This window comes from Hetaerina americana, unplaced genomic scaffold, assembly GCF_022747635.1.
Source record: "Hetaerina americana unplaced genomic scaffold, ioHetAmer1.1.p SCAF_4, whole genome shotgun sequence".
Taxonomy (NCBI): Eukaryota; Metazoa; Arthropoda; class Insecta; order Odonata; family Calopterygidae; genus Hetaerina; species Hetaerina americana.
This window is the reverse complement of record NW_027286985.1, coordinates 66,276,759-66,348,847: the sequence shown is the minus strand read 5'-3', so window position 1 is coordinate 66,348,847 and position 72,089 is coordinate 66,276,759. Positions and strand designations below refer to the sequence as shown.

The window sequence follows — 72,089 nt, the reverse complement described above, 5'->3', positions numbered from 1 at the left end:
CTTTCACAGTTTAAAAACACATTCTGCCGAACTGGGATTCGAGCCAGGATTACTTTTTCTGATTTCCCCGTAAGAGCTTTAATAGGTAAAGCAACCGAGGAGTCCTAGCGATGTCTCTGGGTTCAAATCCCGATGAAGAAGAATTACTTTTTTTTCTGAAAATTGCACGTAATAACTGTTGATAAAATATTTTCTTTTTTTCTCAAATTTAATTATTTTTATTCAATTATATATTTTACAGTAGTATTTTATCAAATTGGTACCATTTACAATATCCTATACCAAATATTATTACTTTTTTCAGTAATCAGGCAAACTTAATTTTTATTTAATCAAATGAGATTGTCATTTCGTCTTGCTCACCGGTAAAAAATATTTTTAGTCGCAGTATTGATTTTCAATTTATGAAGAGAAAAAATACTTCTTCATGTACTTATTACATTTAAAGCATTTGACCTGAAATAAAATATAATATATTTTTTTTAATCCTAACAACTATCGCTTCGTTGAAAAGAAATAGTCTTTATGGAGTAGGTAACGTCAGTTTGAGCAATTATTCTGAGAGATTTCATAATATTGTTGCTGGCAATAGGTCTCATGTACGCAGTTGATATTTTTATAATTATAACACAACTAAAAAGGTCGAAATGGTATTTTAGGTTTTGTTATGAAGTTTTAGTTTAATATGCTAACCGCAGATAATATCACAGCTGCATTTTTAGTGCCGGCGTGGAATTTTTTATTCCATAACGAATGTATCTATTATGTACGAAGCAAATAAATTCTGGACACTCTTGAAAGAAGTTGGATACGAATGTTACCAAAAATAATGTAAATTCCATAAATTATGATGGAAACTTCTAGATTTGATGCATCAGCATTTGAAATAAGTAATACATAGCCACTTGTTCGACAATTCTGCCTCAATAAACTTTTGCAACTACGAGGGTATTTGGATGAAATTGTTTGAAAAACTCCGTAGAAGTCCGAAGTCTCTCAAGTGAGTGAATAATCATCACTTGACACAGCGCGCTTTGAACCACGACCCTCGTTTCCTCTGAAATTGAATCAATATTGGTGGTCAGCATTTCCTCAATTGGCTAGTTGCTACCTTCCTTCTTATTACGCCTTCCACAGTTATCTCACTCAGGCCTCACGTTGCTTTATTCATTACGCTTATTTTCCTTGGCGTTTCCGTATCTCCATCTCCTACATCTTTTAATCTTGCTTTCAGCCTGCATTTTTACGTAAGAATGTATCATTTCTTAGTTTAAATTCTGTTCTTATACTATTTTTCTTATTATGTTTTAATTGACACTCAATAATGGCCTATTTCATTATTTTTTCTTGAATTGTAATTATCCACGAGGATGGGTGCGGTAAATTCGCATATTCAATGCTACTCTGATGTAGAAAAGTTGACGAAATGAAGATATTTTCAAATTTTTTAAGATAAGATTGTAATCTTGTTGTAATTATGAATACCAAAATTTTAAATTCTCGCAAGAAAAGTCTCAGCTTAGCTCTTATCACGCTTTCATTGTTGGAATATTTTTCTGCGTATTTTTTCTTATCTGCCGGGTATTCAAGGTCATCATTTACTAGTTATCAAACGATATTCATCATTTACCAAAGGCATCACTCTTTGGATCCCACCGGAGACAGCGAGCAAATGTCCTTGTCCGCACTACATAGGCATATGGAGGTATACATTATGTATTTAGAGAGATAGTCTGTCGAATAGATACATTCAGTGATTCTTGGTTACCTACCACAATTGACATCGAAAGCACGAAGAGAACATATTTTATTGTTGCAAATCTCCTGATTAGAGAATTTTTCCTCTCCATTTTATGTATCAAGTCCTAAATCCTATCACTCATACCTACATGGTATTTTATAAATTTGGAAGGACCAAGTCTTGTTAAAGCTGTGCGGGGATTGGTGCGATAACAGGGTGCGTACTAGGTCAAACACGTGGGTTCAAGTCTTTTCAATTGTTTATATATTTGAGTTGCATACTGACGGTGACGTGGTTTCAGTGTGGATAGAATTTTTGCTGCAGTTCTTCTTACAAGTGATGGGCCATTAACACTGCGTGACCAATGCCGAAGTCAAGATTTCTCTCAACTCCGTTAAAAATCCCACCTAACCCTCCTTATTGCCCCACAATCTTTTCCCAATCCCAACTCCATGACCGTTGTACGAAGGCTCAAAATTCTTCATAATTTAGGCAGGCATGTTTCCCCGATTTGTGGTTCAGGTGAATTTGAAATCGTGCCTGTCTTCATTTTATCTTTCGATCATGTGAATCATAGATATTCACCGAAATTTCCGTATGAGAATTTTCATAGATTAACTGTTGTCTCTATCTGATAAAGTATTTGGCTATGTAATAGAATGAATGATCTTAAGTCCAAAACGTTCCCTCCTTCGTTCACATTAGGCTAGTAGTTTTGTATTTCTCTCTGATTTTATCCTAATAGTAGTACCTGTGAAAGCGGTCTCCAAGGCGCAAAACCACATAGATATCATATTGTTGGCAGACCTAAGTTTGCGTTGATGGAAATCATGCCCTACAACCAGCGGCATTGCCCGGTCATTCGGACGTGCTCCTCTCCTTCCCTTTATTCTTCCTTCTTCTTCTAGTCGCCTTTGAATCACGATGAAAGTTTAAAGCTTTCATTAAATTGGAAATTTTTATTCGTGTAACCATTATCCACCGATGTTCCCATTAAAAGTGCGTGCTAAGACTCACGGGATGCAGATCCCGGGGTGAAATGCAGCTTAGGGGCCCGTGACGGTTCACGGAAACACGCTCGGTCACGAAGGGATGGATGTATATTCCCCACGAAGACGAAATGACTACCCGCGGGAATAGCAATCAGTCGATCGACAGCGCATAGTCTTTTCAAGCACTGCTCGGATGAGGTTGGTGAAGCTATAAAAATGTTGAATTTTCTCCCTTCGACGAAAAGTGTAATCTGTTTCTGTAATCGTCAGGCATGATGGACTCTAGGAAACAGCTGCATTCACCGTCGTCTATAATCATGGGCACTCCGAGTCACGGGCCCAGGGAACTAGTTAATACGCCAAATTTTGTTCCTCGCGACTCCGAAAATTAAACTGTCGACGTTCCTAACGAACTGAAGCATCTAATTTATTTTTTTATTAACTTTTCACGTGGCTTGGTTGTAGATGAAACTCCTTTTCTTATTAAAAAAAACCTCCAGAACATGTTTTCTATTCATCTAGCGTAACTTAAAGAGTTTGAGAGAGTGTGGGAAAATAACGGGCATGGGTCAATCAACCTCCGCGCACTTTATTTGCCACGCGCTCCTTCGTTTGAAAGTGGCTGACAAGTTTATAGAAAGCACATAAATTGATCCTGTTCAACAGAAGCACATTCCTACATTTATATTGGGGCATAAAAACTATTGCTGTGTCAGAGAATGCCCGCTAGGCTTCGGAAATTGCAGCCCGCTCAAGTGCATTCGATTCTTCTATCCGGAGGCGTTCATTAATCATTAGTTACCTACCACCCGGTGTGGATTGATTTACAAGCTTCACTCAACATCCACCGATGAGCTCTTTCAAAATATCTACCGATAAAATTATATGCAAAAGACTCGCGGATAATGGGGGGGGGAATCTTTTTCAATCGGAAGAACAAAATTCATTCCAAGGAGATCTCATGCCTTTCCCCTTACCAAGGTGATCCAACACCCCTTCCCCTTTACCTTCTCCTCCCTCCACTCCCCACGTGTACCGTCTGTATATGCTGTAACCCTTTTGGTTTGTATGTCTTACACCTGAAGATCACTCTATGACTTGAAACACGCATTGTTTGTCAAAACCTTTTATTTTGTGGAAAATGTGGTTGGTTTAGTAGCATTAGTATGCTTAGCAACAACATTGCTGAGCACATTGGGTGCGATATGTAGGGGACGAGAAAAAATGTATACAAAACAAAGATTATGCACTTTTTGAGAAAGAGGAAGGTTAAGCTATATATTAAAATAGGAAGACTAAAACTAGAGCTTAAAAAATCTCGGAAATGTTTTGGACCGAAATGTACAAAGTAGTAGGGACATAAGAAGAAGAATTGCATCATACAGAGAAGTTTTCACATGGCTTAGGGAATCAATGGCAGGGATATTAAGGAAAGATAAATCCAAACTTTGATGCATACCATGGTTATATTAAGTCCGGAAACTTGGTCATTGAAGAAAGATGATGGTCATAGCTGGAAGGCTTGTGAGATGTGGGTGCTGGAAAGGATGGAAATGCAAAATAAAAGAAAAAAAACAAAATAAGAAGCACCAAACATGGCAAGGGGAGGAGAGTTGTTGGAAAATATCTAAAGGAGGCAGGAAAAGTTGTTGTAGATCATTTTAATCTTGGATGGAATGCTGAAAACTATGATAGAGGGGAGAATGTTAAGCAAATGAGGAAGGCAATTGGAGAGAAAGGATAGGCTTGCTGGATAGATAGATTATTCGTCTTTATTTTGGGGCAAGATTGAGACTCTGGAGTCTTCTCTGCGACTCCATTCTGAATTCTATTTACTCTTGGATTTTTATTGGTTGGTTTGCTGGGAAATTAGTGATTTATAAAGTGCGCACTTGAATGATGGGAGAGAAGGTGCATTAGTTATAACAGATGATCGCTCATTCCACTGACGACATGCTGTGACTGCAAATGACTGGTTGTATGTAGTTGTTCTGTGATGAAGGATAACAAGTTTATGATTACCTCTGGTATTTAGTTTATGTATTCTATCAAGGTTATTTGTAGTCATTGGCAAAATACTGAGGAGATTTATAATTTAGTATTTGATAGAGTAAGGACAGCATATGGAGTTTCCTGCATGATTTCAGAAATGACCAGTTTAGTTCGATAAAATATTCTGTTATGTGATCTGTGACTTTCAAATAGTAAATGACGTGTACACATGAGTTAAATGTCCTTAGGGGTTTTACAGACTACTTGTTTGAGAGGTCTTGATATCTTATGTCACCATAATCAAAGTGAGGAATAATGAGAGAAGAAACTATCTGCTTTTTAATGTGATGGCCATGACGTACTGATATTTCCTAAGGGAGTAGAGGTATCTCAAAATCAACAGTTTTGCAAGTTTTATAAAAATGTGAAGACCAGGAAAAATTTCCATCCTTAGGGAGCCCTAGAGTTGTAACAACATTCTTAAATGGAATGAGTGTCCCTTGAAGATTCAAGTTGAGTTGTTGAAATACAGTGAGGAATTTTAGCAGTTTAAGATATCCAAATATTATGGTTTGCACTTTATTCAAATTAAGGCAAATGAATTTTTGCATGCTACATCTTGTTATGCTATTTAGGTCAGCGTAAATTTGTTGTATAGCGAGAGGAAGGTTATTGATTGTCATAATTAGATATATCTGGAGGCTGTCTGCATATAGGTGATATTTGATGTTGATAGGATGAAGGGATTTAAAATGTGTACAGAATTGAAGAACAGTTTATTGCAGTTTGGAATGTTAGTCTGTGTCTTGTTAGACAAATCTAAGAAATGAAGGTATATTCTGTTTGTGTCCATTCAAAACCTGCTTTAAATGGTAGGATACTAATAATGATTCTCTTATCATAATTCATCAATGATATATATGTTTGAATTCAATTGTACACTCCTAGCATGTTCAAAATGTAGCACATTGTTTTAATTTTCATATTTTAAATATTTGGTGGTCATATTTTAAGATATATTTTAGGCCTTCAATGCCAAATAAAAACAACCCCACCAGTCTGCATCATTTCAAACCTTGAAGTTGGTCAGATTTCCTCTATTTTCTTCCTTAACCATTCATCTGAAGTATTTTGATTAGTTACGTAGTATAAAGTATGTGGAAAATTCATTAAATAAGAACTTATAAAGATTGTATTTGTTCTCCAAATTTGTACTTACGAGTGAAAAGTAAATTATGTAGAAAAGGGACAAAAATATCTAAAATCCATATATTTAGGAAAACATATTATCATTGTTAAATTTACCAATTTTCCTAGTTTTGTCAGCTTCACCATTATCTATGGATATTGAATTTAATTAATTTAATGCCTGAGCATACATTGGGCACAAGATCCTCTTCTGCCATTAAGTAGCCGAATGAACATTGATGAAGTCATCCAATGAAATTATGGCATCAAAGCTGTATACAGATAGGGTCTTCATCATATTTAATCTCTTTACCTAAGCTATCCAACTAATATCACTTATTGCAAAGAATAATAAACTGTATGAAAAATGCAAGTTGCTTCTCATGCTATGCAGATTAAAACAAAATATCATTCTTAACATTAGGGTCGAATTTTGATATTTGGCAAAATCATTTATTGATCAAAATAATACCGGCATGAATTCATTTGTTTAGGCTTTGATTCATGCCTGCATAAATGTGATCTTTATTTTTAAAAAGAGGGTGACTTTCAAGTGAGCACAATAAAAATCACACCATTTTATAAAATTAATCTCACATTTCTACCTAATAATTAGAAAGCATTGCATATTGTTCATTGTCCACCTGTATACAGTCTTGAGACTATTTCGACGAAAATCAAAATGGAAATTGTGATTATTCATATTTTCCTTAAGGGAAAAAAGTTTCAACCATAGGAGAAAGCTCATTAGGACTACTCTAAGTCATTGCATTCAGTCAGTAGGTTTAATGACATTATTTCTTTCATATTTTATGAAAGACAGACTTATTTCATTGATGTATGTCATAATATTTAGTCAGTAGGTTTTATAACATTATTTATTATGCATTTTAAAAAGGACAGACTTATTTTTATTGATGTTTCATAAATCTCCATGCACATATTTCAAATGCTTTTGGAAAGGAATGTGAAAAAATTTTAAAATGGACTAGGTTAAGTGAATAGGCAATACATCTTTCATTTATTTAAAGCACCCACTCCAAAATGGTCACATATGCAACTAGAAATTCAAGATGTACTATTTTGGTAATCTCTTTATTTCAAATTCAGTAAACAATCATTATTTATTTTAACTATATTGTTGAAATCCATACACAGTCAATCCTAAAAAATACTTTGATTCTTGGGAATTCTTAGATGTTTAAATTCTTTCCCTGGTGGTAAATATAATCTCTTTTAAATATGAGTTCATAAATCATCAATAGACATGTTCAACATTCATAAACCTTTTTTCTCTTACTAATTCAAACTTTTTTAAACATCTGATATTCAAATACCTGATAATGTAAACTTAACTATTGAAGGTGAACTAATGTCTCACAAAATATTTTGTCACTCATTTAACCGTTTTTTTGCCTATTTTATACCTCATTATTATCTTCATTATTATTCTTATCCTATCCTACGATTCATTCACTCTCTAATTATTATTGTTTAAATATATAGCAATATAGCATCAAGATTTTCAAGTTAGAAAGAAAACATGTTTCTTACCATAGCCTTGATTAAACCGAATGCTGCTACTAATTTTCTTACACTCTCCTCTAATTATTTGTGACAGTCATACCTCTAATATTAAGTTTCATTGTATTAGTTTTCTACCATTAAGGTAGGTATTGAATGGGCACAGAATGGAATTCTTAGTCTCAACAAAGAAGACACAATCTGATAACCTACAATAATTTCCTCTTCAATTCTGCCTATTACCTGCCTACCTCCATTCAACTGAACAGCCTATTATTTCCCTGCTTCAGCCTAACAATCTCAACTCTATCACAGTCTGCAACCTTCAATCATCATGCAAAATGCTGCTATTCTACTTTTCTTGCCTCCTTTAGATTTCACTCTATAACCCTCTCTCCTCATCAACATGAATAGTACTTGTTCATTTTTTTCCTTTCCATTCATTTTATCTTTTCCATCCTTCTCCACACCCACATCTCTAAAGTCTTCAATAAATCCCAATCATCTATCTTCAATGACCCACACAAAACCACGCTCCACATATGATTTTTCCCTAAACTTTTTTTAACAATCTTACTCAATGTACTTGTCATAATTTCCCTGGTACTTTGACCATTTTGGTCAAGAACATTTCCAAAATAGGTAAAATGTTCCACCTGCTTTAGTTTATGGCCTCCTATTGTAACATTAAACTTAACCCTCCTTTTTCTCAAAAAACTAAAAACCTTTGTTTTGCTTACATTAATTCTCATCCAATACATGTCAAACTAATTATCTAACGTACCCAATAAATGATAATATCCCCTTAGCTGCCTGATTAACTAGAGCTTGATCATCCACAAATCTAACTTATTATATGAAATCTGCCAACTTTCATTCCCAACGACAGTTCTTCTCATGCCTCTTTTTACCATTTCCTCCCCGTTTAAATTGAAAAGCATGGGTGATAGTGGCCTACTCTGTCTTACTCCCCTGCTTAACACTGTGCATTCCAACTTTGCATTCACCCCATGAACCTGAGCAGTCTGAGGCAACTGTGGCGGTTCATTTGTTTATGCGATTCAGGGGTGTGCCGCGATGTGTCACCCTAGGCACGACCCACACGGAGGCAGTCATGTCTCAACCCCAGCCGAGCATTCATCCCTCTTGTGCACGATGCACCCATGGCTTATATCTTACTGCGTTGGCCTTGGTCTGTTATGCACAGCACGCAGAATAAATCTGCTGTTTATTCAAAAGCTTTAAATGTGATTTATTAGTATTTCCTAGCACTGGCCGCGCTAATATAATTTCCAGCAACCCCAGAGCAACCACAGGTTCTGGTTAAGTCGCCTTTCACTCCTATATACTCTTATCTTCTGTAATGCATTTATTAACTCTACCCAATCTATTCTATTAAATGCCTTCTTGAAAACATTCACGATTAGTGCCATCTAAGCTCATTGTGCAAGCAAAACTTATTCTCCTAGAGTCACTCCCCTAATGCTAGCTGCATCTCCCTTTTTCAGATGAGGAACTAATAATGATATGACAAATTTTCCTTTGGCTGACAGAATTTAGTTCAATTTAAACACATTAATTCTTGTATAAATAATTCTATTATCCCATACTCCTTCATGTTCTTATTTGTTTTTCTCCTTAAAGTTATTTAACTTTCCTTTGATTATCCTAAAACAATCCACAGTATTTTTTACAGTCAGTGATAAAGTAAAATACTGTAGCATTTCATTCACATCTTACTGGATAAAGATAGGTAACTTACAGTCCTTTGAGAATTTTAATTTTTTAGCATCAATGATAGATTTGCCAATTTACCTTTTCCTTTAAATAGTCAATGTGTGAGTTGTTGCTTCTATTGGGTAAATTTATTGGGTATCAAGTTTTTATTTAAATTCTTTTGGAGTTTAGTGGTGTTGAATTACCTAACCATTCAGTAGGCCTTTTTATATTAAGCCTGATGCTGTATAACAAATGACAGATATTGGCCTCTCCAAACTTTTAATCCAAACAGGATTGGGATTGTTTATCATATCACGTAACTTATTAAAAAGAATGAGACTCATATTTTTGGGCCCAAGTGCTGCATTTTTAGTTCTTTCAAATGATTGGTGCAGGTTGGTAGAGGTTCTGGTACTATAAGTATGATGTCATTAATTGCTATTAAAGAATTTAATGTTAACCGCCCACGCTGCAAATGTTGTCATCTTCTAAGACCCTCCCCCTCCCTCAGTACCAACTCCCAGCCACTCGCCACCTGTACCTCAAAAAATATTATACTCGTATATCGCTTCTCCTGTAACTTCTGCCCTGCCTTCTACATGGGCGAATGCACGACTGCACTTTCCCTCTGCATGAATAACCACTGATATTCCACCAAATCTCCCACCTTCCTTAATTATCCCATCCCTACTCACACTGCTTCCCACAATCAATCTTTTGATGACTGCTTCTCAATTTCCGTGATTGAAATCCTTCCCAAATCTGCTAGTATAATAGAGGTGAGAACCAGCGAGATGGCGCATATTTGGGTGGCTCAGTCATTTAAACCGACCGGGCTGAACCAAGCCCACTGAATGCATCAATTGGCTGCCTACATATCCCCCCACCCCCTTGTTCATTTCCTATTGGTCCCTTACCTCTCCTTCCCCCACCTCTTCCCCAAACATGTCCTCTTCGCTCTTCCCCGAGAATGCCATTCTGAAGACGACAGCCGAGCCGTCGAAACATCAAATAACATATTGTGAGTGTCCTTTCTTTGTGTCTCTATGGTCTAAAAATCTACATCAGTGTTTTTATATATTTGTGCGTCGCCGAAGAGCATTCCATTTCAAAGAATTATATATATATATATATATATATATATATATATATATATATATATATATATATATATATATATATATATATATATATATATATATACTCATTTACATGAAAATAGATATAAGGAAAAGGGATAAAGGGATATGAAAAATATAAAAGATGACCACAAAAGAGGTAGGGAAGGCAGAATCGAACAAATCACACGTGCAAAAATATTTCCTTGACTGGGACTTGAGCCATTGATCTTTCGAATTGCTGGGATGATGCTCTAACTACTTGGGCTATCGAGGAAATGAATTTACCCCGGAATCTGTGGGGGATTTATACAATCAAGTGCCCTGATTCTTTGGCCAGGAGATAGCATTAAGGAACTGTTTCACCCACAAAAGGAGAAATAGACGACACAAGTGGGAAGGACAGTAGGAAAGCAATCATGCAATGCCATTAAGAATAGGAGCATTGTGTTTCGTTGTACGCAGAGCCAGAAGAAGGAGACTAGCCACATTGGCTAGTTTCCCAGTGAAGGAAGTATTTTTGCAGTAGTGATCTGCTCAATTCTGCCTACCCCACCTCTCTTGTCTTTGTCTTTTATGTGCATTCCACATCTTTTCCAAAATATCTATTTCATTGTGAATGAGTAATGTTTGCCATTTGGTGGGTTATTGTGTTTGAATGTATATTAATGGAAGAGGCAGAATACAAAGCTTTTTGAATAGGCTGGCAGGGTGCATTAAGAGAGAGATGCATTGTACATTATTCGAACAGCCCTTTTTTGTATTTTAAATATTGTACTGGTTTTTGGTGAGGAATCCCAGAAAATGACACCGTACATTACACGTGCAAAGACATCTGACCATAGGACTGCAGGTACCCCACCCCTGGTATAGGTAACCAACCAACATAATGCAGTTGATCGTCACCCATATCTACTGGTATGAGTCTGACTCCTGACACTGACAGACTTCTGACATAATATCTTTGAAACTTCTGACATTAAAGCTAGGAATCAGAGGTTTGGGGCCTAAATTTTTCTCTCTGGTGACAGTCATATTTATTTTTACTGTATGTGTTCACCTTACTGGAGTTTCAATAATTGAGTGGTTGGGCCCTGTCCTAGTTTGCTAACTTTGTAGAATTAAATTTGAAGACTTCTCACCCAGGATAGGCATGAGTTTATTCTTAATTTCAGGAGGAGACCTCAGGGCTTGTTGATTTAAAAAATCCTTGGCAGTTAGGATATTTTAGCGGGCCTCCCAAAGTTTTGAATGAAACAGTTGCCACTTTTAGGAATTACAATTTGGAGATACTTGGAAATTTTTTTTCATAAGTTTTAATTTAAATTAGGGAGATGTATGTTAAGATTCTGATGTTAGGGTATCATTTGGTTGAAATAGGATACACTCTTCACAAATGTCTTACTGGAAAAGATCAGAATGAGTTTGCAATTTCACAATGCCTTCAACTTATGCAATTTTGTTCAACAAGAATTATATGAAATTGTCAATCTACGATCCTGATCTGGCCTCACAACACCAAAAACGTGTTTTCTCCCTTCAAAAATGAATTGGAGAAAACTCGGTAATATGTCGGTAGCGTGGAGATTCGTTGTTTGGTTACCCAATGTCGGTGAAATGCGTGTACTGCCTTCGCAGTAGCTATTGTGGGAGGCGACTGACAGCTAGCAAGGTGTTCAGGGAATAGGGGAAGGTTGGAGAGAAATCCGGTGTCGACATTGGCTTACGCTTAACTAAGGATGCCTCTGTCACAAGTGCTTCCGGCCGGCAGAGAGCACTCATTCGGGACAACACTGAAAATTCTGCTGGCGAGGAAAGCTAGTTAGTACTCCGCAAAGGAGGCTAGTACTCCACTGGATAAAGGTGTAGAGAATGATTGCTTAGCTATCCGAATGAACGGTGAGCGATTTCCGGCCTTTCAACTTTTTGAAAGTAACTCTGCCTTTTGTTTCCTGAATCTATCTTTTCTGGCAAATTGCCTGAATCCTGTCGACAGCATCGATTTCTTTATGAAGTCACAATATCTTATGGACGAGATTTAGAAATACAGTTGCCGTCTTCCCGAGTTTCGCACAAAACTTCACGGAATAACTTTGCTCTAAATTCAGATTCATTTTGTTTTTCGACGCGGACAAAAAACTTGCTTCACTAAAAACGGTGTCCTCACTCAACGACAGCCCGCAGGCGACTGAGGTTGGTGTCGGTCTGTGGCTAAGAGCCCCCTCCACCTTACCCTGCCAGGCAGACCCCCTCCACCGCTCCGTTCGCCCCAGAGAAAATCAGTCCTACCACTTTTGGGTGCAACCCTGTAAGTCAGGATTTTTCCCTTACAAATATACATAACTGAAAAATATTCCTATAGCTTATTCGCTCTTTCTGGAGAGCAAAATTCTTTCACTTAAACTGTTTGAGAAAGGAATTCGGAAGGATAACTTGGCCATGAAATTTTCCTTGAGACTCACTCAAGACCTCTTCAAATATAATTCACTTTAGACATACTCGTCCCGCAAATGACCTGCTAGACCTGGTTAGACTATTCGTCGTTTTTACTACTCAGAGTAAGGGGAAAATGGTTCGTGAATCAAATTGGCTAGTTCCCAGGGCGTCTTACTCCTTGCAAGCTGTTTCCTTTTGAGAGATTCTGTTATTTTTGTTCCTGGAGTGGACTGTTCTAATAAGAGTTCCGTTATCGGATGATTTAAAAAAAATTACCACGAGCGAAAATCATTCCTTTATACCAAGTACATGGTCCAGAAAATCGATTTTTACACTGTGGATTTCCATCATTTATTTATTTCTTTTATTTATATACCCTGCAAGCCACCTATAGGGTGTATGGCAGGGGGTGAAGATACACACCAGGATAATTTTACCTGAACATGACCATACCGCGTTCGAACAATGTTTAATGAATGAACAATGAACATCATTGGTGACCCCGTTTAAATTATTATCCGGCATCTTCTACAGTTTCTGTAAAATTCTATATAAAATCTGGATGTTAAGGCGGTACTCCAAGAGAAGATTAGAACACTGGATTCACACTTAAGGGGCGAGATCGGTAGGTCTGATGATAAGTCGTCTTCTCGTCAGGTTGGGTCAGAAGGTTTGTCCAGCGGATTTGCATAACATCCCGGAGTAGATTTACTCCATTCTAACTACCCCTCCGGAGAACAATTCGCGTGAGGCTCAGACCTCCCCTCAACTCCTCTTCGCCCTTCCGTAATCAGCAGACGCTGAGAGACACCACTCATCGCATTTCGCGCAAAATAAAATGTGCAAAGAGAAGCCTAGGTGCAAATTGAACTTTTTCTCACAAGCAGGAAGGCGCAAAAAATGAAACACTATCACTTACCGACGGCGGCAGTGCGAGAAAACTCTCGCGGCAATCGGCTCTTCTTCGCCGGGCACAGCTCGAGAAGTATCGTACATCCGGACGCGTACGCTCTCTGCGATTATTGTGTACATTCTCTCTGATGAGGTATAGCTGCGACAACATCCTGCCTACCAAGGTGAATCCAAAGGATATAGCGAGAATATATGAAGGTACTTTTAATGAGATTTCGCAAATTTTTCTAGTTCTTGACTCCTATTACACTGGAAATACGTTCCATGACAGAGTCGCTCGTCGCTTGTAATACACCTTTAAGTGCGTACCTAAAGCACCTCGACAATAGTAAGGAAAATTCAGTTGAGTTGGTGCCATGCGCAGGCATAGATATCCAATAGTTTCCGCCGGAACTTATGTTCAATTACCGAATAATTAATGCTGGAAACCGCCGAACAGAATTTGGCAGTTTTCAGAGTAGAATCATCAAATTTCCCACGAAATTATTTGGAGACGTAAAGATTCGTTCAAGTTGAACGGTAATTACCTGGGCATCCCACCACTGGCCTTCTGCTAACGAGTTAACGCAGAGGCACTTGGTAGAGACACTAAGTGACCGTTAACGAAAGCTAGTTCATTTTAATGTAGCTGTGCTTGACATAATATGCGCTTTCACCGCGTAGTTGTAAATATGTGGGGAAAATGTATCTTCAATCTATGTGATACACTTAATCTCTCTAATTGTATTGATATGATCTCTCCTACCGTAGTACGATGGGTACACTTCTACATATTTGCTAAAGACCCCCTCTTCCAATTGATGCCAGAGTTTTAATCTACAACGTTTGTCAAATTGAGTAGCTTAAGGCGTGTTGTGGTGGAAGTCAGACATAATAAATAACTGATCGTAGCACTTTTCCACTTGATACAATTTATTTTACGATGTGATACATCGAAACCCGTTCGTAAAATAAATGTTATCAAGTGGAAAAGTGCTACGATGAGTTATTCAGTACAATGTTTGCGTAAAAAGTATCGGGAAAGGTTTCGGAAAAATAATAATTATTTCTAATTTCGCTACAGTGCCTCAAAATTCTTCAAATTGTATCCCTTGAGCGTCGACACACTTTTGTCAGCAACTTTTCCACGACTCGAAGGGTCCCTGGTAGTCGGATGCCGGAAGGTCCTTAAGGGTGCGCGTGCAAGATTCTTTGACGGCACTTAGGGTCCCATGATGGTGTCCTTTGAGGGATGATTTCACTTTTGGGATTAGGATATTGTCTGCTGGTGCCAAGTCGGGACTGTAAGCCGTAAGGTGGTTGTGGAATCGTCAGGGTGCCGTTTTTCGTCTGGTAGTCGGTTATCTTGGAGCATTGCTGGGTGCATTGTCGTAATGCAATTTCCAATTTCTGGCGATGGCTGGCCTCATCCGATTGGGCCTTCTCTGCAGTCTTTTTATCACTTTTAAGTAAAAAGCACCATTCACTAAAAGTCCTAAGGTAAAGATTTGCAATGGATCACACACTTGGCGTCGAAGAATATGATGAGCATGGTTTTCCCTCTGGATATGCACATTCCAGACTTTTTTTGGATTAGGTGATTCCGCATTGTGCCATTCAAAACTTTACCGCTCTGTTTCCGGGTCGTATTCGAATATCGAACTTTCGTGATTACGCTGCCCAAGGCGGGGTCTTTTTCAACGCGTTGCAGATGGTCTTCTCAAGCAGACACTCGACTCTGCTTTTGGTCGTCTTTTAAGACCTTCGGGATGAGTTTAGCACAGATCATTCGCATCGCCAAATTCATAGTGATAATGATGTGCACTGTCGTCTTATCAATGCTAATACGATCTGCGATCATGCGCACACGTAACCGATGGTCTGAATTTGGCACTTCACGTACATTTTGCACGTTGTCGTCCGTTCTTGACATCGACGGCCGTCCAGCATGAGGCTCGTTCTCCACAATCTCTCGGCCATCTTTGAAGAGCTTGTGCCGCTCAAAAACTGCAGTTTGTGACATGTTTGCATCTTGAACACTTGGAGAATCATGCCTAACTTCTCTTTTCCCGATTTACCCAGTACTATACAAAATTTGATGTCGCACCGCTGTTCAATCGTTCGTTGCATTTTGCGTTTGCACCAAATCACTCGACAGGGGTCCACTAAAAACACGATCTAGCCTGAACAAACGCTCGCAGGCGATTGGTGCTTGGAGCGTGTGTAAGGTTAGACTCCCCACCACTGAGCCAGCGCGCTGCGACGTACAGTCACTTCAGGAAAAAATTGTTTCCGATACTTTTTATATAAGCCTTACAATTTAGGATTCGCTCCGTAAGTTTTTCTCAACCTAGTCCCCTCAGTAATTTTGATACGCTACTCATTTTATCATAACAACACTTTACAAATGTAGCTCCTCTACGATGCGTACAATCTAATTCGACAATCTACCGTACTTCTTTAGGATCACATATATTAAATCTATCTGTTCTACACTAAAGCTCTCCAACTTAATTGACATGATCTCTTCTAGCGTATTGCAATGGGGGTAATAATAGATTTTCAACATCAATATGAAATCTAAGACTCGTGCACTCGTAAATGAAGCCTAACCAGCGAAAGATAACATTACTCTTTAACCTTCTCGTCACCATTCTGTATTTGCCTGTAGTCATTATATTTTCTGATAGATAGTCTTTTTGATAATGTGGTGGTAATCTTCTCCAGGACCGATAGAGAAGTGGGAGAGAATGCAATTGAGGTTTCAGCAGAAGGTATCGACAGAAGGTAATTGCAGCAGCCGATTGTTGTGATTTGAATATTTGCTTTGTGCCAATGACTATTTTATAGTTACCGTTTTAAGTAACGCTCATGTCGTTGATGATGATACGTTTATGACGGTGATTCAGGGATCTTCACTGGATTATCATCATTATGATTGTTCATTATCAACAATGCTAATATTATGTATTATGACATATGAACTGAGGTCCCGTGGAAGTCGTATCCAACAATCATTGAAAATAAATATTATTGCATTTTGACTGCGGCAATCGTACGTCCTCGAACTATATATTAAGGCACTGAGGAATTAAGAAAGCGACTGTATAAAAGTTAATGTCTAATATGTACTGTTGCTATATACTTTAAATGTACCGTAACAAATGTACTTGGCTAAAGTGTCGCGCCGTCTAGTTCAGTACATCGAGTGGCACGAGTAGCTTGTATCATAGTTGACTTTCCGGGAAAGAGAACCTCATATTGTGTGCACCTGTAATTGAAAGTCACGCTTGATACGTGTATTAGTTGAATCACCTTATACGATCAAGTATCCGTTGTATAGGTTCGCTGTGGCTGTTAAATTAATATCGATCGACATCTGTTAGCATGCACATACATCATAGATAGGGGATTAATGGGACAAAATCAAGCGTTGTATTTACATGTTGTACACAAGTGTGGAATCGTAGGCCCTCATACGAGAATCATCGTCTAGTTTACATCGTTGTCAAATTGCCTGTTTTCCATTACATATTTTATCAAAAGATAGGGTTAAATTAGATTAGGTAGATATTTGATATATGTATATAAAGGTATTATATATATATATATATATATATATATATATATATATATATATATATATATTACACAGTAACAAACAATATAGAAACACAAAAAAATATCACTCACACGTTATTTCTTTCGTTATAATTTCGACGTAGTAGAATTCCGTCGAAATTATCAAGAAATAACGTGTGGGTGATCTTTTTTTGTGTTTCTATATTTTTTTGTTACTGTGTAATGTACTATTCGGCACTTCCGTGTTAGGTCGACGAAATCATCTATATACATATACTATATATATATATATATATATATATATATATATATATATATATATATATATATATATATATATATATATATATATATATATATATATATACACACACACACACGAGGGTCATCCGGAAAGTAGTACCCGTTCGTGAAATAAAGACACAAAAGTAAATATTAACAAACATAAAAAATTTTATTTGAAAGAGGATACTTTAAACTACTTCTCAACATAATCTCCAAGCAAATTAAGGCATTTGTCATAACGTGTGACAAGTTTCTGTATTCCTGCTGCATAGTCCTTCGCCGCCAGCTCATTGAGATACGCGAGGGACCCATCTTGCACAAATTTTTGCATAATGCAGATGGTGTTTAACAATTTCATGAACAATTGTTCGAGAAACATTGGGAAAATGCTCACAGATGTCATCAATTGTGACGCGCCGATCGTTCCTCACGAATTCGTCAACTGAGCTCACCAGTTGGTCTGTAATGACAGACGGTCTCTCCGAACGCTCATCGTCGTGTGTGTTCCCCCTCCCCATGTTGAAGTTGCGACACCACCGCCGAACAGACGACTCGTCCATTACATTGTCTCCATACACCTCCTTTAATTGGCGATGAATATCACATGGGCGAACGTTTCTTGCATTGAGGAATTTAATCACTGCCCTCACTTCACAACTGGCGGCGTTCTCAATTTTTTTAAACATTGTAAACAATCACAGAAACAACACAGGCAATGCTAGCGTCACGCAACTTGGCTCAGAGAAGGCAGACAAGCCACTGAAGCTATCTGACCTCGTCCAGCGGCTACTCGCGTCGTCAGCACTTCATGCGGCACGAACGGGTACTACTTTCCGGATGACCCTCGTGTGTGTGTATATATATATATATATATATATATATATATATAATGGGCTGACACAATATAACACAAATAGAATAGAATAGCAACATTTAAAAGGACACTCACACGGTAAATTGTTCGAGCTTTCGGCCTCTCAGAGGCCTTCTTCAAGAGAGACTGAAAATATGCTGTTGCTGTGGACAGGGGTAAGAGGGGTGGGCGGGGAGGGGAGGTGTGGAAGGAATGCTGGGAGGGAAATTAAATATGGCGGTTAAGGGTGGGAATTTTGAAAGAACGGAAAGCTAATATGTAGGCGGATTCACGAGTTCTCACCTCTATATTGGTGGCTGAATCAGGCAGGGATTCTAGGATGCTGAGAGCAAAACACTGGTCGAATGAAAGGTTGTGGGAATTGGCGTGCGAAGGGATAGGAAGAGAAGAGAGTGAGGCAGAATTGCAGGAGTACCGGTGATTATTCATTCAGATGGATAAGGGGGTAATGCATTCGCCTATGTAAAAGGAAGTGCAATATTTGCATGATAAAAGATATATAATATTTTTTGAGAGGTAATTAGCGTGGGAACGAGGTGAGGGGGCAATGAGGGAATGTAGGGAGAGGGGAGTAGGCATAATAAGAGGGCAGGTTTTACATCGGGGGCGGTTGCAAGTTGGGGAAATATTGGGAAATTTGTCACGGGGGGGGCGCCAAAGGGTTGGTGGATCTCAGAAGGTTTTTGAGATTGGCGGGTCGGAAGAACTGGAGGTAGGAATGAAAGTGGGCGAGGAATTCGTAAAATAATTTAGGTTCGCTGATGACCAAGCTTTAGCTTGTCAGTCAGCCAAGGGGTTGCAAGCATTGCTGAGTGAATTGGAAATTCAGTGCGACATGTATGGGATGAGAATCAATATCAATAAAACAAAGGGGGCAGCAGTTCCTTTCCCTGTGCTGGTCGCGGTTTCCCGGTAAGATCTGGTACCCGAAAAGGTCACATGGGCGAAGCTGAGGGTGTCCAGAAGGGTCACCCGGCATCGAACCTAGCCCCTCCGGTCTCCGGCTCCACCTACTGGACTGCCACGCCCCCACAATCGAGATATGAAGCATATAAAACGCTGTACTTTTGGTATCTTTCTTAGATTTTCACCACCATCTGTGTATATAGGTATGTTTATGGCCCTCAAAGATTGTGTTATCTGCACCCAAATTGTTCTCGTTACCAAACTCCACGAGTCTCATTCCTTTGGCATTGTATTTCTCTAATCAAAGTCATATAAAGTTAAGCCTCCCTTCCATCACCAACTGCTGAATTTTGTTTGCTCATTATGGTGTGGCTATCCCTCCAATTAATTGTGCTGAGAACCTCATCAAGTTGTCCTAGTGACTTGACATTAGGTTCATATTTTATATCGAAACCTAAGGTACATTCTGGATAGCCCTCGCATATCTAATAAAAACTATGTTCTCTTGAATAACCTTAAATTTTGATAGAACATTTGCTTCTTGAGGGAATTTTTGAGCATTATACTTGTTTATCTGAAGAAGCTCATCAACAGAGACTTGACATAAATCCCCAAATATTTTGCAACGATCACATAGCTCTCAATATTCGCAGTGCTCTACCACGAGTTGTTTTACAGTAAAATAGTCAGATATATGGCAATCTGCTGGACATGATAGATGCTCCTTCTAGTGAGTGAAAAGGCAAGATTGAGTCAAGGCGCTTGTGACCTGTCATCAGCCGCGCGACCACAACCCACTCTCGTCAGCTATTCTTGACCAAGGATCTCCAAGTTAATGCATCACCTTTTCTGTATCCAAGTTCATAATGGGCTACATTACGTCATAACGCATGCTAGGTTTAAATGAGTGCATTCGGGATCATTATCATCCCAATGCGCATCCGATATAATGGAAGGGAATAGTTTGGAGGTCCATATCGTCTCTGTCTGGAGCTCTTTTTGCAGCAGCATCCGGCACTCATGTGACTAGATACCCGAATAAATCTTATGTCAACGCCTTTTCAGCTGAGGGAGATAATGGATGATTGTGTTTCTTGGGCAAGTGTATGCGTCGAACAGCAGCAACAGACGGTCTCGATTGCACTGCGAGAATCTGAACCCACTAAAATTAAGATACACAATAAAAACAACATTTTGCACAAAACATTTATTTACTAATTACTTAATGTGGGAAAAATTTTTAATTATTTTGAATTAAAACAGCCATTTTCAAATTGTTAACTTTGAGCTAAAACAGCACCCAATCTTACCCAGCGCCAAAAAAGAACCAATCTTTGCAGAAAAACTCCGAAGCAACAAACAAACCACCTCCATTTTTACCCTTGCGAGTAATTACATGGTTGGCCTTCTCAATTCATTTTAAATGGAAAAAACAAATCTTTTCTTCAATCGAAATCGGGAATTTTGTTGAAGTTTAATGGAATATGGGAAAATCTGCGTGAAATATGGAAAGTTCTCGTGAAAATCGCTCTTCCGTGGCTGTCGCGGTTCTTGAGTTATGAGAGGAATTAAGTCGTGGCACAGGAGTACATAGGCATCGACGGATTTAAATGGTAGATTTTATCAAATTAATGAAATAAATAATTAGTGCCTATTGCTAATCAGACTAAAATAATGCTGTATTTCTTACTGGTTCTCAGAGGCTTTAGAGATACTTGCTATTGGAATTTATGTATGGGCTATGTTGTTCTTCTTATATTTAATTGATTTAAAAGGGGTTTATCAATGTAAAATTAAGTGAAAGCTGCAGTTTATAGGCGAATCTTCAAAACCCTTGCAGCTTTCCCTGGAGCCCTGGACATTCGTTGAAAAATAAAAACCACGTAATCTGCCAACCTGGGAAACTGAAAAACTAAAGGAATTTCGGTCTTCTGGAAAACTAGGGGATATTGACGAATTTTTTTGGAAAATTATATAGCGGTTACACATCACGTGCATAAGAAAGTTTCTCCTCACCTTTCGTTTTGAGACTGCTTCTCGCGAGACCCTTCTTCACCCTTCATAGCGAGACACTACATAGGCACTTCAAATATTGAGGCAGCAGATCACACTCTACTTGAAAATTCGTGCCTAAATACTCATTTGTTGTTCGTCAAATAATTATATTTTACGTTTGAAGAGTTTGAATTTGAAATTTTTACTGGGGGCCTTAAGATATATATATATATGATTCTATTTATTTACTGGAACTGTTTCATTCTGTTCTTCAGCTGTGGTTGTCAAAAAGTGATGTACTTGTACTTGTGAGTGATATTCCAGCTCTCCGTTGTTCCACGGGAATGATACATTTTAATTGCAACTGAAATGATACTGCCGCCACCACCGCCGGCATTCTTGTGTAGGTGTGCCAGTTAAGAAAAACAATAGGTGCGCCATCACGATATTTTTCAGTGTATTGGTTTCATTTTCCAGAAAAAGCATGTTCCACCATCTAAAATTTACACTGCCATTAACTTGTGCGTGCAAGAGAATTTTTTAAGGGGGTAGTGGATTTACTTACTCGACATTCTTCTATTATTCACGCATACTTCCGGCATACAGCAGTTACATCGTATTATGCCACAGGCCCGGCATACAAATGACAAGGAGACCATCAACCGTTCCTTGACATTTCTGACTCCTCTAGTCAATATTTTTATTTTCACGGGATTAATATTTGTCCAATCATAAACTTGTTTGACGATACGAAATACCCCGAACAACTGATAATATTCCCTGGGAAACTCAGGAAAGTTGACATTTTTATGACGAACGCACTGAAACAATTTGAGACGAGCGATATAGAATTTTGCCTATTTTTCATTCCTCTTTGGGAATACACTTTGCAAAGTGCTCCAGAATGGTCAAACTTAAAAAAAATCGGAACATTTTGCCATTTTTTTTAAAATGAGAAGGTTCCCCATTTAAAAAAAAATGAGGAGGGAGCTCGCTCATAAATGATGGGAATGGGAAAGTGAAAATCTCCAATAAATTGTTATCCTTCATTTATGTAAGGAAAGGATGTCGGCCGTACACACACTAATGGAAACGTCAAGGATTACTCGGTGATGTACACAGATAATTTTCTTGTTTCCTCCAGGAGTAGTCATCTATTGGTGTCATGACTCTTGTTTAATTTTCTAAGATAGATATTTGTTTGCATTCGGAATCGTTTGATTTGGAAGATAAAGAGCGCTCAAGCGCAAGAGAAGCGAACGTTCTCACATTGAGAGTAAGAGGCTCTCTCGGCGGTGATGATAGAATCGCTTACAACGGCAACGACTATCTCACTTCAAGAATGTAAGAGTCCAGTGTCTCATCTCCCATGTGCTTACGATGCCGGCAGTCCGGCGAGAAGTCGCCTATCCAATGTTCCGCTAAGTAGCATCAGCAGTCTTCCGTTGATAATATCCACCTTGCGGCGACGTCCATCATATCGCTTCGAGCTCAGTGTATTTCACATGCAGAAGAAGGGCGCCCGGGAAGATTTTCTCGCTGGGACGACAGTATTAGTGCTTCCATCATTACACTTACTAAGTGAAAGTATTTTTTTCTCTGCAAATCGCTGGATTAGCTCTTCGGTCCGCTTTAGTAGCTGAATGTCCGAGGTAATTACAGTGTTTTTTTGAAGCAATTCTTATCTTAGATAGCTTAAAGAAAATTGTCTTTTTATTTTACGGTTTTTAAAATTTGTTTAGTTTTAGTCCTTAGTAGTGTCTTAACAACCATGTTCCAGCTCTACTATTCTGTATCAGTTCTTCTTTCCTACTCTTAAGAAGGGAACAGTGACAGCTTTAAATATCGGTTAACTTTTCATCGAGGCGAAATGAAATTTTCCGTGAGAACATAATCATGTGGAAATGCTGCATTGTTATATGAATACAAAAATATATGATAACTTCGCTGAGGGATGAAATTAATAAATGCCAAAATAACGAGCAAGTTCCGCTGAATACAACCAGCATGAGTTTTTAACAATCGATTGTTAAAAATTTTGAATGTCAACGTTTGAAGTGTTAAAACTTTTAAAGAGGATTTACCGTGGATTTCGCTCATTTTTTGGTATTTTATCTTTTTTTGCGAAGTGCATTAGCTAACCCTTTTAGGGTTGTGTTTCATTCCATTTGGGGAAGAAAAGTTTTCAAAGTTTTTTCTCGGTAGGTATTCATCAGAACCACTTGTCGGTTAGTTTCCTGATCTGTCTGGGTTTGATATTTTTTTAGTATTCCGTTTTTCGCAAAAATAATTTCAGTGAAATTGGTTGAGGTAGAAAAAAAATCATGACATTTATCATCGAGAACAAACTCATCGCATATGTTATAAAAAAGAATAATGGATAACATTTACAAAAATAATAAGTTACTCTGCGTTAATGGCACAAATAATCATTGGTGTCAGGTTTGAATGATGCACTTATCTTGCGTACTGATGACCATGTGTCGTTTCCGAATTCCACCAACATAAATTATACAAAGCCTGAGACACATAAAGCGCCAGGTATTCATTTTCAAAAGTCGTCCACATACCATTCATTTCTACGCGCTTTAATCGTCCGGTGCATGTCTGGGCTCAGTTTTTATGTTAATAGTGTGATAACTTTGTAAAATTGCGCAAATTAAATCAGTTTATCATGAGAACGACAGAGTTCCGCATCATTAATCGAGTCTTCCTCTGGTGGTAGTCTTCCACTATCACATAGGAGCATGTAAAAAAATGTTGGACTTCAAATACCAAATACTATGGAAACCAGCACGGGAAGATCCTGTTTTATAATCGTTATTTCTTACAGTGAAGTTTAGACTGCAGACACAGAACACTTTACCAAAATGAAAAATATCGGACCTTTCAATGCGACCTTCTCTCACTATCCGGGGCGTTGCGCCGTGCGTTTCGTAGTTTAAATATTTGTACACACCATGCTTTCTATTTCATTAACAGTTAACAACGTTATTGTCTTATGCCTATTAATCTGTTTTCTTTATTTACCATTATCATATGTTGGACCTGACCACAATTTGTCATACTTTTAAGGATATTACAAAAACTATCAGCACTCATTCCAAAATTTCACCTTTTTTTGCGTTTCTACAGTGGCTAAACTCAATATATTTTCTTTGTTTTGTCCAATACTTATGCAAGTTCTAGTTTTTATAGTATTTCTACGGTTCTCAAAGGGATAAAAATGTACTCTAAACGCCCCTTCACATTCATGCTAGGCTACTAATTCATTTTTTAGATGTTTCAAATATCACTCACAGACCCGAAAATTTAAAATACTTATTATATTAATATTTATGTTAAAGTTAATGGTTCAGATCTCACAGCACTCCAATCTCTTATTGAATAAGTTATTTTACCAATCAATATTCTAAATATCAAATCTATCTGTGAAATAAAATACACCTCAAAAAGTTTTTTGTTTGAACTCTTTCGCGGTTCTCACATATTAAGCTTTTAAAATTAAAATTTTAAGTTTTAGTCGTACGTTCTGAAGCTTGCATGTGCTTAGATCCATGTGTTTACCATGTAATTGAATAATAAGCCTAGCTCCACAATACTCCGCTCTCTTTCTCTCATATCCTTTTTCATATGTTTTATGATTCCCGTGGACATTTTGTGTCAGCGTTTCCTTGGTAAATCAAACCTTGCACTCACAGCAAAAACCGCTTAACTCAAGTTTACCAAATTACGATTACCAAAGACGTCTTTAACCAGTGAGATTATGTTTCCAGCTAGATATGTGAAAACGTCCGCTATTAACATTAAATCACCGGGGAAATTATTCTTTTTAGTTTCAGAAAAGGTTTTTTTAAACGCCTTCGGAACAGTTGTATTAGAACTGTTCTTAATAAATAACTGCTCTATAGTTCTGTATATTCAAGTATATCATATCTAGTTTTTAAGTGTGTTTAGTCGGTCAAAAGACGTGTTTGAGGATTACAAAAAAGTTTTCCTGGTGATATTTCCATTTTGAGAACAGGGTTTACTTTCGCTGGGTTTCTTTTAATGTTATTATACACGCTTTGAGCCGACTCCATTGTTGTCCATTGTGTGTAAAATTCATTGGAAACGTTTCAAACCTATGGTAAAGACTATTTTCAAGACGGGAACAACACCGGTTAAAGCTTTTTCAATTTGTCAGGGAACATTTTTCCTTCAGATGAAAACCTTATTCTTCCTTGATTTAGATTTTAGCTTGCATCCCAAATTATGATGCCCTCTAAAATAACGGAGTCAGTAAATATAAAAGAAACTAACAAATAACACCATCTGGACTCACATAAATGATTATGGCAAAGGGAAAATTTATTTTCACCAAACTTTGCTAAAATTTAGTACCACTATTAGTATGATTATAGCGGTATTGCTATAAATTTCGCCCAAACTATTATGTGTTGAATATATTCGGAATCGTATTTCAATGGTTCGTGTCTCGGTTCATTATTAAAAACAATTTGATTTCTGTAGTTATTTAATTAACATCAATTTTAGCAATCAACATGACATGCGAAGTGAGTGGAAAAATTAACTTATTTACTCTTGTCACCCTAGTATGCTCTTTTCAATCGATTTTCAATCCACGACGGTCTTTATTTTAATTTTAATTGCCAATTTTTAGTGTGAAGTCAATATAGTCAAGAACTCGGAAAATCCATTTCAATAACAATTATTATTTTTTCTCTTACTATCATATATTCTCTTCTACTTGTATATATCTCATTTTGATACGCTTCATGAGATTTTTCTTTCCGTATCGTATTTTTCCTGTGCACCATTAAGCCATTTTATTTATCTTTTGTAAAAACTTGTCTTTATTGTTACTGTTTTCCCAATACTTAAGACTGTGCTCTTCTAAACGGTAAATTTTAATTTTATTACGAGCATTTGTCCCTCAGGTTTGAGTATATAAATGGAATTAATCGTATACAAGTATGTAATTTATTCAATATGCATTTTGCATTATTATGCTTGTATGCAATTTATCACGCATGAAAACGTATCGGTGTTTGTTGAATGAGCGACGTTACTTTTAACCCACTATGACGATTACACGAATTTATTAACTTTATATGTCCTCGTAGAAAGGCATATTGAAAAAGTAGTCATGTGTTCAAAGTTTCGGCTCCTTCACTTCTTTGCATTTGAGTTCAATTTTTTGTCTGGTAGCCGCATCGTAGATAATGTCTTGCAGCTAACGGATCATCACAAACATTTGGCTAAAACGGGACTCACTCGGTCTTCCTATGCGGAATTCCTTTTAGTTCAGGTAGCAAACAAACACAGCAATTCCACGGTATTATTTTTTAAACACGGCTGTTGTGTCCTTTGCATTTCAAGTACCATCAGCAGGTGACAAAATTAATTCTTATAGTTTCTCATGTCAGTAGAAGGAGGGGTAGGGTAGGAGAAGTAGGAAGGGGGGATTGGCAAAGATTGCCTCTACCCCCACCCCCCGATACTTCTACTCCTGACACACATAAGGAACTTTGAGAATTTATTTTATTATAATTTTTCCCCTATGTTAATGCCTAGAAGCCAAACTACAGTTTCTTTAGTTATAGTCTCTATACTCAAATTCTCTAACTCTCAATAAATGTTACTATGGATTTACTCTCTCCTTTCCCTTTCCATTCGGCATAAAGGAGTCAAATTCAATTTTCCACTTAGGAAAACGTACAGCGATTTTGACTTCAAGCCTAACAGTCTTAATGGAAACCATTATGAAAAGTTCCTTTAAGTATTCTTGAAGATAGATTTTACCATTGGACGTTTGAACAACTGTGCTTTTCAGGCTAATTCCCCTAAGCCTACATCAGAAACAATAATTTCTTATTGTGGACCTTACGGACGATGATGATCTTGAGTCAAAAACATGATTAAATATATTATGGAATTCTCTAAGATTTTAAAACGAATATTTTTTAGATTAATGTAGTAGTTTCGTTTTCCCGGAAAAATTGATTGTTTTCCCACATTAACCTGAAAGATGTAATTGCTTATATTCCCAATATTTGGTAATTTTAATCATATAGGAGAGAATTTCGCCTTGACTGAAGTGCGTTTGGACTTTTTTTATGCATATCTCAGTTTAGTGTTTAGGAGTTTCTTTCATTTCTACAAATTCTTTATTAGATGCCAGCTAATTGGCCTCCAGAGTGAGATTGTGGTTCTTTTCTGCTGTATACATTTTTCCATTCATTTCTTGCAAAAATTCAAATGCAATCAAAAGCCATTCTCTTGTGAAATAAATGTTTATAGCTGTGGTTTGAATCAACAGTCGTTTCGTGTCTGCTATCTAAAGCGTCGTTGTATAAACCAATCAGAATCCAGTAAATAGTGACTGGCAGATAACAGGAAAGATCCATATATTATGTGACATTGGATTTTTACTAATAGATATTGAATCTTGCTTTCTCCCAAAAAAGATACACCTTTCTTAGTAACAGAGATTCAATTTTCACGACACATCAGAGTGCGAGTATGGTAGTGTCGCGAATGAACAATATCAAAAATAACTTATACTAATGATATATCAATTTTATATACCTCAGGCCAATGGAAGAATATGTTTGCTCCTCAAGTTTCATTTAGTCTAAACTGAGCCACTCAGAACGTACTCCTGAGAATACTAGGCATAATTTGGATTGCGATTTCACCAACTGTTAGAGTCGGGAAATTTTTTACCCTCAAAACCCCAAGTTATGATTTTACACTGAATGAGGTCACGATCCATTTACCCACTATCCGACTATTTTCCTTTGCAATGAATGGCAATAAATATCCGCGACTGCAATGCGCCATGCTGCCATGAAGACGCACATTGCTGCATTAATACGCGTTCTTAAGTGCTAAATTTCTGGCAATAGTGTAATTTATTTCCTGAGAAGTCTTTCTCTCTCACTCCTATCGACAGCATTTCCGCCTCGTGAATAAACAGTTCTACGAAGAAATCGTTTTCAATGAAAAGGATAAGGAGTGATAAGTTTTATCGCTATCGGGCGTTGCCTCAGCCAGTTGATGCCTGAGGTATGTAATAGAATGGGTCATTTATGGGCCCATGCGCTCAATCATAGTATACCCCAACTCAACTTAGATGCTGAAAGGAAGTAAGGTATGGAAGCCTTGAATACTATGTAACATGGTAGAAATTTTGATTGGGAGCAAAAAAAGAGTATTTGTATACGGTTAGAGAGGTAAAATGAATTAAGGACTGACGGTGGAAATATTGTTGGGAGAGAATTTTTTTGGACTGGATGAAAATGCATGAAATCTTTTAAATATGGAGGTGGTTAAATGTAATAGATACCAGGGACCATTAAAAACCTACCTTAAATTCATTGATGATGTTTCTTCAATGGAGATGAAATTTATTTGTAAATAGAACAATATTTAAGGGTAGATATCCACATGTAAAAATGAGTAGAGAGCAGTTCAAAGTCTATGTATCATCAAAAGCTTTTTTCCCTTTTATGAAGAAAAAAAGTTTTGAAAAGATAAGTGGGTTGGAAATCGCTGTTTGTTTCGTCGCCGTAACGCCAATTCGAGATAACGCGTTCGCAAAAGAGGAAGTATATGTATTGTGTACTTTCCCAGTGGGTATATTTTTCTGAGTAATTTCATATCCGTTTTTATAATTTGACATTGGGATGGTTCAAATGTTGCTAACGTACTGACTTCCCACCCCGAGGGCCCGGGTTCTAATCCAGGAGTTGGCAGGATTTGCCACTGGTACTCTGGTCGCTACTTGGGGTGCTATGTGAAGAGCTCTTCAAGGTTAGAACGTCGCCCGTCGGATGGGACGTTAAATTTTGTGACCCGTAGCCACTTAGAGTCATCAAGAGTAAGCTGATACCAATGTAATGTTTCTCCCCAACCTTCCAATTTTCCCTGAACAGCTTACCCTTGCCAAAAAACCCACCTAACTATAATGGCGCAAATGATATTAGTTGCCGGTCGCCTCCCCTACAACTGCATCTACATAATACCCCGCAAGCCGTCGCAAGGACGTGTGGAGGGGGGTGGTAAGTCATCAGCCATTCTACATACATCCACTCTATTTCCTCATGAACCTGGCACCCCGTGATCCACCAAAAACCGCGTGGAAAGGGAGCGACCGAACACCAATCGTGCAAAATGCCTACATATATGTATTACGAGTATTACATGGTTAGCAGCTATTCCTATGCCAATAGAAAGAGGACAAGAAAATGTATCAAAAGAGGGCAGGCACTCATACCATTCAGACACTTATTACCGGTTAGTATTCTACATATTTTGGACGGACAATTCACAAACACAATGGACTTTACTATACAATCACCTACACCCCACCTGGCACAAGGGCGCACGGCGGGGGGTGGTAGGATGCCAGATTTGGAGTGTTTTGTGGGAATCTAATCTGGTGTACCCCTATTTTCGACAGCGCGCACCTGTTATTTTCTTAAGTGTTCCCCTTTTTCTGTTGTCACGAATAGTGCGCGGGAAAAACGAATGCTTGAATCTATCAGTACGGCAGTCTAACTCTCTAATTTTGTGACAAATGTCAATCCTAATGTCCCCGATCCGACCGGAATAGCAATTAGGGGGCCTAATTATATCTCCAGTGTCGGATGCAAAACCATAAGCTTTGTATATCTATGTAATAAGTTTAATCTAGCCCTGATTCTTCGCAAATCTTAAGGTTCCCACTCCAGATTCTGTATAAACTGTGCCGCTTTGTGTTCTTTGGCATGAGTTTTTGTGGGGGTCGAGGGTGATGGGGATCGAGATGGTGCGGGGGCTAACGTACTGGCTTCCCACCCTGAGGGCGCGGGTTCAAATCCCGGCGATGTTGAATATTTTTTAGAGGTATCTCGATCCCTACTTGAGGTGCTTTGTGGAGGGCACTTTGACTGAGTACGCCGTCCGTCGGATGGGACGTTAAGCCGCAGACCCCTTGGCGCCTTTCGTAAAGAGCAGGCTAATGCCGACGCCGGGTTTCTCTCCACCCTTCATCCTTTCCTGTCCTTCCCCTATGGCGCAAATGACCTGAGCTGTCGGTCGCCTCCCCTCAAAACTACTACTACTAGGAAATCCTACAGGCACATTCCAACGAGAAGAGGTTTCACCCAGTGGTCAAGAAATGCAGCAGAATAAATTGGTGGAGGAACAGAACTAAATTTCTTGTGATCGACTAATTGAATTCATATAGCTTCCCACGGAAGTATCACAATGTGGGATTTTCGATGGTAATCCCAGAAGTACCCGACCCAACAAAGACAACACAAAAAATTTGGGCAAATATGTATTTATTTCTCAGCATAATCTCTTTTCAGCTCTACATACTTTTTCCAGCGATGTTCAATAATTTCGATACCCTTTTTATAATAAGAACTTTCTTGCTCCTCAAAATAGCCATTAACTGCTGACATCACTTCTTCACGGTTGGAAAATCTTGGACAACCGAGCCATTTTTTCAAGTTTGCGAACAGAAAATAATCCAAGGGGGCTAAATCTGGCAAATAGGGTGCATGAGGTAGCAATTCAAACTTTAATTCATGAATTTTGGCCATTGAAATAACGGATTTGTGAGATGGTGCATTGTCTTGATGAAACAACACTTCGCCAAATGCGGCTGCTTTTGCTTGGTTTCTTCGCTCTAACGTTACAATAAGCTCGCATAATACTCGCCGTTGATAGTTTTTTTTCTTTTTCAAGATAGTCATGTAGTAATTAGCTTCGACCTGCAATCAAGTCTGAAGACCTCAAATACCGGCCGTTCGGTATAACAGAGTAATAATACATATCGAAACTCTAATTGCATATTTTAATGAACCATGTGGGCCGCATTCTAAGTATCCTCCTAATTTTCCAGCAGTCCACATCCAAGGATATTTAATTTAAAGTTAGGAAGATTCCTCAATGACATCCTGGGACCACTCTGACACTGAGTATCAATGGCAGGGTATTTTAAGAGCATTAGTGTTGAGATGGCTATTTATTTATTATATACTCCGGTGGCGAAATCACGTGGCGGTGAAATTAGTGAAATTTCGTAATGTACTTAGGTGTTGCTTCCCCTGTCCAAGATACCTTTTGGTGGAGACTTCCAGTATTTCGGAAATTAGGTAAATTCAAGGTAAAAAAAGTACGGGGAGTAGGAGCTTGGTCAAGGTTGTGAAAATACTAGAAAAGTTTGCAGCCATAAGGGGATATCAAGTAAAGATGAAGAATACAGAGGGATGTGGGGAGAAAAAAATGATATGATTCATGAATGTTAAATTATTATTTCTCTTTTGAGAGTACAATATCTAGTTGTTAAAAAAATTCAAAATTCCTTCCTTTCCATTGTGTACGAGACCTACTTATGAGACCTTAAAGACCAGCGTAACCTCTTTTGGTACGAAAGCATATATAATAATTTTTATCAAAATATACAACATAAGAATACCAGAAACAGGGAACAGAACCTTCATACTCCAGGGAAATGGAGTCTGCGACCTTTAGATTATCCTTTACATTACCTATCGGATTGATCCCACTGACTCCTTAGTCGTGCAGCATTTACACACTGGAATAATTCAATAATTTTGCAATATACCTTCAATTATTTGAATATATTAATTTATTCCGAAAATGCCAACTCCCGACAAACTATTCAGATTACGTACAATTACAGTCTCATCGTTTAAGCTGTTTGCGAAAACTATTTAGGCGCCTTGGTAGTCTAGTTAGGTCGAGGGTGAACGAATGGTTGTAAACCTCTAGACATGTGCACATTTCGAGCGCTTTACGCGCGCGTTTAATTGAATTCGAGGCTCTATTGCGATCTTCAAATGTTTCTATTCTAGCAAAAAAATTTCTTTAAAAATATCGGATTTACATAGTAGTAGCAGTCATTAGGGATATATGGGTACTTGGGTGGAGGTAGAGGGACTAGGGGAAGGATGGAAAGGAACCCAGTGCCAGCATTAGCTTTGTCTTAACGGAAAGACTCCAAGGGATTTACAATTTGACATTTCTTCTGATGAATGGCGTACTCAACTTGAATTGCTCTCCACAAGGCACCCAATTAGGACCCTGGATGCATCCGAAAAATCTGTCACCAACGGGATTCAAACCTGGGCCCTCGAGGTGAGGATCCAGCCCGATATTCACCTCACCATCTCGATCCACGCAAGACTAAAATTCTCCCCGAGTCGCGCTCCTTGGTAGTTGTCCCTTTAGGATCTTATCCTAAATACAACTGAGGTTGACTTTCTAAAGGAAGTCATTAGATAGATCATCGTGAGAAAATAAAAAAAACATCTCACAAGTACTTATGAAAAAACGGGGATCGAGATTTAGCGGTGGCTATCGTACTGGCTTCCCACTCACTGGGAGGGCCCGGGTTCAAATCCCGGCGGTGTTTAATATTTTTCAGGGGTATCTCGATCCCTACTTGAGGTGCTTTATGGAGTGCACTTTGAGTGAGTACGCCATCCGTCGGATGGGACGTTAAGCTGCGGACCCCTTGGCGCCTTTCGTAAAGAGTAGGCTAATGCCGACGCCGGGTTCCTCTCCACCCTTCCCATCCACCCTGTCCATCCCTAATGGCGCAAATGACCTCAGCTGTCGGTCGCCTCCCCTAAATACTACTACTTGTGAAAAAACTTGCGATAAGTTGCCGTTTTACGGCCCTCGTGAATAAGCCGCGACAGTGAGAAAAGTGAGCATCGCCGATTAAATTCCTAACACTTTAAAATTATCCGGTATTCGTGTGTGTTTAGATTAAATTGGCGTGAGCTTCCGTATCGCTTATTTATGTTTTATCTCCGATAGCCAGTGGCTTCAGCGGCCGGGTGCATCTGAAAATGACACTTCCTTGGGCTCGATGGATGATGAGGCACTTCATCGTATTCACGGTGATTTTATTCTGTCCCGGTGTCACCTCGGAATTCCTACCACCGAAATTAATCGACTTCTCAGATTTCCAAGGATGGAGGATAACAGCATCTTCTACGTGCGGTGTTGCCGTAGATTCCAATGGCAATGAGTATCCCGTGGAAGAAATGTACTGCCTCATCGATGGTGCCCACGATGACAGCCTTTTTAACACGAATAAAGACAGTGCAATGCCGAGCCAAATAAAAGGGCAGGTAGGGTAGGGAATTATCACAATACCTATGATCTCTTGCGTTGTTTAATTTTACGGGATTTGATGTATACTAATTCTATGAAATTAATTTCGGAAAAACTACTATTATGACATCTTTCGCCAGTTTTGCTCAACATGTGATCCCACACGCCCCGACAGAAATCATTCTGCAGTTTTTGCATTGGGCCCATCTAGAAAATGGTGGCAAAGCCCTCCACTGTCAAGGGGACGGCAATACAGAGAGGTTAATCTCACGATCGACCTAGGCCAAGTGAGTATCAGTCACATCTCTAAACGCGCATAAAATGAAAAATCTAGTTAAATGTTTAATGTTTACAGAAATATGAAAATAATTTTCCTTTAGCCAGATGTGTATACAAGACTTACATTTATATGTCATTGCATATTGAAATAGCATACTCATTGGCTGATATATATTCCTTTATCACATTGTAACCTTGATCGTCTGAAAGTTTGAGAAAATGTTAACTTTTAAAAGAATTTTCCATTGAATCCATGCCGATTTCCGGGAATTACCGTCGCGTAGTTTAGTTGGTAGACAACTGTTTCGCCCCCAGTCCTGGAGGCGTCTTCAGATCTAAGTGATGTGCGTTGCGTTTTGGCCGCTATATACAGGGTTCGTCCGGAAAATAAGTGTACTGACTACTGATTTTTTCCCGCCGCTCCAGGCGCGCCCAGCACCGCTCTGACGGGCTGCGATTGGAGGGGGGTATGTTGGCAAGCGACGCTGAAAAAGGCAGTCGGCTCTGAGCTGTGGTGTAGTGAGGAGCTCTGTTAACGCGAACCTCCACGCTTCGACCCACGTCACGGAACGCGATGCCGAAGTTTTTGGAGCAGCGCTATTCCATCAAATTTGCGGTAAAGCTTGGGAAATCGTCTACCGAAACTGTCGGTATGATTAACCAGGCTTACGGGGAGTCAGCCATGTCCAGAAACATGATCTTTCGGTGGCACAAGATGTTCGTGGAGGGCAGAGAAGAGGTCGACGACGAGTCTTCGAGAGGTTCCCGATGATGCCTTCGCGGGAGCGTTCCAGGAATGGGAACGCCGCTGGAACAAGTGTATCGACTCACAAGGGTCCTATTTTGAGGAATATTAGCTTAAGATATGTAAAAGTGTAATAAATTTTTTTTCCTGAGCTCAGTACACTTATTTTCCGGACGAACCCTGTATAAACGCAACGCACATCACTTCGACCTGAAGACGCCTCCAGGACTGGGGGCGAAACAGTTGTCTACCAACTAAACTACGCGACGGTAATTCCCGGAAATCGGCATGGATTCATCAGATAGACGGCGCGGAAGCCTAAGGATTAGAATTTTCCATTGTTTTTGACTAATTTGAACAGTAAGATATGTTAAAATAATTAAATTGTGTTAGCTCTCTTAAAAATTTTGCTTATTTAATTGTAAAGTTAATGGTGCATGCTGTGATTTGGGATATCAATTCACATCCTCTTGGTTTCATAATTTTTCTTTTTAGGAACTGCTTGTATCCTATATTATCATTAGACCAGCAAATTCTCCAAGACCTGCACTCTGGGTATTAGAAAAATCAAGAGATTATGGTGTTACATATACACCATGGCAGTATTTTGCCACTTCACTAGAGTAAGTTCAATTACATTTGTACCTATATGTAATATTGTAGCTAATTATATATGTATTACATAATTTTGAAGTTCAGTATCAAGTTGATGAGTTTGGTAGGAAAAGGTGCAGTGGACTGTAAGAAAAACAAGCGAGTGCTTGGATTGGTGGGGGAGGAGAGGGGATTATTGGGAGGTAGTGTACGTAACTCTTAAATACATACATTTTGAGCAAAGAATAATTAACTTGCATTAAATTTAACACCTCATGACCATTTATTCAAGCAGAAAATTAGTGATGATAGTATTAATGCTCTAATACAATGCCATTTTATTCAATATCTACCTATAAAAGGAAAAGTGGCATAATAGGTGAACAGAATAGAGTTATCATTGCATAATAGGAGGGGGCTATGCAAACTGAGTCACACAGTCATTGAAATGAACTTCATGAGCATTCATCATAGTGTGTACTCCATATGTAGTGTGTCCAGTTATATAAGCATTGGGAAGAGTGAGGCAAAAGTGATCCTTACTTGGAGTGCTACGTGGATAGCACTTCAAGTGAAGTATACTGTTCATCAAATGGGGTATTGATTTTCGTGACTTCTTGGCACCTTTCATTAAGAGTATTCTAATGCTGGTGTTGGGTTTCTCTACACAATTCCTCCATTCCATGAATATCTTACCTCTACCAAATTACTCACCTGTTCATAATGGTGCAAATGACCTTAGTTGTTAATAACCTCCCCTAATAACTACTATCACAGTATTTAATAGTTAAATAAGTAACATATTTTTAGTATTTCATTTGTGGTTCACTTGGTTTTTTTTTCCTGTCAAAAAATTAAATTTCTAGGCAATGTGCAGATGTGTTTAAAATTAAACCCATGCAGAAGATCACTCATGATGACACTGTCATTTGTGATACAGAGCAATCTAAACTAACTGCACCACAGAAATCTGGAGTTAATTTTGACAGAGATGAGGTATGATAAACATTCTCAATTAATTTTGATTGATTTTATTTTCATAGCAAGATGGATGTTTTTAGCATAAAAATTTATTCCATCCCCCTTTCAGATAATTATTCCCTTGGTTAAAAACCGACCATCTGCTGAAGATTACCACAAATCAAAAATCCTTCAAGAATGGACAAAAGCAACAAACATTCGTTTTAGATTTTTGCAGCCCAATACTCACAAAGCTGATTTAATGTCACTTGCAAATGAAGATTCATCTGTCACTCGACGGGTTTGTTGTGATTGTGTTTTTTTCTTTGTTGAGTGAATATTTAATTATTGATTTAACATATATTTCATTTTATTCCTTAAGTATTTCTACTCAATACGACACATTACCATGGGCAGCCATTGTGTCTGCAATGGCCATGCTGGAGAATGCAATAGTGCAAATTTAAGCATGAATTTCACCCTCATTTGTGAATGCCAGCATAAAACATGTGGGATTCAATGTGATAGATGCTGTGATGGATTTGTTCAAAAAAAATGGAGGCCATCTACACCTCAGGATTCATTCACTTGTGAACGTAAGAATTAAATCGTTTTGGTTTCGGTAACAGGTAATTTCGCAGCAATTTCTCTCCTCAAAGTCATTACTTCATTATCAGTCTCAATATTACCCCCAACTCAATGATCTTGTCAACTAAATATATTTTTTTTAATTTTTATACTCTCATTTTTGGCATTATGATTTAAGTGTCTCGTTGGAGTGCTTCCTCTGTTGTTCTTCCTTTCTTCTCTTCCCTCTACAATCATCTTCCAGAAATGTCTTGACATTAACCCTATGTGATACATCTGCAAATGAAGTGCAGCATTTTTTGTAGATTGTTTGAGGATGATAAGCATCTTATAAGAATTTGCATAAGTGGATCAGTTTCATTTATATGCTAATCATTATTATTTTATTCTCAATCATGATCAATCCATTATTTTTTTATTTTAAGGTACTCCTATATGTAATTGTATAAATTATGATGCTTACATTTATAATGCAGTAAATTTGGACCAATTTATTTGTAAGTCATTTTCAAACACATATATTTTGAGAAATTCAATGAGAATGCAAGAGAAAAATCAATAAAACCTGATTGATTTAAATGTTCAAAAACTATCTCTACCTTCTTTCAATTAGTACAGTTTTAATGGAACCCAATAAAATTGAATATGTAATTGATTGGATGATCAAGCTTTAGTATTGTCAGTCAGTCAAAGGGTTGCAAGCATTGCTGAGTGCATTCGAAAGTCAGTACGATATATATGGGATGGGGATGTATGTAAATAAAACAAAGGTTTTGCGGTTTTCTTGGAAGAGGAAGGCAAAGCTAAACGTAAAAATAGGATAGCAAAAATTAGAGCAGATGAAACAGTTTGTGTATCTAGGAATTGTTTTGCACTAAAGTGGTCAAAGTAGTAGGAACATAAGGAGAAAAATTGCATTAGGCAAAGAAGCTTTCACATAGAGGAGGGTATTCGTGACAGGGACATTGAGTAAAGATGTAAAGAAAGGGATCATTGAAGCTTTGATTTGGAGTTTAGTTATGTACGGTATGAAAAAATGGTCATAGAAGCAGGATTATGGGTGTAGATTGGAGGCTTTTAAAATGTGGATATGGAGAAGGTGAAATGGACAGAAAGGAAAGCAAACAAGGAAGTGTACGGTATAGTGGGAGGAGAGGGGATTGTTGGGAGAAATCCTAAGGAGGCAGAAGAAATGAATGCAGAGTATTTTGATTGGCAATGGGATGTTGAAAATTGTGATAGAGGGGAGAATGTTATGTAAGTAAGAAAGGGGCAGGAGTAGGATAGGGATGTTGGATGAAATGAAGTGAGGAAGGAAGTATGCAGAAATGGAGAGGGGCTTATTGTATTGTTAGATCTTGGGTTGTGTTTTGTTACAAGAGGCAAGGAAATTGTTGCTGTACTGTTTGGTAACTTGTGCCTACCCCAAACCTACCTTAACCGGTAGTTTACCTACAATAATAATAATAATAATATTCCTTGTAGAAGAATGTGGATAAGTGTGGGTGGTTAATGGGACTTTAGGATTTGGGAGGGGTATAAGGGTAGTGGGGTGCAGTAAAGATTTTGGATGAAGGAGATAGGAGGGAAGAAACACTTGGTATCTTCTGTTTGGGACTGACATCGTCCCTCTCCTGGTGTTCCCTTTCATGATGCACTTTTTAGTTAGTTTTTTTAATTTTAATTTCCTATGGAGGAAATCTGCAAAGTCAAACCCAAAACATTGAATCTGTGGATATAAATTTTACTATGAAAGTGCATTTGGTAACTTTTATTTTTTAGTAGCTCAAATGGTAGTGCTTATGTTTTTTCTCCTAGCCAATAATTATATGGGAGGAAAAGGATATCTCATATCAGATGGGTCAATAAAGTTAATTTCCCCTTAGCATCTTATTTTGGTCTTACTTACCGATGAAATGTGGAGCTAAAATTATTTATCCATTCATCAGCATTATACTAACTTGTTTAGGATTTACCCTGTTGGTTAAGTCATGCATATCATTTTCCTGCTTCTGGTAACTATCAATGGAAGCTTCCCGATAATTACGTGTTGCCTTTTGTTCATTCACAACAATTCATAATGATATGGATGGCTTATCTCCTCATCCTTCTTTGCTCAAATATAGGTTCCTCTGAGCAGGGTTCTAAGCTCAATGAGTATTCAAGATGAGGTCTGGCCAATGTGAAATAACAGCTCTGTGTAATTTTTACATACTACCCTGCAACTTCTCCCTTTCTGATTATGTCAAATCAATGAAGCATAATCTTTATGGTATTACAGAGAACACTTCTGTTTTCTAATATCTCCCATACTACTCCATCATGTCATGCTTCTTTTGCCTTACCACAGTCATATTTTTTGATAAATTCTTAATAGCCTTAATGATCTTTATATTGTGTACCTCAATAGCCTTCTATAGAGTACACAAATGAATACAGACAGGCGAGGATGGTATGAAGCCTGGCATGAGAATTTGGACCAGTTGTCCTCTTCCTAAGACTTCTGATTCTCCTAATTTTGATATCCTTGAGAATCTCTTTTAGCACCTCCATCCATAACTTTCTCAGTCTACCTCTTACCCTTAAATCATTTACTTAATATTCATAATCGGCAGTGGATCCAGGGGGATTCGGGAACAAAGGGACCATGCCTCCCCTGAGACATTTTCCTTGTTGTGTTTCTTTTATTTGGTTCCAATCAAATTTAATTTCCTAATCCCCGAAAACCATTTAAATTTGATTGTTACAAAAACTGTTGCATTTCATTTCTTACCGACTTCAACCTTCTCTCTCCCATACACCTGTTCAACATTGCGGTCTTTTTTCTCCAACCCCAAAAGTTGACCCAAGATTCCCCCCTAGCTCTCATATATCTATCTGCTCCATTAATTATCACCATTTGTCTTGCATTTATACTCCACACTTTGTATGTTATCAAAATTCTCCCCCAGCGATCTCTAATTCTGCATTAATTCCAGACCATTTCACCAATATTATTCTTTATTTAATTCACCCCTTTGCCCTTCCCTTTTTTGCTCTTTTTGCTTCAAAAAGACTTTGTTCCCTTAAATCATTCTGAATTTTCCCTGCTTCTGTCAAGTTGTTTCCATACCTACTTTCTTTCATAACAGTTTTGAATTCATTCTTTTTCATTTTGGAAACAGCAAATTCTCTTTTCTGAGCTTCCTCATCTTTAGATGCAGTCATCCTCTTATTCGGCTCTTTCTTTGCACTCACAGAATCTTTCACTATTTCATCCAACTAGGCATCACCTTTCATTGTCTCAACCACACATTTTCCATTGCCATGTCCAAACTTTCTACAATCATTCCTTTCAACCTCATGCAAGCATCATTTACACTTTTGTTGTTTATACGTATTTCCCATTTCACCATATTCAAGTTCAGCTTATCCTCAAGCAAACATTCATATTGCGTTCATGTATATTTTACTCCAGCTTACCACTTCAGATTACCCCTTGTAGTCTCTTGTTGAGAGTACAAATGGATTTCTTTTTCCATTGTTGCATTATTATGTATTTTCCAGATTTAACAGGAGATCCTACTCCAGACCCCTTAAAAATATTGTTTAGAGTACTATACAGCTTTAAAGTCTATTTAATATTTTGTATCTGGGTGGAATAGAATCCATTCACAAATAATTTAACATTGCTGATTATTTTATGATTAATGGTATTTATGTAATTGAGGAGAGAAATATATAAATGGTGCTTTCCTAGTGGAATGGCACGGGTGAGTAGAAGCTAGCAAAGGTAACTTTCATGAAACCAGAACTAATTCAGGCAATTATGATGCTATATTTTATTTGCTTTCAAAGATAAGAAAATTCATCTTAATTAATTAATGAAATATGGTTCAGAAAAAACCAGAGTAGAACATTCATCCTTATGAATTATCTATCCTGTTTTTTGCTAAACCTTATTTTATTAATATTTTGAACATCATTGTGTGTATTATAGACATTTGCATATATAATTTTTCTTTGTCAATTTCAGCATGTAATTGCTTTGGGCACAGTGATGAGTGTGATTATGACCCAGAAGTAGAAAAGAAAAAGCAATCATTGGATATTCATGGAAATTATGATGGAGGTGGGGTGTGCAAAAATTGTAAACACAATACTATGGGAATAAATTGTAACAAGTGTAAGCCTGGTTATTATCGCCCGGACGGAATACCTCTAAATGCTACTGGTGCTTGTAAACGTAAGTTGATAAATATTTTAAATAAATTAATACTGTGATCATATGAGATTAGTGCACAATCAAGTGAAATGTACATTGAAGTATGGTGAATACAATAGTATTGTCATAAGGGTAAGTATATTTCTGTACTCATTGTGAGTCTCAGAGCCTATCCACTCCCACCTATTCATAATAATTTATGTACAATAATGTCAACTGTAATTACCACTGGTGTCAATACAGTCTTATAGAAAACTTCCTAGTGATGACATGAGATTGATTAGATATTGAAACCACTTCAATTCTTGCCTTCCCTTTAACTGAGTGCTATTCCTATTTCTTCATAAGATGCTAATTTTCTAAGAACATTATCAATGTGACCATAAGCAGAAGAAGAACTATTGAATCCAAGGTTTGTATAAAAATTATCAGGAAAAGTTTTGGATAAATAGATTTATTTCAGATTTCAGAAGGCTCCCTGATGGACAGATTCTGGAAGGTCCTTAAGGGTATGCGTGCAAGCTACTTGGATGGCACTGGGTCCCATGGTGATGTCCTTTGAGGGTGCACTTCCCTTCTGGGAAAAGGCAATGGTATGCTGGTGCCATGTCGGGACTGTCCAAAAAGTCGGGGGTCTTCTTCAACACGTTGAAGAAGATCTTCACTTGACTCTGCTTTTGGTCGTCCATCAAGACCTTGGGATGAGCTTAGCACAGATCTTTCCCATCGCCAAATTTTCAGTGATAATGGTTTGCACTGTCCTTTTATTAATGCCAGTACAATCTGTGGCACACTTAACTGATGGTCTTTATTCAGCACTTCACGCACACATTGCACGTTGTCGTCGGTTCTTGGCATCGACGGCCATTCAGCGTGGGCATCGATGGCCATTCAGCCATTGTCCTCAATACTCTCTCGGCCATCTTTGATGAGCTTGTGTCGCTTACAAACTGCAGTTTGTGACATGCTTCACCCTTGAACACTTGGCGAATCATGCCCAATGTCTCTATACCCGATTTTCCCGGTACAATACAAAATTTTATGGCATGCCACTGTTCAATCATTTGCTGCATAATGCTTTTGCACTGAGGCACTTGACAGGGGTCCACTTAAAGTACGATCTAGCCTGAACAAACGCTCACAGGCCATTGGCGCTTGGAGCGTGTTGAAGGTAAGACCCCCCACCACGGAGCCTGCACAGTGCGAGCGCCCTGCAAGCATGTTGCGATGTACAGTCGTGTTAGGAAAAATTGTTCCCGATACATTTTACCCACACCATGTATGTTCAATTCTCTCTTTTAATATGAATATATCGAGCTTCTAAAAACCTTACAGTCTCAGAGCATGATTTGAGATGGAGTATACTTTGCTTGGTATGCTAATGATGAAATTTATTTCTTTGTTTTTTTTAACAGGATGTAATTGTGATGAAAAACTCCACAAACCAGATTACTGTATGGATGGTTCAGGTCAATGTGAGTGTAAGCCACAGTATTCTCCTCCAAAATGTGACACCTGTGCCAAAGGATTTTATGGCTATCCAGCCTGCCATCAGTGTAAATGTGACCCTAAACGCATTAAAACAAGTGCATGTGATGACAAAACTGGACATTGCCAGTGCAAACCAAACTTCAGTGGAAAAATGTGTGAAAGCTGTGCTGATGGCTACTATAACTTTCCTTACTGCCACTGTAAGTGCTTATACACTAAAGAAAATGTTACATCACTTTATTTTCTACGCTAATCAGTTTTATCTTTTACAAGGGAATAGTATTTCTAAAGTATCTACATCAATTAGTGTACTTTTTATTGGCTTGAGTTCTTATTTTTTTTTTAAATTATCAAATTCACTCTGATATCCTCTGAAAGAATCCACTGAAACCAAAAAAACCATTTAATCAGTTCCTGTTTTGTCTGTAAATTTATTTTGTGTGCTTTATAGCATTATCATAATTTGGGATTGATGAGGAGGCACCTAAACAGTGTTCATACTAATAAGTGCTGTATATGGATGCTGTGTTTACATAAATTATTATTAATTTTGATATTGTTCAACTTCACATGTATTTTAATCTAAAGTATATACATACTGGGGAAAGTAATAGCTTTACTTACTTGCTTGATAATAAACTCTAATTTTCAGCTTGCAAATGTAATGAGAAAGGATCTGAGTCAAATGTGTGCAATAAAGTCACTAGGCAGTGCAGATGCAAGACCCACTATGGAGGAGCAAAATGTGATAAATGTAGAGATGGGCATTTTGATTTTCCTAAGTGCACACGTAAGTATATCTTATGCCTAAAAGTTTTGTAACTCTGTTCTTTTAAGGAAAATAAAATTTGGAATTAGAACGAATAAACTAAAGGCTAAATAAGCCATTGAGATGAGAGAGGGATAGAGACGAGATTGTATGCCTGCCTTTTTACATTCCATGACTTTGGATATAATTAAATAAATAATCTAAAGGAGAAATGCATATACTTTTTAAGTACACACTTTGATAGTTGATAATAAACATTCCTTGCCAGGGAAGCATTATGTTTCACAGAGAAACACGACAATGATTAATAGGTCCTTTTCATTTCAGTCCATTTATCATTTATAAAAGTGGTAATGGTTCCACTCTAAAGCCATTTCGGTATTCATTCTCTACACTTTTTTATTTCATACCATATTGGCTAGTGATTTTCAGTCCTGTCAGTTTTCTTGACTTGAGTGGAGTTAACATTTGAAATTTGCAACACATGAAGACAAACCCCTAAAATTAATTTGAATTCTTAATTGCATTCTAATCATATATCTTACTTGCTGTAAAATCTTCTAATCTTTTTTTCAAACAATCTGTACCATAGGATGTAGTTGTGATCTAGAAGGAACCCATTCAGATATTTGCAACAAGAAAACTGGAGTGTGTCTGTGCCGAGAAGGTTATAAAGGTAAAATGTGTGACCAGTGCAAAGCAGGAAGATATGGTTATCCAAATTGTGTTATGTGTAACTGCTCCATACAAGGCTCTTCTTCTGTCGAATGTGACTCTTATGGAAATTGCTCATGCAATCCAAACTATTTCGGCAGTAAATGTGATCAGTGCAACCATGGTTATTATAATTATCCAAGCTGTATTGGTAAGTAGCATTCAGGTCATTAAATCAAATCTTTATAAAGATGCTTATGTTTTAAAAATGTTATCACTTTCATCTTAAGTATAGAAATCTTCCGTTTTACATTTGAATTGGGGAGAATCTATCAGGAAAATTTTTATTTTCAATCTAGAGCAATATATATTGCCTTTAAATAGTTATTGTCTTTATAATTTTATACATTTCTTTCCCCATAATGCAGTGAATTATACTTATTTCCAGAATGTAAATGTAATTCCATGGGATCAACTGGGATGTCTTGTGATGGAAATGGAAAATGCTCATGTAAACCAGATTTTGATGGAATGCAATGCAACAAATGCAAACTGGGATATTATGGATTCCCCAATTGCACAGGTATTGAATTAACTTAAAATTTAACTTTTCTTGAGTTTAATTTCAATTTTTTTTAAATTTTTTGTTTGATAAACTAAGAAATGGAAAGCTTAAATGTAATTCAATCAGTGGTTTAGCCTTTGTCGCACCCAAAGGCAAATGTAGACTTAAAATGGAAATGATTTGAAAGTTGATAGTTAATATGAAATTAACTGCGTCAACTTGCATGCAGTTGTTGAATTAGTCAAATCTGCATACAGATTTCCTTAACTTGCTAATAACTTCTTTGTAGCCATTAATGTCACAGAAATGTTAGATATACTGAAATGGGAGAGTTTGAAAAATAGAAGAAAAAGGAGTAGGTTAGGCGCGATGTATAGAATTGTTAAAATGGACGAAGCGTGGGAAGATTTATGGCAAGGGATAGAAAAGCCTAACTTTAAGGAAAAAAACGACCATAGCTTCAAAATAAAATAAGGACTCAAAAAACAAATAAGAAAAAATACTCTTTTTTAAATAGAACTATAATTGATTGGAACCAGCTGCCTAGAGGTTTGTTTGAGCCCTTTCCATCCAATTTTAGAAGTTTTAAGTGGAAATGTAAAGCAGCCACTGGGTAATAAACTTCATTGTAGTTATGAAAATATTGTTTGTATGTGATGTGGACGGCATTTTGTATGTGATGTGGAAGTGTCATTATGTAAAAATATTTTGTCTCTTATCTCTTTTCATGTGTTCGTATGTAATTTTCGTTGTAAGAGTTATCTTTGACCTAACTTGACCGTTGCCACCACGAAATTTGCCTGATTTCAACATAATTGTGTAAATAAAATAAATAAAAATAAATTAACTTCATATGAAGAAATGGAGTTATTCTAGCTTTAAATATCTTCCTCTTGTGAAAAATTATCCTCAGTATTTTGGCTGCATTTTTGCATAGCAGTATGGTGGATTAAATGTTTTGCTGCTATATCCCAGGGATCCAGGTGTTTCTTTAGAGCGGGGATGGTGGACCTTTTGGTGATTGAGTGCCAACGTTTATTTACATAATAAGAGTATACTCACTACTGGCATGCCAACACATTAAATGATCACAGTGGATTGCCTGTAGCACCCTCCCAGCTTTGAGTGCCACTTTGGGCACGCATCCCATAGGTTCAACTTTAGGTGGCTTTAGAGTTTGCCACATGATTTTCAGTTTGTCATACTTATTAGGAAATGCTAGATAGGTTGTATTGAAGTGATTATACTGAATTTTCATTTGGTAAAATCAAGGGATATAGTGCATTTGTTTCTTTTACAGCTCTTTACTACATCTCCATTTAAATTGGAACCAGAAATTTCTAACTATCCTGCCTTGTTTCCTAAGCTCCATAGGTTTCTGAGAATAAGCGTCCCTTATATTATAGGAGGAGAGAAAAATATAAATGCTGGAAATATGGCATGTCATAAAGAAAATATATTGCACAGAGATAATATGTTGCATATCTATTCTCAAAGTAGAAGTGAGGGAGAATAATGCATGGAGCTATGAAGCGCTGGGTCAGAAGTGGGGGGAAGAAAGCTAACGGGTATTTAGATGAGGGGGACAAGGGAATACAATTTTGAGACAGGGAAAGGGATGGGGGAATCTAGAGTAGAGACCTCAGCTAAAAGACATCTCTAGTGAGGGCAATCTTTTATGACATACCTGGTGATGATTTCTGCATCCAATAATTATTATTTGGTAGGTAGTCTACTTTTTAAGGTAAGTTTTGGATGGGCACCATTTTATTTCTAAGTCTTGCCTGAGACACAGCCTGATGCCCTGTGCTACAATAAACCCTTCTTCCATTTCTCATACTTCCTACCTCCCTTCGTCCAGTCCAACATGTCTATTCTTTTCCTTTATCTACTTCACTTGCTTTTCTCCCCTCTAACACAGCCTTCAGTATTCCATTGTTGATCGAAATTCTCTTCATCGGTTTTTCCTATCCACCTCCTGTGGATTCCTCCCAATAACCCTTCTTCCTCTTCCATTATGCCCAACACTTCTTCATCTGTTTTGCATTTGCTGATGGGCATTTCAAACTTTCCTCAAAAGTGGAAGTTTCACTTAATCACACTTATGTGTGTGCTTCTGAATTGTATAAGAATTCTCTCCATTAGAGGCTCCATTTGTACGCACTAAATGCTGAATAAATTTCTGAAACCAAAATTAAAATTATTTTAAAACTTTCTTTCCTTATTAATCGTTTTCTGATATAAAACACTGGAAGCATCTAGCCTACTCTTAATTTCCAAATGCAGCTAATTAAATCATCACCCAAAGTAGGAAAACATTTAGCATTTATCATGAAATGCTTGCTTTTAACTGTAAAGTAATTGTATCATGCATTATGAACTTTCCTCCACCCTTTTAAAAACAAGTCATGGCTAAAATATATGTAAGGTTTTGAACTGAAGTGGATAGGATGTTTAACTTTATGGATCTACTATCAGAGCTCAACAGACTTCATTTTCTCACAGGGACTCACTTTCATCTTTGCAGACTTCCGCCATATATTTCATTTGACTTGACTGGATGATTGTACTTGCAATACATGTTGCGGATTCCATGTTTGTGTCACCATACCACTCATCGCTCAATTATACTTCACAATACAGTGAAAAGTACAGTGGATTATGGAAGTAAACACCATCCTGCAATGAATGATATAAGTTTCATGACCCCAGGATGAGTGCGGGATGGGATCTCGGATATCTTCAATGGACATACACACCAATAGACAATTCAATTATAATAATACATATATATTTGTTTAGACTATGGGGCACTCCTTTGATATCTACATGCATCAATGCTAATGCCACCTGGGGCAATGCTTACTCTAAAATAGCAATTGCGATCATTATATTGGGAATTGATGAAATTTCCTTAATATTTTTAATCAAAGTATTTTTTAACAATTTTTTCCTACAGCCTGCAATTGTGATCCAAAAGGAGTGACTAAAGGCAGTATTGGATGTGAGCTGCAACCAAATGGAGAACTTTGTCCATGCAAAAAGAATGTTAAAGGTAGATTGTGTGATGAGTGCAAAGAACACCATTGGAATCTAACAGCGTCAAATCCTGAAGGATGTGAAGGTAACCTATTACAGGATTATGAATATTTTTAGTCTTTCTTAGGCTGTTTGATAAATTCATAAGATTAAATCATGAGTCAATTCAATCAGTGGTTTTATGTTAAAATGTTCAGTAATATCAATTCTGCTAGGAGCATTAATTTATTTCATTGTTAATTTGTAAGCACGGAATATTCTCTAACTTCCCTAGTCTCTGAAAATTAGGAAAAATATGGACTTTTACTCATAAAATGTCTAAATAAATCTGTATATTAGGAATGGCTTCATCATTATCAACATTCCTATTTGAAGTTTAATAAACTGTTTAATAAACAAGATGCTATGCTACCCTAGTGTACCCTAGAGATTCTTGACTTTATCTAATTTATGGACCATTTGTATGAAGTGTGTTTAATTTATGTTTTTAGATTGTAACTGCTACAAATCTGGAGTGGTGGGACACACAGGAAAATGTGATCCCCATACTGGGAAGTGTCCATGCAAGTATTTAGTCAAATCTCATAAGTGTCAGAAGTGCCGAGATGGAACATTCAATTTAAGAGCTGATAACCTCCTTGGATGCTCAGGTAATTCATTCTAATCAGGGTAAACATATTTTTTATCTCTTAAGAAACAATTCAAATATTTTTAAATGGAAACTTGAGTAATAAAAAGGAATAATGTATATAAGGCTGAACATTTTTGTATGGATAACGCACGCGTTATTGATGGGAAAATATGGTATAACTTATTTCTCAAGCGAGGTAAAGTGAGTGACAAAATTGACTATTTTACATGCTACATTTTTAAGCACCAAAAATATTTAATGTGCTACAAAATGGCTTAATATTCTCTCCTCCAAATGGTAGAAAATGTAGTACTTTAAAAGTGAGAATGTATTTCTGACAACTCCTTTTACTCTATTCATTCAGTAAGTTATGCTTTAAAACCTGTAGCAATGTGACAAAATCATTTTCACCAAATTACTCCACAACACCGCCACTGCCAACCATTTTCTCTAATTCTTGGAGAATCCTCTCTACTCTTTTCATCAACCTCCAGCTGTAATGGCTGAGCAAAACTCTACGGCTAACTTTATAAGCATATCATGTGCTATTTCATTAGTGGTGAATGATACTTTTTTTATCACTGCAGTAAAATAAAAATGTGGAATTACAATGTAGGCTTGCAAAACATAACCCTGTGTACTGCATTTAGCTTATTTCCTTGAAATTGCCATAAAAAAGAGGGTGCGCATCTAATACATTTTAAGGTTCCTCCGTTGTCTCACCCTTCTCCTAAAGTCATCTGGGGTGATGTCATTTTTCCTCCTCCTCTTCTCTTGGAATATGGATCAAGTGAATATGACTCCTAGTTCAAGGCCATCAACCACTTACTTTCACTCTCTCGCATCCCCCTTCTCCTAACAATGAGTCACACTTGCTTATACTCTTGCCCCTATGTCTTTCAAAGAATAATTTTCTTATTTGTGTGGCACAAGGTTTGAAATAAGGTGTCTTGACAGTATGTATTGTGTGATGAATAATGGTATTTTAAAATTGTTTAATGGTACACACCCATTTATATACCTAGAGCAGAAAAGAACAAACACTGAGTCCAAAAACCTTTATGCTAAACCCTAATTCCGTCAGGAAGAGTGATCACACAAATAGATAAGATAGAGCATCAATAAAAAAGCTTATCAAAATAAAATTGATATATTCAGTGATAAAATCAATTTTTTATGTTCATACATATATCTTATACATGTTATCATGTTATTGATGATGAGAAAAAATTTTGATTATGGTTGGGACTGTGGCCATTGTTTCTGTGTTCACTATATATCGACGTCATTATTTGATTGACCATTATGATATTACATATTATGCCATTGACAATCAGACAATATTTTCTAAATTTAACACTAGTTATCACGAATGTTCTTATAAAGGTTTACTTTCATCAAAACGTATAGTTTCTGACAATACTCTAGTATTTCAGTTGTATGTTATTTTGATACTTCATAGCCATGAACATTTTATGTGGGTGATTGTTGACGTAAACTATTAACAATTGTGAGCTCAATAATTATCTGGATTAAATAAATATGGAAGTCATGTGCAAATATTTCTTGGGATACTCATGTAAAAGCCCTCCAACACAAGCTCAGTTCAACTTGCTACTTATTAAGACACCTGTATGAAACTACAAGTAAAACTGTACTACTCAATTTGTACTATGGGGAAATTTACTCAAATATAACCTACAGTATAATATTATGGGGATCAGCTGCTATTTCTCAAACCATCTTTAAAATGCAAAAGAAAGCTATTAGAATCATCGCCAGGAAACCTTACAATGCTCCATCAAGGCCTATTTTCCATGAATTAAATATGCTACCACTCCCATGCATCTACATTATGTTTTTAATTCTATATATAAAAAATAACATCGGCAACTATTCTCTTAACTCTGCCTATCATCATCATTACACCAGAGGCAGGAATGACTTCCATTATGGGAATATAAGAACTAAAGCATTGAAATTAGGACCCAATGAAATGGGCATCAGATTATTTAACAAACTACCCAAAAGTATCAAGGATACACAGGGAACTGCCGTATTCAGGCATAAACTAAAAAGATATCTACAACGCAATATGTTTTACTCGGTTGATGAATATCTCAACAATATTCCCGACCAGTAAGTTCATACTTTTAGTTTCTAGCAATGGTAATGGTCTGATTCATGTTTGTGATCAATGATTTTTCTGAATTTGATATTGTATGTGCATGTTACAGCCGATGTTCATGGGTTTGTACCAAACACTTATGTAACTATGAGCATCTATTCTTTTATGTATCTTAACTGAGCCTGTGTCTTTGCTCCTCATTGACGTGCCTTATATCATGTACATACTTCACCCACCTGTTATTTTTGTATTGTGATCTCTGGGCAAATAAAAAGTAATAATAATAATAATAATAGTAATTTTTAGGTGAGAAGTCTTCCTGATAGGGAGTATACTTAAAATTCAATCTATAATGATCTATATACTCCAATAAAAATGTCTTCTCCCATATTACAATGAGCATTTTGAATTCTTTTTCTATCTGGACCTTATTTCATACCAGTTCATCTGATTTTTTAATAATTATAATAATGTATTTTGTTTTATTATACACATATTAATTGGCTTACCTGGAAAATACTAGATATGTATTTTTTAAATAAAAATTGTAAAATAATGATTTTTAAATTTCAACTGCAGAATGCCTTATTTTGCTATTGTGAAACTGATTGGTTTGTATTGTAGTTAGATTTAATTTCTAATCTTCTTGAGCAACCCTTTTGATGCAGCTCATATTAGCAGAATTTGTATTGTTTTTGCATGTTTGTATTCTTCCACTGTATAACTATTCTTAGATATTGATCTGAATACATGGTGCTAGCTGTAGCCTAAAGATTTTACTGACTAATTTACAGATTGTGAATGCAATGTTGGAGGCTCAGTTAACAGAAGTTGTGATGATACCACTGGACAATGCCATTGCAAACCAAATGTGGAAGGTCAAAGATGTTCCAATGCCGTTGATGGTTATTATTTTCCAACGTTCCACCAGTTTAAATTTGAAGCAGAAGAAGGGAGAGCTTCCAATGATGATGCCATTCAGTATAGTTTTAACAAAACTGAATTTCCTGGCTACTCATGGAAAGGTTATGTAGCATTTTCAGATCTTCAGGTAGGATAGAGTCATTGTAATTTTTGCTACTCTGACGTTCATATTCTAAGTCATCCCTCCAAACTCCACTCCTGATACCAAGGTTGTTAACATCTCAGAAAATCAATGAGCTCTTGAACCTGCCTTTTTGCCCATTTATCTATCCTTTATTGAGCTATAAAAAAGAGTTAATTACAGGATCAAATGTGCTGATGTTGCCAAGCATATACAGGTCACTTTTGGAAAGCAAAACCAAATGAGGAATAGTAGCAATGATATATGTCGAATATCTATGCATTGGTCATATTGAACAAATGAATGAAAACAGTTTGAAAAGCAAACAGATTAAGATTATTCAGCTTGCTAATATTCTCATTGTGGAATACTGATGGAATTAGTAAATCTTTGAGCTCTATTTTTATGCAAATGAACATCTCCTTGCATATTTCAAATGACTATCAAAAATATTTAGCTGATTGGCTATAAATAGGATATCGGCCAATATAATTTCTGGCTAGATGCTTGACAAGTATTTTACACCTGTGAGTGTCTCAGGAAAATTCTGTATTATTTCAGAGTTCCAAGTGCTTCTTGGCTATTCATATGATCAGGTCAGAGCTAATAATAAAACAAATGTCATCTGGAGCAAAGATGGACTCAGCTTTTGGAGTTTCTAATAGCCCTCTGACTTGTGACACCAGATTATTGATTGATCATGTTAACCTTTGAGTATTCCAATATATTATCTTTTCCTGATTTTTCCAGAATCAACTTACAATTCATCTGGAGATAGATAAGCAAAATATGTACCAGGTGATTTTTCATTGCTTAAACATTGAAGAAAATCCAATCAAGGTAACTGTGACTTTGACACCAGAGGGAGCTACGAGTGGATCCAAGAAGACAAGTCAAGTGATGATTCAACCCAGCAAGAAGCCATTATTTATTACAGTAATGGGCTCTTTCAGGAACTTAACTTCTCCTATATTATGGGCTACAGGAAAATGGTCTATAAGTGTCAGAACTGATTCTCACTTATTCCTGGTAAGATAAATCAATTAGTAAAAATTATTCCATAATCACCTTTCAACTTCCTAGAACTGAATATATCATTTGGTAGCATGCCCATAAATAAAAATAAGAATTTTAATATACTGTGAATTGCAGAAGAAATCTGCATAACTTCTGGAGGGAATTTATGGGGAAGGTTATTGTGAACATTTTTTCCTAAAATGATCATATATTCTCAGAACTACTCATACCAATTTCACTCGAATTTTAGGGGCTACTTACAAGATCTAAGTGACGCTTATTTTCATGCACCATTCAATAACTTGCATCCCTTAACTGGTATTTAATTAAAGTTAAAGTGTGTTTCCAACTTTACCAATACTTTGCTAAGGTTTGTGTCTATTGTCATTCAAGTACTTCAGTTGTTCTTTCACTTTTCAGTTAAAAGTGCAAATGAATGATTTTCTAGGTAATGATCAAGTATATCCTCAGTTTAGGGAATTATCAGGAGATAGAGTGAAATGTACAATTTTATAAAAAGTGCTGTAATTGAGGATGGACTGAAATTATTGGATATATTAGAGGTAGGAATTTCTGATAGAATATACTAAAGTGTAAACCATTATGAAACCATAGAGTATTCTCTTTTTATAGAATATTTTTATTTAATAAACCAAATTACATGTTTTATGCCTCATATAATATAGTGTTTCCATTGGACTCATGAGTTCTTGCATATACATGTATATGTAGCATATATTTCTTTTAGAGTGGAGACCATTTATAAAAAAAATGTCTTTGTCATTTAAATTTAATTCTTTTTAATTCTAGAAATAGTAGCCTTTTTCCCATAGATCAGGAATTAATTTACCTGAGATTATATGCCAATGTGCAGTCATTATCTTTATCAGAAGCCAGCTCAATGTCTCACACTGCTCGGGTGCATGTGGTGGATGGTATGTGGAAGAAATGGTAAAAGAGGCTTGGGATGAACTGGAGATTAGAATGAAAGTTGGTGGGGAATTCATAAAATCAGTTAGGTTTGAGGATGATAAAGCTTTAGTTAGCCAGTAAGCCAAGAGGTCAAAGTCATTGCTAAGTGTATTGGAAAATCATTGGAAGAGGTATGGATTGAGAGTTGGTGTAAGCAAAATGAAGGTTATGAGATTTTTTGAGAAAGAGAAAGGCTAAATTAAATATTTAAAAAGGAGGTACTTGACCAGACCAGGTGGGATATTTTATGTATCTTGGAAGTGTGTTGGATGAAAATGGACAAGTCACATGGTATATACATGTAGTGTCTCGTGCCAGGTTGTGCCTTCTTAGGTGAGACTTAAAAATGTAGCAGTAGTTGGTCTGTCTTTATCCAAAATTTAATTGAAACTGTGGACTAGCATTGTAAATAAATTATGCTGATAGATGCCATTTTATATGTGGAAGAAATTTTGCCCAAGTGCATTAAAATACAGCGATAGTCATTTTACACAGTGAAAACATTCTCAGGAAAAAACCTTAACATTCAAAAAACTATATGAAACTGCTCAGTCTTCCTGAATGAATTAAACTAGCTCAAAAAAGTTTGGTTGATTTATCCTCATTCAGTGATTGAATTTAGTTATGTGCTCCATACACATTCCATTCAGTGATGATTCCCTAAGAAAAGGATGGCATGTTCAAAAAATTGTTGGCCCAAAACCATGTTCCTAGTTTACAGCTATGAAAAATGAGTGTTTTTTTCCAATCTTTGGCTATTTTGTTGATGGAAGGGTAAAATTAATTTTATTTGTTGTGGGCTGACCAGACAATTGCCCTCCACTCCTGTGGTTTCAAACGATTTTGCCATTAAAAAATGGTTGGACTTACTGTGTTGCATCACTGTGAACCTCCTGAATGGCTTACTTGGTCTTCAGAGCTAAAAATTGGCTTTAGAGCGCAAGTGAATTGCCATTTATATTTTTCTTTGACATCCATTTCATGACATTGACGCAGAGTCACAACAAGCTGTCTTAAAAGGACTTCACCAATACCAATTTGAATCCTTGTCACCAATTAATTCTACTGTGTAGTTCAGTCAGTTTTGGTAGATAACTTTGGTATGAGAGCTCTAAAAAATTTGATCTCAGAACTTTGAATTAAAATAGGTTTTTTGTGTAAGTATTTAAGGCAAAGTTTTAATTTTTTTAATTTACCAATATTTCATTATTAATAGTATTCAAGTATTTTACTTTTTGGGTTTTCCAATTCCATTTTTTATGGCTAAATGTATATGTATATAGAAAATAGTAAAATAATATTTTTATAAAAAAAAATATTTTGTGCTCTTAAGCTCTGTGCTCCTGAGATATGTTTATTCATTGTATTTTTGATTATTTGGTGCCATAATGTCATTATCAAAGTATTTGTATTGCATTTACCTGGGATTCTTGCAGGATTATGTTGTCATTATACCAATGGACTATTATGAAGCAACAGCTCTGACTCACATTGTGAATAATCCATGTGCAATACAAGAGTATAAAAAGGGGGAGTTTAAGATTTGTAGACACTTCTGTTATCCAAAAGTTTCACATTTTAAAATGGCTCTAGGAAAATCTGAGTCATATGCCAGGAGTATGCTACCTTTGGGAGATTGTTCGGATGATGAGAAGGTAATACTTTTTAATTCTCTAATTTTTACTTGTCGATATAATCAAATTTTTTCTATTTTTTGGTGTCCAATTTCAATTTCATGCTGAAATTTCTGTATACCTTGTATGTTTGAACAAATTAAGCACAAGTTAAATTTGATATATTTTATGGCATTATCATGTTTCTCTCATTTTAAGTACAGGTGCATGCAACTTTTAAACAAATACCGCCACTCCTGACACTTGGTGGATGTTACATTCAGAAGTTGATAGCTGATAGCTTTTTAAATTTGAAAATAAAAGCATTATACTGCTGGTGTGATTCCCTTTTGATTAAAAAATAACAATCCCCAAGTTCTAACACAAGTCTCTTTTCATTTGAGAAATCATATTAGGAAATTTTAAATTACTCCAATGTTTGAAGTCTTAAATGTCTCATAAAAAAGATTATTATTTTTTTTTATTTGATAGGAAATAGGGAACCGTATATTTAGAGTTGTCTTGAATTCAAGGGAGTACAATAGGTTGGTTAATTGTATGGTTCATTTTGCTGCTGAACAATTAGACAACATCCTGAAACATTGCTGCAGCATATTAAAATTTTTGCCATTTTAAGCATGGTATCACATTTCACTAGGTATGAATGAGGGGATTGAATTAGTGAGATGGCTTTTTGACTTTGCTGCAGAAGACCTTAGCTAATCTGGACCCAGATAATTCAGACTACCACAATCTAGACTGAGCCTGACTATGTTCTACTAGTGGTTTATTAAGGGATCACAAGAATCAGCATTGCATTTTTCCATGATTAATCATTGGTTGGAAATAATCATAATCTTTCAGCCAATATTTCTGCTGTGGATTTAAAATTATGAATAAACTATTGCTACCTGAAACAATTCATATGCCCATCTAAACACTGCATATTTTGCAAATGAAGGGAATGAAATAGATGGCTAATCCTTTCCGAGCAATTTCATGACTCTTAATTTACCTAGGCAAGAAAAACTAGGCTAGAAAAACTAACATAACTTTTGACAATAGTACCAAAGAAGAGTGGTTGTAAAAGAAAGCATATAACTTTGAAAGTTAAACAATGTGAAGTTTCTTGAGAAATTGGATGTGGAAATTTCTATTGGGAGTTAGGTATTGCTTGAAAGAGTATCCAAACGGTAAAAGAAGAATGGATTTTTCTATATACTCTTAGGTGTGCTTTGAATTTCCACAAAATGAAGCTGCAGGTTTGGAATATTATATTATTAGAGACAAGAAGGAGGGAATTGATGGCAGGGATATTGAGTAAGGTTGTTAAGAAAAGACTTGTTAAAACTTTGATATAGAGCATAGTTATGTACCGCATGGAAATATGGTCACTGAAGCAGAATGGTAGAAGTAGATTGGAGGCTTTTGAAATGTGGGTGTGGAGAAGGATGGAAAAGGTGAAATGGACCAAAAGGAAAACAAATGAGAAACTATTAGGTATGGTGGGCAAGAAGAGGGGAGTTTTGGGAGACATCCTAAGGAGGCAGGAAAAATGGATGAAGGGCATATCAATCAGCAGTGTGATGTTGAAGACTAATAGAGGGGAGAATGTTAGGCAAATGAGGGAAGGACAGAAACAGGATAGGGATATTGGATTGAATGTAGGGAGGAAGGAAGTACTCAGAGATGAAGAGGGACCCGATATAGAGTAGGTTGCTGGATTGTGTTTTGTTAGGAGTCACAAAATATTTATTTGGTAGTTGTGTCCATACAAAACCTACCTTAACCAGTAGATCACTTTAAAAAAATTATCAGAGAAAGAAGGCCAGCCATGACTATGAGTATAAATGATCATGTGGAGTAGAAATTCATGGCACTGACATAAAAAATTACAAATAAAAATCTGGCCTAATACTCGTATGTGAAGAACTGCTAGAAGTAATGGTTACCTGTGGTGATTAAGAAGGAAACATAATATTTACAATAGAGGTGCATCACAAATGATGATAGTAATACTGTTAAATCATTAACGGCACATATGCATGCACCGATGACTGAATATGATTTACAGTAGTTTCAAATCTATAATACTGGAGAAATGAACCTGTTCTGAAAAGTTTGGATAGAAAATATCCTAGCTTCATGAAGTAAATTCAAGGGTCCTAGATGAAAAATTGGTAAAGAAAGATGTTTATTCCTCCGTGCACTAATGAGGAAGACAAATTTGCACTTCTCCTCAAGTTTATTGGTAAGGTACTACAAACTTCGATTTACAGAACCATTTTCAGGTACAAGATCTTTATATAATTATATCTACTGTATTTGATTACTTGGAAAGACAGAAGAAAGAGGTATCCCATCTCTTACTTGAGTGTATTTCAGGAAATCTATTGATTCCAAAAGCATCCATTTGATGGAATTGGGATGATGACCGTAATGAAATAAGCTCCTAGGTAATTGAATTGCATTATGTCTGGGCTAATGCCAAGTTTGCTCAAGTTAACAGCAGTTTAAAAGCTTTCATCCTTTCCCCAATGTATTCAGATCACCAAAACACGTCTACTTTTTCTATAGATTCCTTAGTACCTAAATGCCTCCTACAATTGAGGACTTCCTATTATATCACATTAAGCAATATGCAGGAAAAAATTCAGATAGAGATATGAATGAGTTAGTGGCAGTAGAAATTACAAATCTTGTAATTTATGGCAAAATTCAATCGCCCAAGGCTGACTTTTTTCCAATGTATATTTTTTACTAATTCTTAAATGAAAAATCTCTCCACAGATTTTGGAGACAGTTAAATTCAACTTTTCTCTGGCGGAGTCACAAAATCATGATATGAAATTAAAGTTGGAGCTTTCTAAGCACGGAGAATATGTGCTGGTTCTTATTTATCACACTCCAGGAAATAACAGTTCAGCATTTGACATGAGTATTGAGACTTCTTCTAGCAAAGGTAAAAGAAAATTATTTTAGTCAATCAAAAATTAAATCTCATTTTGATATGGTATGAATCAATACTGTGGGCCCTTGCTTCATAATGGTTTCACTGTATGATGAATTACCCTGCAATGTACTATTTCTTGAAGCTTTCAGTTCAATTAACAATCACATTAAATCGCACATTCCACTTTTAATTTACCATCTTAATGGATTTAATGTGCTCCATTTTTTTAAATTAATTAAAATAAATTATTAATTGATTTCCACATATTTTTGTTGATGGGTGGAAAGAAAAGTAAGGCAATTTCCACAAAAGGACTCCATGGAAAATTACATGTATAAAAAAATGAATGAAGTAAATGTACAGTGAATCTTAAGTTCGAAATAATTATCACTAATTCATACTAAATCATGACTTAAATATTTTATTTGGTTTTTAGGAAAACATTTTGGCAAGACTACTCTCCACCCTTGCAATTATTCATCTCCCTGTCGGCAAGTTATTCAAGATGAAAGTGAAAAAATCAAAATATTCAATTTCTCCAAGAAGGATATTAATGTATTGCTCACTGTAAGTATACTTTTGACGTTTTAAAAATAGATACTTTAAAAATCCAAATTAAAAATGGTATTTCTGGTTCAATTTCAGTGGAAGGGCAAAGGATTTCTTGAAATTATATCAATTGTTGCCCTATCACACAATAAATGGTCTCTTGGTTACATCGAGCCAAAGCCTGCTTGTGTTAAAGCTAATGGAAAATGTCTACCAGCAACTGTGAATAATATTCCCCATTCAAAGAAGGTGAGTCAATACCGATTTATGCATGTGCATAACATATTTTTTGTAATAATAAAATTTGTAACATACATCTGTGTTCATTCGATAAGTATATGAATTGCCAGGAGCTATTGTGACCATGTATAATGTGAAACATTAACTAGGATAGTAATTGCTTTACAGAATTATTTACCAATAATACAATGCATAACACTCTGACCTTTAAATACCATGTTCATTGGCTTATAGCCCAAGATGTTTTTGCCAAAATCACAGGAAGAAAATTGGGGTGGAAGCTATACTCAATCCAGTTGAGAGTCACTCAGTGGCTGCCATTGACACTAGCATTGAAACAGTAGTACATATTCAATTTTCTGCGGCAAAGTATGACTTAAGGATTTAGTGTTGAATAATTTCAATAAAATCATATTATGCCATTGCAATAAAAAATTCTGATGACAAAGTAAAGCTATGCAACAGGAAGCACATTGTCAGCCAGAGCAGCTGTTGATCTTAGGAGATTGCATTACCAGTGGCTTCAGTGCTCCATAATGTGGTGGAGAAATTCTGGGTGACTAATGAAGGAAAATGAACTATATGAAATAGTGATTTTGCTTATGTAGGGATAGTCTCAGATAAGATTCTTGCCATAAGCATGGTGCCCATACTGGACAAGCATACTGATTAACTCATGGATTTTGACAAAACAATAGCAGATGGTTACTAGTAAATCAAGTTCTTAAAGATGGTATAAGAAGTTATGACATTGATGTCAAAGTATTAAAGTACCTGCTGCCTTGCACATGATAAAGTACTTAAATCATGACTCTGCCAAAGAATTTGAAGAGTGTCGGAAATGCATGTGATATTGATACGCTAACCTCCCTCTTCTCAACAGTTTATTGGAATCATGCTTCCCATTCATATGTTTCAAATCAAGAAAATACAACGATATTGAACAAAAAATCACTGAATTGGTGCATGAAAAATGAGAGTTTGCTATTGATGGTTCTTGTATTTAGATATGACATGGTACCAAAAGTTGCAGAGGAAATGGTCGGGGGAAAATATGCATTAAAATCTAATGATGTGTGGTTGCAAAGAAAAGACATGACTTCAGTCTGCAATGCTGCATAACTCTTGCGAAGTTTCTGCTTGTGTACTGTAATGAGAGTCCAAAATCAGTCGACATAAATTGTTCATTTGTTAGGAAGACCAAAGTATATTATTGAAAAATGCTGATCAAATGTGTTTTTGGACATGCTCAGTTCAGTCACAATTGAGAAGAGGTTTTATGTTGGTGCTGGGGACACACAGCAGTCAATAAAAAATACTGTGTGATGTGCATGCTGGAATTCACAACAGATGGTATTAATTTACCCCCATATATCATTTCATAAGGCAAGCAATGCCTAAGGACATATTTCCTTTAGGTGGCGATTAAGAGTTCAGGTGAAAGGTAGGGCGACCAAAAAGATAACTAAAAGATTCAGTAAAAGTAGTGCAGCATTGGAGACTAGTAACTTTCATCAGCATTTCATCAATGCTAGTATTATATTCTTTTAAGGATCATATAATAGTAATTGTCAAAATAAATTTGGAGGGTGGACTCTGACTTGATCATTATCATCCCCGGAGAATAATGGAGAGTAAACTTCATCATCTTGAAGTATATGCTAATGAACCTTTTAAAAATGGAATTAAGGAACTGTGGAGCGAGAAGATGCAAGAAAGAGGAAAGGAGTAATTTTGCAATGGGAAAATTGAGAGACTGACCAACATTGCAGGAGTTAAGAGGTTCTTGAAAACTGGAATAAAATTCAAGAAAAAGAGATAACAAAAAGGTTTCAGAAATATTTCGTGTTGATTTGTTTGGATGGGACTTACAATGGTGCAAGTGTGGATGAAATAAGTGGATGGAAGTGGCAAGGACTGGCAAATGAGTAGTAAAGGTTAAACACATATCAGTGGAACTAGCATGTAATAGTTAAATTGATGTTCCTGAAAAAATTGGGTCTCGGGAAAAGGAAAATTAATCAATTTATTTTGTCCAAGGATTTCTGGTAGAAATATAGGACTCATCAAAAATAATTATATAGCCACAAATGATAGTTGCATTTATTCATCGACAGAGTAGAACATATGCTTTAACAGATATTAGCAAAGTTTCTTTTTAATTGTGGCATTTTATTGTGATTCCTCACATCATCAGGTAACTCATTAAAAAATAAGGCAAGTGAAAATGAGGAGAGTGGTCATTATTTTGATAATTAACTATTAATCCCTAAAGTGTATGTGAAATCCAATTACAATTATAACTACGCAAGTATTGCAAAATATGAAAAAGACTATGTTTACTTCATAATGAACTTGTACTTCATATGATATTTTCTACTATTCAAAATGAGATGTTTTAGAGCACCACTTTGTTTGGGGATCACACTCTGGATTTCTAAAAATATTTCCAAATCCACCATTATTAGGGAAAGCTGTAGTCAAACAAATATGACAACATTCCTGTATGTTCAGGTAATATGGTATTAAATTGGAATTGTTTCTTTATAGATTCATCTTGCATCAGTTTTAATGCAGAAAAAAACCAGAACACTTCCGTATGGTCTCACAGATAGTAAATCACCATTGATTCATTTGGATATTAAAGATGAAATAATCAACCTGAAAGGAAATTCTTCACCTCCAGGAAAATATGCCTTTGTTCTGCACTACTACCAGCCAGATTACCCAGGTAAATTATGATAGATATGTACATTTGTTAATTGCATTGCTAACTACATTGGGTATATTAACTATTACATATGGGAATACATGGTAATATTAATAGATATTGGGAATATTAACTGTACCTTGTGTATAACTGTGCAATAAGTGACTTAGGCTAAGAAAAACAAGAGTGACTTTCCAATGAATATTACATACATAGTTATTACTACATTATTGTATGCATGCACAGATATTACTGTCACTATACCAGAAAATCTTAACTGCCTGTTACCACTTTATGTGAGGTTATGACCATTGATATTTTGAGGCAGGTGAAATTTTATTGCCATGTATTTCAGTGTTTTTAGAACTAAAATTCATCATCCTTGTTGGCTCATTGTGTTTATTTACATTTCAAAACTTTAATTGCATAGCTACACTGTTCTTTTACTGAATGTTCATCTGTTCTCCCTGAATATATGCCTACTGTTATTTATCCTTAACATTTTTTTATAACCCTTAAGAATGGATGAATATCCTGAGAGATTCAGTCATTCATTTCAGTTTGTCAATGAATGAAATAATAAATGATACAGAATTATTATATGTATCTGGTGCTTCAGGTTTAAGATATTATTTCATCTTAGCTATGTATCTCATTGGGAAATGATTTCTGCTAATGCATGTTGTGTTTTTACTGGATATAGTTGACATAATTTTCTGAATATGAACTTACCTTGAAGGTTTTGATATGAAGATTTCGGTGGATAGTGGCAAAACCTATGAAGCCAAAGTTCATGCTGTCCATTGTCCATCTCATTCCGGGTGTTACTCAGCTGTAGAAAAAATGGATGGAGGCAAATATTTTGCACTGAATGACAAATTTCTTTTTACACTAAAGGTAATCTTTTTATTTATTAATTTGCATATTTAGAGTTTTATTACAGATGAAATATGACTTAATTATGTCTCTTGGCTTACACACTGGTTAAATATTATTCAACAAAATATTCCTCCCTTTCATGCACGGTAAAACTTCAATTTTATTTTTGGAGGAACCAGTGAAAAATATGTAAAATTGAATCAAGGTGGAATATATTTTAAAAGTCTATTTTTGTTTTGTGAATGGAATATCTCACAGGATCATTTTAAATTAATTATCATAAGTAATTTTGCTGATACAGTCAGGCAAATTCAATGTTAGCAACAAAGCACCGAAATGAGCTTTCTGGTTTTGTTCAAATGTGTATTGAATGATGTCATAATTCTGATATCTTTGGGATTGCCTAACTACACAGTAACACTGAGAATGAATGCTCGCACCGTAGAAATGGATTGCATGAAATTATTCTTTTTAATGGTGAAGAATTTCCTTTCCTGAAGCAATTTCTTCATTTTCTAAATAAGTGTGAACTTTCAAAAGTATCTTTTCTCTGGTATTTACTTAGTCCTCATCTTTATGAAAAGATTTCCTATTCATGCTCTCTTCATTCCTAAATTTCTCTATGGAATGTCATTAGGCATTAAACTTTCTGGGTGATACCGCGAATGTTGGTAATTTATTCTGTGATTATTTCTTACTTGAATTAAAATAATTAAGATGTAATAATTTACCTGCTTATTTATTTCTAATTTGACTAATAATATTAATTTAAATATATTTAATTATTAAATAATGATAATTAAAGATAACTTAAGCCTCTTAGTTAGGATTTATTACCAGGGGCAAGAAAATTACGCACCAGTACCTAATTTAAAAATCCTAAAACCCCAGGGATTTTTTGACTCCCACTTTAAGTATTCATACCTGGGACAACTCATAGTCAATATATCAGTCCAAGGTAATGACTCTATGGAAAATGGAAAGTGAAATGTTAATTTGAAATGTATATATGCCAATATAAAAACAAACATAAGCATGGATTCTGTCATCATGCATCTTGTTCCCATTATTTGTTTAAACTTACAATGCAACAATTTCAGAGTGTAAATATCATCGGCCTTGATAGGGATTAGTTTAGATATTCAAGATTTTATCCATGATTAAATAAAATTCCATTTATCCATAGAAACAACACCATGCCACAGTATGGTTGGAACACTTAATAATTGTTCCTGAAAAGAGATATGAAGAGAGTGTTCAACCACATAATGAAGAAACAGGCCTGTCTAATTTATTTATTACCCACTGCGCAGAAGAAGGACTCTACATATCAAATAACACCAATGGTGATTTTTTTTATTATTTAAAAGTTCACTCAAATTGGCCACAGCATGATTGGTACTAAATGAAACTGCCTCATGTTAAATAATTATAATTATTTGGAATAAGAAAACTGACTTTGATTTTGCAACTTTGAATTCAACTGATTATCATTAATTAAATTAGTACATGCTTTTGCTGAGATTGCTCTATTGTTTACAGTTCATCATGAGAAAAATTGCAGCTAAAACCAGTTGTCATCTACTAGATTAACTCTATTCATAATGATAACAGCACCTAATACTTTTAAGGCAGTTTCATTGGGACAGAATTTTATGCAAGGTGTTGGAATAGTGTTAGTAAATAATTTTGAAGTTTTTAATATTTTTTTATCTAAGTCATGTGTTCTAATTTGTTATGGAATTATGAAAATGCTACAATTAAATCAGTCACATTTTTTTAATAACCAGGTAAACAATTCATAGTGTTCCACAGTCATTTAAAGTAAAGGTTGCAGTAATTGGGTAGGTAAAGATTCTACATGTTTCAAATATGGATTTCCATCAAATTTTCGGATACATTTAAATTTTTATCAGTCAATATATCATAATATCATTTATTCACCAGCACACCATGTTTAAAAGTATGATGTTTAAAAGATAAAATCATTTAATACATTATTCCATTTTCATTAAGTGTTTTAAAAAAAGGTTCTTGTATATAAGAAATATTACAAACATTGGAATGCTCTATTTTAATTTCTGTGACATCACCTTAACATGCGTAATGACAAATCAATATTTGTTCGTATGTCATACCCACAGCAATCAACTCTTAGGTTGGTTTGGTTGGTGAGGGTAGGCTAATACTAAGACAATAGTGTATGAAATTCAGGGTAAGAGGGCCAGTTCTCTTCCCCATACCACCTGTGGATTCTCAGATAAAAAAAAGCCTGGTACCCAAAAAAATTAAACAGTAATACTTAAATAGATTAATTTCAGTAAATATAACATTTACTGCATTGTTGGGTAACCTCTATCTTTGTATATATTATCCTGTTTTTGAGTAAAAAGTATTCAACTAGATTAGTAGGTATTTAAATACAATTCCACAGGACCTATTGGGTAATTGTAGAGCAATCATTATTGATTGTGCTAAAATATTTTCATTCATCATAGTAATTATACCTTATTCATTTTTATGGCAATGTAAGGAATAGTGTAACTCATTGTTTAATTTATGTTTTTTTTAGAATTCTGCCGAGATTCACTATTCTCTATAACTACTAAATATAATGATGGACCACTGCCTTGCAAGTGCAATCTAGAAGGTTCTGAGAATTCCCATTGTGAAAAATTTGGTGGACAATGCTTGTGCAAAGCCAATGTGATTGGTAGGACTTGTGAGCAGTGCAGAACTGGATTCTTTGGCTTCCCAGATTGTAAACCTTGTGGCTGTCCTCCTGGATTATTATGCGATCCCAAAAATGGTAATTACATCATATCCAAAGCAGGGTCATTTGTACTACATACTAATTACCATACCCATGCAAGCTCATTTCAAAGTTTTTTTTTTTTTTAGATTTTCTACCTTTTATGGCTGCCCTTTAGGCTTTATAAAAGTGTGCATAGCTTCTTCTAAGTTCAACAGATTCAGGCTTGAGGTCGTGGAAGTTCATCATAATGAAATAAGGACAATTTGCACTTTTGTGCAAACTGTGGAAAAGTGCAAATTGTCCTTATTTCATTATAGCTTCTTCTGCCCATTGTATAATATCACATTTTCGGTCAAACACACAGGCTCCTGCATTTGTCCCCCTCATACAACTGGAGAAAATTGTGAGAAGTGCACAAATTTATCATATGGACATGAACCCTTAAAAGGCTGCAAAAAATGTGATTGTAATGAGTTAGGAGTTGAAGGAAATCAGCTGCAATGTGACATCCTCAGTGGTGAATGCAAGTAAGTCTAGCTGTAATATTTTTTATTGCATTTTTCCTTGATGAAAATTAACCCCCTCAATTCTGGCCAGATGTCAAGAAAATATTGAAGGAAGGACCTGTAACCACTGCTCACCAGGATTCTCATCATTTCCTAAATGCACACAATGTGGCTGTAGTGTGGCAGGGACAATGCCTCAAATATGTGATAAGGTAAAGAATTTTTATTCAATAAAAACTATAGTATTTCTTATACTTATAAATATATCCATGTGATTCACACACATTAATCTTGATTAAAGATTAAAAAGGGAGTTTATTTAAACAAGACTATGTACCCTCATCATTTGCTCTCAATACTGCCAGTGGGATTCAAGAAGGGTATATTTTTGCTATTTTCTCCAATTGGGACTTTCACTACATGCCCCTAGCAGCCACTCTTATATCTCACACAAGGCTTCCTGCTGCCCTATGGCACAATAAATACAAGGTCTGTTAAAAAAAGATGAGACTGTTTGAATAAATACTTGAATTTATTAGTTACCCTTTAATCATGCTTGTCACTTTGAAAATACAGCTCTTAGATGCCAATACAACACTTCCAATGTTTTTTCCAGCTTTTGAATGTTGCCTGGAATACTTCATTTAGAAAAGCCTTTAAGTATGCGATACAATTTTGTTGGATGTCTTCAGTAGTTTCAAATAGGCATCCTTCCAAGGTGGATTTCACTAAGGAAATAGGAAAAAGTTCCCTGAAGCAAGATTTGGAAATTAGAGTGGCTGGGGGATCACCAGTGTGCTTTTTTGGTCAAAAACTTGGTAGTAATCAATTATGTGTGCGCCGGTTGTGTGTGTGGTTATGTGTGTTGCCATGGTGAATGCATCGAGACTTGCTTTCCAACATGTGTGGTCTCTTCTACAGCATGGCTTTCACAACGTATCTTAAACTTCTCATAACCTCTATTTAGTGCTGATCATTCATTCTTTTTCTTTTGGGGACATATTTATAATGAATTATCCCTTCCCAATTGAGGAAAATGATAAACATCACCTTCACATTTGATTGTCCTCATCCACTTCTTGGTTCTTCCCTAGTCGAGGTTTGTCCAGACTGGAAGCGGTCATGCCAGCAAAAAAAACCGTGTCTGACTCATAGATTCAATGCCAAATACCTATTGATTCATTGCATAAGTTTCGGTTGTTTTCCTGAAATTAAAACAAAATTCAATGCACACGCGCTGCTTCTCCAACACCTTCATTCTTACTGACACAAGAATTTGTACTGCAAGCGTGTGCTAGCTCAAATAAGAATTGCTCTTGTGAAGAGACAAGTCTAGATAGGATCAATTGAGCAAGTTGAGGTTTTACTTCTCATAGACACTGCTAGAAGGCAACACCTCACTAATTGTGATCTGGCAAGCAGTTCGCGTGAATTAAGACAAGTCTTATCTTTTTTTCTACAGACCTTGTATAAAATTTTTATTTTGGCCTGGATGGCCCTACTGGATTCTTGTCTGTCATAAATTGCCAATGCAATGATGATCTACTCAGTAATGCTGAGTTTATTTTTGCAGCACACTGTTAAAAAATGTTTAACCAATCACTTCTGCTAAACCAATGTTATTGGCTCAATGCTCTGTCACATTTCTTTAATGGCAGACCAAGATGTAATAATATCCTTACTCAATGAGAATATGTTTACTAGGAGATGAACATCTTTTCAATGTCTATTAATATTGGAGGCAATGTTATAACCACTGAATAAATAAACTTGGAATTTTTTCACTCAAAAAACTTTATTATTTTCAATACACAGTCGACATCATCAGGTATAAAATCTCATACATGGCCAGGAAATATATATACTGTTGCTAGGCGGGAAGGTAGGCTATTGAAGGGATTTTATGGTGGGAAGGGGGGGGGAAGGAGGAAGTATTGGTTAGGACATGGCCTCATGGGTGATGGAGGGTGAATGGGCATGGGTTGGTGCCATGAGATGGCTGATGGGAGAGGGAAAAAGACAATGTGTAGGAAGGAAAGGATTATGAACAGGGGGGGGGGGGAGAATGCATAGTTCATGAACACACCTTGTTGATGGACCATAAAACTTCCAAAAGAGGTGAGTATCTTACAAAGATATTTTTGTTAACCAAAAGCCTGGCAATACACTCAATTTTCATTTCTAATGTTCTACCATGTCCTTTATTTGTCCCTTTTAATTGAAGTGAAGTATGCCTGGAACAAAGTCACTCTAATGGTCCATCTGTAATAGGTACATTGCAAAACGGGATTGGGTGAAATTCTCATTTTTAAAGAGAAGATGCTATTTGCATAAACATGGATTTTTTTAATATTTTAGCAAATTTATTTTGAATGGCTATTGGTCTGTAGTTGTTCAAATCATAAACACAGCCATGGTTTTTATATTTGGGCTCTACTTTTGATTCTTTTAATTGGGATGGGAAAATCCCTTGCATCAAAGATTCATTAATTAAAAATAAAAATAGTGCTTTTATGGCTTCAAAACAATGATGAACAACTTCACCAGGAATTTCATCTGGGCCAGTACTGGATTTGTTTCTGAGTGAGGAGACAATAGTTTTTAGATTGGTTTCAGAACAGGGCTTGGCAAACATTGACGATGGTGCATTTGCAAAAAGCACATTGGCTGGAGAAGTAGTTAGGCAAGGAGCTGATACGTAGTAATTTTTAAATTTATTAGCTAGAGATGAATAGCTAATGGCAGTGTTATTTTCAGGGTGACAAAGTTTTGGGAGAGTGAGTTGTGGATTTTTCTTACCACTACAGTCATTAATTATTTCCCATGCAGTTTTGGACTTATTATTGGAATTAAGTAACTTATTATCATTATAGGTTCTTTTCGTGGTAGAAATCAGTTTGCGGTAATACTTTTGAAATTCCTTATCGAGTAACCTTAGTTCATGATTGTTTGAACTTTTACTGGAGATAGCAAGTTTTTTAAGGATAGTTGAGTAGTAAAGGATCTCGTCAGTTAGCCATGGCTTACATTTTGTTCAATGAAATATTTTATGATGTGTTGCTGGAAAACACAATTCAAAATTGTGTTTGAAAATTGAGTAAAAGTAATTGAAACCTTCGTCTACTGACTTAAGGTCATAGATATTGTTCCAGTTTTGGGACTGTAGAAGGAGCAGAAAATGCTGCATATTTCCATGAGTGAGAGATTGCCTCGGGAAAGTTTTATCATTTGGACTATCCATTGGTTGGTTAATATCAATACTTATTTTCACCATACTATGGTTTGATATACCTAGGTCACTAACAATTATAAGCTAATAAAATAACAGAATATGTATATTTACGTATACGTAAAAAAGTTTATTTATTCAGTGATCATGAATTTTTGCAAAGTAGAGCCTCAAATCACCAAATCCAGTAATATTAAAATTTTTAATTTTTTTATAATATTTGCTTGAAATATTATAAAATTTCCTAAAAATCTGCTATTATGTAATCAATTTGGATTTTTAAGCATTTCATTGGCATCTGTAATTGTTCCAGTAGATAATAACTGTTGGAATAGCTGAATTTTTTTATCTTGTAATGGGTAAGGTGAGTTTTGGCTGCATTTCAATATTTATGGTCATTTTAATTCTGTATAAACTGAATGAGTACAGCTCTCAGACTGTTTGGCACAGTATGAGTTTCACACATATTTAACAAGGAATTTTCAGTCATGTAGCAGAGAGTGAAATGGACTCACCCACCACAGAAATGACTTCCTGGACATTAAATCAGCATTTAATTGACCAGGTATGCTACTGTGAAATGTGAACTCACTGCCGTGACAATAGCAGCGCTATTCTTTACATCCCTGCGTAATACTTCAACTGAATGTCTGCCATATTACATGCTGGACACCTCTGGTGGTGCCATATTAAGAACTGTACAAAAATTCATTTTCAGCTGGTTTGTTGGTTGAAAAAAAATATATCCCCCATCAATGGATCCATATACCATCCATATGAATTTATAAAATTTACATTAACATCTGAATTTTATATTTCTCAAAAGGATACAGGAGAGTGCATTTGCAAAAAATTTGCAGTCGGCCAAGCATGTGACCTTTGTCAGGAGGGAACTTTTAACTTGGATGAGAAGAATCCTGATGGGTGCATGCCATGTTTCTGCTTTGATAGAACTAAAACTTGCATAAGCTCATCCTTATTCAGAACAAAGGTAAGGTTCACCTGTGCATTGTATCATCAATTTCGATCCATTGTGAGTTGCAATGCGAATATTTGAAGTTTAAATAAAAATGTGTGTTGCAAAAGCCCTCCAATGCAGTGAGCTGCTCCATTCTGTAGCAAATGTTTCACCAGCTGACTCATCCACTATCCTCTTGAATTGGGGTGGCTGAGATTGGTACAGAACACTTAAATATCGCCAAAAGTAATTTTTGGGCATTGTTCTGAATGTGGGATTAACATTAATTACTAATTAAGAAGTCACTATAATAATAAAATATAATGATAACCATAAAAAAATACCATAAACACAGTAATCAACCTGAAGGTCAGTTTGCTAGGTGATGGTAGAGTTCACCCAGTACTAAGCCCGATGGTATGTGAAATTCACACATCAGGGTAGGGAGGCCAGTTCCTTACCCTGTTCCGGTTATGGTTTCCCAGGAAGACCTAGTACCCGAAAAGTCACTTTAGCTTGGGTGGAGCTGCAGGTGCCCGGAGTGCCTAGCCCGGCAATCGAACCCGGGACCCTCCAATCAGCAGTCCAACGCTCTACCCACTGGACTACCACGACCCACATGTATATATATATGTATATATATATATATATATATATATATATATATATATATATATATATATATATATATATATATATATATATATATATATATATATATATATATATATATATAAATATCTTCGAAATGGAACGCTCTTTGGTGACGCACAAATGGTCGTCTTCAGAATGGCATTCTCGGGGCGGAGTGGAGAGGACATGTTTGGTGAAGAGGTGGGGGAAGGAGAGGTAAGGGAAAATAGGAAATGAACAAGGGGGTGGGAGGGGATATGTAGGCAGTCATATGATGCATTCAGTAGGCTTGGTTCAGCCCGGGTGGTTTAAATGACTGGGCCATCCAGATATGATAAGAAAGCTCAACTTTATCATTTCAAATGAGTATCGTTTAACACTTTACCATGCCTTCTTTCAATGTCATTTGAATTATGGTGTTGAGTTATGGGGTCATTCCCCTCATGTTAAACAAATTTTGCTACTGCAAAAGAGAGCTATTCACTCTCTTGCTAATATACCACCACGTGATTCCTGCAAACCTTTTTTTATTAGGTATAGAATCATGACTGTATTTTGTTTGTATATCTTTAAGGCTCTGATTCATGTGAAAGTTAATCTAGAAACTTACCAATTAAGATCCAGCCTCCATAACTATTCCACAAGAGGTAAATCGAATCTAAATACTACTTATTGTAGATTGTCATCAACTTAAAACACATTTCACAATATGAACATACGACTGTATAATCTGCCTACTCAGTTGAAATCAGATGGTATCCAGAGTTTCAAGAAAAGGGTATATACCTGGTTACTTGCTCACCCACTATACTCATTGGATGAATTCTTTTGTGACAATTTTCATCACATTTAAGAAAGTATGTTTATATTTTAAATAATACTTATATTGACGACATTTAATATGGTTGTACCATTTTTAAAATGAATAAAGTATTATTATTATTATTATGCACCATCTCGCGGGTTCTCACCTCTATTATACCAGCAGATTTGGGAAGGATTTCAATCGGTAACAGAACGGTAAATAAGGAATATCACCTGCAAGTTATGCGCAATTTGGTCAAAGCAATCCGTCACAAACGCCTGGATTTGTGAAGAACAAAAATTGGCTTTTGCACCATGACAACACCCCTGCTCACACATCCTTACTTGTGCGCGAATTTTAGGCCAAAAACAACGCAGTAATGATGCCGCAGCCACCACATGTGGCCCCCAGTGATTTTTTCTTGCTCTCAAATCTGAAGAGTCCCATGAAAGGACGACACTGCGCCACGATTGACGAGATAAAAACTGCATCGAAGGAGGAGCTGAACAAGATGACAAAAAATTATTTTTTAAGTGCTTTGAGGATTGGAAAAAAACGTTGGCACAAGTGTATAATATCTAATGGGGATTAATTGGAAGGGGACAAAATAGATATTTATGAATAAATGAATAATTTTTGAAAAAACACAAAAGTTGTGATACTCTTTGAACAGACCTCGTATATATATTTGAAATTGAAATGGATCATTGGTATTCAGTGTTGTTAATTTTCCATTATTTTTTATTTTTAAGGTTTTTAACATGAAAGACTGGCATTTAACTGAAGTTAATATTAAAAAAGGATGGCTGGGTGGAGCTGAGGTATTTTTAAGGCACTATGAGAAGGAGATTAAAACGATTGAAAATGGAATCCAAGTCAACTTGGCCTCAAAAGAAGAGTTCAACAGAGTACTCTACTTTGCAGCTCCTTCTTCGTATTTGGGAAATAAACTTGTATCCTATGGGGCTGTCATTAATTACTCAATTAACATTGCGGATGACACACTTCCTGGTAAGTATATGTTTGGTATGGAGTTAAAACCCAGTAACTTTGGATAGTAAAGACTTCTTTAAAGGATTGGCTCTCATATATGACTTATCAGAATCATAATCCTTTATAGACCTAAGATGCTATGGTAAAAATCACATATATAATAAAATCACACATATGATAAAAATCATTTGTATATTG

At 36.2% G+C, this 72,089-nt stretch overlaps 2 protein-coding genes across 2 annotated transcripts; both read left to right on the top strand.

Moving 5' to 3' along the window:
• Positions 1-33,119: 33,119 nt before the first annotated feature.
• Positions 33,120-41,319, top strand: LOC139692472 (laminin subunit alpha-like). Its single transcript, XM_071590688.1, has 7 exons — positions 33,120-33,404; positions 34,907-35,034; positions 35,872-36,001; positions 36,096-36,266; positions 36,348-36,561; positions 40,569-40,778; positions 41,210-41,319. Exons 1-7 carry the CDS (start codon positions 33,120-33,122, stop codon positions 41,317-41,319), a joined length of 1,248 nt encoding a protein of 415 aa, XP_071446789.1.
• A 2,379-nt stretch (positions 41,320-43,698) lies between these two features.
• On the top strand, positions 43,699-61,165 carry LOC139692471 (laminin subunit alpha-like). The gene is made up of 11 exons (XM_071590686.1): positions 43,699-43,882; positions 44,120-44,254; positions 47,196-47,360; positions 47,767-47,925; positions 50,829-51,085; positions 51,830-52,108; positions 54,505-54,723; positions 57,472-57,643; positions 58,071-58,201; positions 58,280-58,432; positions 60,974-61,165. Exons 1-11 carry the CDS (start codon positions 43,699-43,701, stop codon positions 61,163-61,165), a joined length of 2,046 nt encoding a protein of 681 aa, XP_071446787.1.
• Positions 61,166-72,089: the final 10,924 nt, after the last annotated feature.

Coding starts and splice junctions, on each gene's coding strand:
- LOC139692472 (XM_071590688.1), top strand. CDS start 33,120: ATGACACTTCCTTGGGCTCGATGGATGATGAGGCACTTCATCGTATTC. Junction 35,035..35,871: donor TATTTTGCCACTTCACTAGA/GTAAGTTCAATT, acceptor TTAAATTTCTAG/GCAATGTGCAGATGTGTTTA. Junction 36,267..36,347: donor ATTCATCTGTCACTCGACGG/GTTTGTTGTGAT, acceptor TTATTCCTTAAG/TATTTCTACTCAATACGACA.
- LOC139692471 (XM_071590686.1), top strand. CDS start 43,699: ATGTGTGACCAGTGCAAAGCAGGAAGATATGGTTATCCAAATTGTGTT. Junction 47,926..50,828: donor TAACCTCCTTGGATGCTCAG/GTAATTCATTCT, acceptor ACTAATTTACAG/ATTGTGAATGCAATGTTGGA. Junction 58,202..58,279: donor ATATTAATGTATTGCTCACT/GTAAGTATACTT, acceptor GTTCAATTTCAG/TGGAAGGGCAAAGGATTTCT.